This window comes from Triticum aestivum, chromosome 6A (genome assembly GCF_018294505.1).
Source record: "Triticum aestivum cultivar Chinese Spring chromosome 6A, IWGSC CS RefSeq v2.1, whole genome shotgun sequence".
Lineage (NCBI taxonomy): Eukaryota > Viridiplantae > Streptophyta > Magnoliopsida > Poales > Poaceae > Triticum > Triticum aestivum.
Genome location: NC_057809.1, coordinates 599,802,503 through 599,874,591, shown reverse-complemented (window position 1 = coordinate 599,874,591; position 72,089 = coordinate 599,802,503). Strand labels below are relative to the sequence as shown.

Genomic DNA, 72,089 nt, shown 5'->3' with positions numbered 1-72,089 from the left:
ACGACATTGCAATGCGTTGAAACAAGGCCTAGGGTTCATACTTTCACTAGTGCAAGTCCTCTCAACAATAATAACATAATTGGATCACATAACTATCCCTCAACATGCAACAAAGAGTCACTCCAAAGTCACTAATAGCGGAGAACGAACGAAGAGATTATGGTAGGGTATGAAACCACCTCAAAGTTATTCTTTCCAATCAATCCGTTGGGCTATTCCTATAAGTGTCACAAACAGCCCTAGAGTTCATACTAGAATAACACCTTAAGACACAAATCAACCAAAACCCTAATGTCACCTAGATACTCCAATGTCACCTCAAGTATCCATGGGTATGATTATACGATATGCATCACACAATCTCAGATTCATCTATTCAACCAACACATAGGACCTCAAAGAGTGCCCCAAAGTTTCTACCAGAGAATCACGATGAAAACGTGTGCCAACCCCTATGCATAGGTTCATGGGCAGAACCCGCAAGTTGATCACCAAAACATACATCAAGTGAATCACGTGGTATCCCATTGTCACCACAGATACGCACGGCAATACATACATCAAGTGTTCTCAAATATTTAAAGACTCAATCCGATAAGATAACTTCAAAGGGGAAACTCAAATCCATTACAAGAGAGTAGAGGGGGGAGAAAACATCATAGGATCCAACTATAATAGCAAAGCTCGCGATACATCAAGATTGTATCACCTCAAGAACATGAGAGAGAGAGAGAGATCAAACACATAGCTACTGGTACATACCCTCAGCCCCGAGGGAGAACTACTCCCTCCTCGTCATGGAGAGCACCGGGATGATGAAGATGGCCACCGGAACGGGTCTAGATTGGTTTTCGGTGGCTACGGAGGCTTCTGGCGGCGGAACTCCCGATCTATTGTCTGTTTTGGAAGTTTTAGGGTACGTGAGTATATATGGGTGCAGGAAGTACGTCGGTGGAGCTTCAGGGGCCCCACGAGGCAGGGGGGGCGCCCCCACCCTCGTGAGCACCTCCCTTGGCTCCTGGCGTGGGGTCCAAGTCCATCCGGTAGCTTTCCTTCCAAAAATAACTTCTCCAGTTGGTTTCGTTCCATTTCGACTCCGTTTGATATTCCTTTTCTTCGAAACACTGAAATAGGCAAAAAACAACAAATCTGGGCTGGGCCTCCGGTTAATACGTTAGTCCCAAAAATAATATAAAAGTGGATAATAAAGCCCAATATTGCCCAAAACAGTAGATAACATAGCATGGAGCAATCAAAAATTATAGATACGTTGGAGACGTATCAGCATCCCCAAGCTTAATTCATGCTCGTCCTCGAGTAGGTAAATGATAAAACAAAATTTTTGATGCGGAGTGCTACTTGGCATAACTTTGATGTAATTCTTCTTAATTGTGGCATGAATATTCAGATCCGAAAGATTCAAGGCAAAAGTTCATATTGACATAAAAATGATAATACTTCAAGCATACTAACTAAGCAATTATGTCTTCTCAAAATAACATGGCAAAAGAAAGTTCATCCCTACAAAATCATATAGTTTAGTCATGCTCCATTTTCGCCAGACAAGAATGCTCTCATCATGCACAACCCCGATGACAAGCCAAGAAATTGTTTCATACTTTAGTAATCTCAAACCTATAAACTTTCACGCAATATATGAGCGCGAGCCATGGACATAGCACTATGGCTGGAATAGAATATGATGATGGGGGTTATGTGGAGAAGACAAAAAGGAGAAAGTCTCACATCAACGAGGCTAATCAATGGGCTATGGAGATGCCCATTGATTGATGTTAATGCAAGGAGTAGGGATTGCCATGCAACGGATGCACTAGAGCTATAAACGTATGAAAGCTCAACAAAAGAAACTAGTGGGTGTGCATCCAACTTGCTTGCTCACGAAGACCTAGGGCACTTGAGGAGGCCCATTGTTGGAATATACAAGCCAAGTTCTATAATGAAAAATTCCCACTAGTATATGAAATTAACAAAACAAGAGACTCTCTATCATGAAGATCATGGTGCTACTTTGAAGCACAAGTGTGGCAAAGGATAGTAACATTGTCCCTTCTCTCTTTTTCTCTCATTTTTTTATATTTTTTGGGCCTTCTCTTTTTTATGGCCTTTCTCTTTTTTATGGCCTTTCTCTTTTTTTATGGCCTTTCTCTATTTTTATTCCTCACTTGGGACAATGCTCTGGAAAATGATGATCATCACACTTCTATTTATTTACAACTCAATGATTACAACTCGATACTAGAACAAAGTATGACTCTATATGAATGCCCCCGGCGGTGTATCGGGATGTGCAATGATTCATGAGTGACATGTATGAAAGAATTATGAACGGTGGCTTTGCCACAAATACGATGTCAACTACATGATCATGCAAAGCAATATGACAGTGATGAATGTGTCATGATAAACGGAATGATGGAAAGTTGCATGGCAATATATCTCGGAATGGCTATGGAAATGCCATAATAGGTAGGTATGGTGGCTGTTTTGAGGAAGATATAAGCAGGTTTATGTGTGAAAGAGTGTATCATATCACGGGGTTTGGATGCACCGGTGAAGTTTGCACCAACTCTCAATGTGAGAAAGGGCAATGCACGGTACCGAAGAGGCTAGCAATTATGGAAGGGTGAGAGTGCGTATAATCCATGGACTCAACATTAGTCATAAAGAATTCACATACTTATTGCAAAAATCTACAAGTCATCAAAAACCTCGGTACTACGCGCATGCTCCTAGGGGTATAGATTGGTAGGAAAAGACCATCGCTCGTCCCCGACCGCCACTCATAAGGAGGACAATCAAATAACACCTCATGTTTCAAATTTGTTACACAACGTTTACCATATGTGCATGCTACGGTACTTGCAAACTTCAACACAAGTATTCCTCAAATTCACAACTACTCAACTAGCACGACTTTGATATTATTACCTTCATATCTCAACACAATCATCAAGCATCAAACTTCTCTTAGTATTCAAAACTCTATATGAAAGTTTTTACTATTCTTGGATGCCTAGCATATTAGGATTATTTAAGAAAATTACCATGCTATTTAAAACTCTCAAAAATAATCTAAGTGAAGCATGAGATTTCATCTATTTATTCAAAATAAAACTACCACCATGCTCTAAAAGATATAAGTGAAGCACTAGAGCAAACGACAAACTACTCCGAAAGATATAAGTGAAGATCAATGAGTAGTCGAATAATTATGCAACTATGTGAAGACTCTCTAACATTTAATAATTTCATATCTTGGTATTCTATTCAAACAGAAAGCAAAGCAAAATAAAATGACATTCTAAGAAGCAAACATCATGTGAAGAAGCAAAAACTTAGGATCAACCGAAACTAACCGATAATTATTGAAGAAGAAAGGTGGGATGCCAACCGGGGCATCCCCAAGCTTAGATGCTTGAGACTTCTTGAAATATTATCTTGGGGTGCCTTGGGAATCCCCAAGATTGAGCTTTTGTGTCTCCTTAATTCCTCTCATATCAAGGTCTCCCAAATCTCAAAAGCTTCATCCACACAAAACTCAACAAGGACTCGTGAGATAAGTTAGTATAAACCATTGCCAAAACCTTATCATACTCTACTGTAGCAAATCCCTAAAATTATTATTAAACATTGCATACTAAATGCCTCGACGTATTTAATAGTCCTATCCTCAAATAGAATCATTAAAGAAGCAAACATATGCAAACAATGCAAACATAACAGCAATCTGCCTAAACAGGACAGTCTGTAAAGAATGCAGCAACATCCATACTTCCCTAGCTCCAAAAATTATGAAAGAAAATTCCACTGTAGTAAATTTATCAGATCTTAATATGCAAAAGGGTTAAACATTTTATCACATTCTGACTTTTCTAGGGAATTATTGCAACAGCGGTAAACTTTCTGTTTTCAAACAGCAACATATATACTTGTAACATAGGCATAGTGGAGGCTATCAATGCCACTTTTATTGAAATAAAAGATGCAAAACATTGTTCTAAATAACAGCAAGCAAATACTAACAAAATAAATTGACGCTCCAAGCAAAACACATATCATGTGGCGAATAAAAATATAGCTCCAAGTAAAGTTACCGATGAACGAAGACGAAAGAGGGGATGCCTTCCGGGGCATCCCTAAGTTTAGGCTCTTGGTTGTCCTTGAATATTACCTTGGGGTGCCTTGGGCATCCCCAAGCTCAGGCTCTTTCCACTCCTTATTCCATAGTCCATCGAATCCTTACCCAAAACTTGAAAACTTCACAACACAAAACTTAACAGAAAACTCGTAAGCTCCATTAGCGAAAGAAAACAAAAGACCACTTCAAGTTACTGTAATGAAATAATTATTTATTTATATTGGTGTTAAACCTACTGTATTCCAACTTCTCTATGGTTTATAAACTATTTTACTAACCATAGATTCATCAAAATAAGCAAACAACACACGAAAAACAGAATCTGTCAAAAACAGAACAGTCTGTAGTAATCTGTAACTAACGCAAACTTCTGGCACCCCAAAAATTCTAAAATAAATTTCTGGACGTGAGTAATGTATCTATTAATCATCTGCAAAAATAATTAACTAAATATCACTCTCCAAATAAAAATGGCAGCAATTCTCGTGAGCGCTAAAGTTTCTGTTTTTTACAGCATGATCAACAAGACTTTCCCCAAGTCTTCCCAAAGGTTCTACTTGGCACAAACACTAATTAAAAGCATAATACCACATATAAAAAGAGTCTAGATGAATTATTTATTACTAAACAGGAACAAAAAGCAAGGAATAAAAATAAAGTTGGGTTGCCTCCCAACAAGCGCTATCGTTTAACGCCCCTAGCTAGGCATGATGATTTCAATGATGCTCACATAAAAGATAAGAATTGTAACATAAAGAGAGCATCCTGAATAATATTACTAGCACATTTAAGTCTAACCCACTTAATATGCATAGGGATTTTGTGATCAAACAACTTGTGGGAACAATAATCAACTAGCATAGGAGGGTAAAACAAGCATAACTTCAAAACTTTAAGCACATAGAGAGGAAACTTGATATTATTGCAATTCCTACAAGCATATGTTCCTCCCTCATAATAATTTTCAGTAGCATCATGAATGAATTCAAAAATATAAGGGACAATTGCATTTTTACCCCTAGTTGGTTCCTACCCACAGGTTTTGCCCTTACTTTCCGAGCTTGCTCAGTTTTGCCCTTACTTTTTCCGTCGAGGTCCCTCGAATGCCCTTTGACCGTTTGACCAAAACTTTGAAAATTCATAACTAATTCATATGAACTCATAAAAATGAAAATAAGATATCAAAATGTTCAGATAAACATTACCTTTATGTGCATATCATTTGCATTCAGGACAAAAGCACCCATTAAACTACCTGAGGTAATTAATGTTATTAACGTTATTATAAATAAAAAGGTATAAACAATATTTTTTCCATGAATAAAAATTACATGCAAATTTAGGTGATGTTTTCTCAATATCCTGATATCTTATTTGCATTTTTCTAAGTTTGTATCAACTTGTTATGAAGTTTCCAAATAATGGTCAAAGTCGTTAGAACATTCTTAACAAGATGATACGAGCTCCGAAAAATGTATTTGGATGTTAAGAAAGCATCACCTACATTTGCATGTAATTTTTATTCTTGAAAACTATATTTTTATACCTTTTTATTTTTAATAATATTAATAACATTAATTACCTCAGGTAGTTTAAAGGGTGCTTTTGTCCTGAATGCAAATGATATGCACATACAGGTAATGTTTATCTGAACATTTTGATATCTTATTTGCATTTTTCTGAGTTCATATGAATTAGTTATGAATTTTCAAAGTTTTGGTCAAACGGTCAAAGGGCATTCGAGGGACCACGACGGAAAAAGTAAGGGCAAAACTGAGCAAGCTCGAAAAGTAAGGGCAAAACCCGTGGGTAGGAACCAACTAGGGGTAAAAATGCAATTGTCCCAAAATATAACCAGCAACTAAAACATTCTTTTTCATGATCTACAAGCATAGAAATTTTATTACTCTCTACACAAGCAAAATTCTTCTCATGAATAATAGTGGGAGCAAACTCAACAAAATAACTATGATGTGAGGCATAATCCAATTGAAAACTAAAATCATGATGAAAAGTTTCATGGATATCATTATTATTTATAGCATACAATTCATCACAATAATCATCATAGATAGCAACTTTGTTCTCATAATCAATTGGAACCTCTTCCGGAATGGTGGAATCATTACTAAATAAAGTCATGACCTCTCCAAATCCACTTTCATCAATATAATCATCATAAATAGGAGGCATGCTTTCATCATAATAAATTTGCTCATCAAAACTTGGGGGACAAAAAATGTCATCTTCATCAAACATAGCTTCCCCAAGCTTGTGGTTTTGCATATTATTAGCATCATGGATATTCAAGGAATTTATACTAACAACATTGCAATCATGCTCATCATTCAAATATTTAGTGCCAAACATTCTAATGCATTCTTCTTCTAGCACTTGAGCACAATTATCGGAATCCTTATTCTCATGATAGATATTAAAAAGATGAAGCGTATGAGACAAACTCAATTCCATTTTTTATAGTTTTCTTTTATAAACTAAACTAGTGATAAAAAAAGAAACTAAAAGACTCGATTGCAAGATCTAAAGATATACCTTGAAGCGCTAACCTCCCTGGCAACGGCGCCAGAAAAGAGCTTGATGTCTACTACACAACCTTCTTCTTGTAGACGTTGTTGGGCCTCCAAGTGCAGAGGTTTGTAGGACAGTGGCAAATTTCCCTCAAGTGGATGACCTAAGGTTTATCAATCCGTAGGAGGCATAGGATGAAGATGGTCTCTCTCAAGCAACCCTGCAACCAAATAACAAAGAGTCTCTTGTGTCCCCAACACACCCAATACAATGGTAAATTGTATAAGTGCACTAGTTCGGCGAAGAGATGGTGATACAAGTGCAATATGGATAGTAGATATGAGTATTTGTAATCTGAAATTATAAAAACAGCAAGGTAACTAATGATAAAAATGAGCGTAAATGATATTGCAATGTATTGAAACAAGGCCTAGGGTTCATACTTTCACTAGTGCAAGTCCTCTCAACAATAATAACATAATTGGATCACATAACTATCCCTCAACATGCAACAAAGAGTCACTCCAAAGTCACTAATAGCGGAGAACGAACGAAGAGATTATGGTAGGGTAAAACCACCTCAAAGTTATTCTTTCCAATCAATCCGTTGGGTTATTCCTATAAGTGTCACAAACAGCCCTAGAGTTCATACTAGAATAACACCTTAAGACACAAATCAACCAAAACCCTAATGTCACCTAGATACTCCAATGTCACCTCAAGTATCCATGGGTATGATTATACGATATGCATCACACAATCTCTGATTCATCTATTCAACCAACACATAGGACCTCAAATGGTGCCCCAAAGTTTCTACCAGAGAATCACGACGAAAACGTGTGCCAACCCCTATGCATAGGTTCATGGGCGGAACCCGCAAGTTGATCGCCAAAACATACATCAAGTGAATCACGTGGTATCCCATTGTCACCACAGATACGCACGGAAGACATACATCAAGTGTTCTCAAATCTTTAAAGACTCAATCCGATAAGATAACTTCAAAGGGGAAACTCAATCCATTACAAGAGAGTAGAGGGGGAGAAAACATCATAGGATCCAACTATAATAGCAAAGCTCGCGATACATCAAGATCGTATCACCTCAAGAACACGAGAGAGAGATATCAAACACGTAGCTACTGGTACATACCCTCAGCCCCGAGGGAGAACTACTCCCTCCTCGTCATGGAGAGCACCGGGATGATGAAGATGGCCACCGGAGAGGGATTCCCCCTCCGGCAGAGTGCCGGAACGGGTCTAGATTGGTTTTCGGTGCCTACGGAGGCTTCTGGCGGCGGAACTCCCGATCTATTGTCTGTTTTGGAAGTTTTAGGGTACGTGAGTATATAGGGGTGCAGGAAGTACGTCAGTGGAGCTTCGGGGGGCCCACGAGGCAAGGGGCGCGCCCTAGTGGGGGGCGCCCCCCACCCTCGTGAGCACCTCCCTTGGCTCCTGACGTGGGGTCCAAGTCCATCCGATAGCTTTCCTTCCAAAAATAACTTCTCCAGTTGATTTCATTCCGTTTCGACTGTGTTTGATATTCCTTTTCTTCGAAACACTGAAATAGGCAAAAATCAGCAAATATGGTCTGGGCCTCCGTTTAATAGGTTAGTCCCAAAAATAATATAAAAGTGGATAACAAAGCCCATTATTGCCCAAAACAGTAGATAACATAGCATGGAGCAATCAAAAATTATAGATACGTTGGAGACGTATCAGGATACAACTTCTACAACCGCGAAGAGAACAAAGTGTTTGTTGCACGGAATGGGGTTTTCCTTGAGAAAGAGTTTCTCAGTCAGGAGGCCAGTGGGAGGACGGTCTGACTCGAAGAAATTCGAGTACCACTCGGGGACGGCTCGGCGGTGTGATGGAAGCGGCACCAGAACCACGGAGGTCGGAATGATTGTGCAGAGTGCGTGATGTATTGTTGCTAGAAAGTGATGAGCCGGCCACGTATGCGAAAGCGATGGTGAGCCCGGATTCCGAGGCATGGCTAGAGGCCATGAGATCCGAGTTAAAGTCCATGGATGATAATCAAGTTTGGGACTTGGTTGATCCGCCGCCTGGTGTAAAGGCCATTGGCTGCAAATGGGTCTTTAAGAAGAAAACCAATGTGGATGGAAATGTTTAGATCCACAAAGCTCGGCTTGGCGCTAAAGGTTATGGACAAGTTCATGGAATTGACTACAACGAGACTTACTGGCCGGTAGCGATGCTGAAGTCGGTGAGGATCATACTAGCTATAACTACATATTTCGATTACGAGATATGGCAGATGGATGTCAAAACGGCTTTCCTTCATGTAAATTTTACCGAGGACGTGTATATGATACAGCCCGAGGGTTTTGTCGATCCGATTAGCACTAGTAAGGTATGCAAGCTCAAGAGATCCATTTATGGGTTGAGGCAAGCATCTTGGAGCTGGAACATTTGTTTTGATGAGGTCGTCACTGGTCTCGGCTTCATCAAAGCGAAGAGGACTCTTGTTTATACAAGAAGTTAAGTGGGAGCTTGATAGTGTTTTTGATCTTGTATGTGGATGACATACTACTGATCGGAAATGATGTTTCGGTGCTGAACTCGGTCAAGGAGTCATTGAATGGCAATTTTTCAATGAAGGACCTCGTTGAAGTAGTTTACATTCTAGGCATCAAGATCTATAGAGATAGATCGAGTAGGTTGCTCGGCTTGAGCCAGAGCACGTACATAGATAAAGTGTTGAAGTGGTTCAACATGAGTGTGGCCAAGAAAGGGTTCTTGCCACTCTCACATGGTATAAGGCTAAGCGAGACTCAGAGTCCTTCTACATCTGATGAGCGAAGCAGGATGAGTAGGATTCTATATGCCTCGGCAATCGGATCCATCATGTATGCCATGACATGTACTAGGCCTAACAAGTAGCTACCAGGCCAACCCAGGTGAGAGTTACTAGGCAGCGATGAAGAATATTCTAAAGTACCTAAAAAGGACTAAAGAGATGTTCCTAGTTTATGGAGGTGAGGAAGAGCTCGTCGTAAGGGGTTACACTGACGCTAGTTTCCAAACCGACAGAGATGATTGTCGATCACAGTCCGGATTCATGTACATCATGAACGGAGGAGCAGTGAGCTGGATGAGTTCCAAGCAAGATATGGTGGCCGATTCTACCATAGAAGCCGAATACATTGCGGCTTGTGAAGTTGCAAAGGAAGGTGTTTGGATCCAGAACTTTCTGGATGATCTTGGTATTTTTCCAGCCTTGGTAAAACCGTTGGACCTTTATTGAGATAATTCTGGTGCCATCGCACAAGCCAAGGAGCCGAGGAATCACCACAAGACCAGGCACATAGATCGGAAATATCACCTGATACGAAAGATCGTAAAGAATGGTGATGTTGAGTTATGCAAAATTCACACGGATGCAAATGTTGCATATCCATTGACTAAGCCGCTTCCACAAACCAAGCATGAGGGGCATGTTAGAGCTATGGGCATTCGATGTCTATTTGATTGACTCTAGTGCAAGTGGGAGACTGTTGGAGATATGCCCTAGAGGCAATCATGTATGATGATATTTCCTATGTGTTTATGAATAAATATAGTCCTTGGACATTATCAATGATGTGTATCAACAAGTACATGACTTGTTTGTGGGACTATGCATTGTATGATGACTGTCCTAAAAGGTCCATAGTCGAAAGGGTTGTGTGGACGCGCAGCCGACTATACTAGCATATGGCACTGTCGGTGGCTTGGTCTCACTAGCCATGGAGCATTGGATGCTAACCGAATAATATGGACTCGAAAGGATCTGGTCAGATTCGACGTATTAGATCTGAATTAAGATAAGGTCCGAGTCGGACAGACCCAACCATGAGACACAGTGATATGTCATATGTGAGTCTCTAGTACAACATACGTTCTATATCCTAAGACCTAAGCTGGCGCATGTACTCGGGATGGTGACAGACTTGCTTTGGGCCAACCAAACGCTACTCCGTGACTGGGTAGTTACAAAGGTAGGTTTCGGGCTTGTCCAGACCCATGCTGGAGACATGGTAGAGCAAGATGGGATTTGCCCCTCCGATCAGGAGAGATATGCTCGAGGCCCCTTGTGCGATCCGACCAAGATAAGCATGGCCATGCGACAAGGATTATGAGATAATCCGGTTTGTGGTCGACATCATGGCCATGCGGGCTAGCACAAGGATGACAGACTCACCTTGAGCCCAACAACATATATCGTGTGGAAAAACGAATGAAAGTGTGATGCCAGGTTTGCCAACCGGCTTCATTGTCTACTTGGTCGGTACGCCTTGCTAGAGGCCACTACCAGCCGAGCTGGTCGGAGGTGATCCGACCTGTGACCAAGCCGACTTGAACCTAAGAGGTCGCGCGCTTAAGAGAAGGAACCTATGAGGCCGGATCAGACTCCATGAGTCAGATGTGATCTTACTCGGATTCGGATCCCGGTCGAACAGATTTTGGGCTTTAGGGTCCATGCGAGGCCCAAGTGTTGAGCCCGCGATGGACGCCTATATAAAGTGGAGGTGCAACACACTCATTTGGTTGATCCCTTCGGCGCTGTCACTAGGATTTGCATGTGTTGCGAATAGCCACCCCTACTCGCCCGACTGTGTGATTGGACCTAGCAGTCCGCCGCATGGTGTTCCTCCTGCACACGCGGATACCATTAGAGGTGGTGCACTTGTGCCGCTCCGGCGAACCTGTACGTGAGACCCGACGACCGACTATTCGAGGGATATCGGGCGAGGAGGAGACGAACCATGCAGACGCGCTGCCCCAACTCTTCTTCCGCTGCATGGCACAACGCGTCTAGTGGTAACGATTTGTGATCCATCTCCCGTAGCATGTTCCTGGTTGTTCTGCGAGTAGGAAATTTTAATTTGCAGTCAACGCATCCTACCGTAGAACCCAACAATATGCTCAAAATCTGCTCCGCCCTTGGTTCACAACTGCTTTGGGCAGCCCTAGAGCGACCATGGAGCGGTCAGCCTTACCGGTTGATGAATTAGACATGGAGCTTTTTTCACACAACCTCTACAATTACCATTTAGAATGGCGCAAAGCTATCCTTTTGTCAGATACATGGTTAGTCACTATTGTGGAGGCACACTGGACCAGCCCAGGCCCACTGTCGTCGCCAGTCACGTGGATGTCAACCAATGGCGGCGAGGGAGATCATGTGAAGAAGGCCATTGTTAACCAAGGGAAATTGGCAACCGCCGGCGTCGCCCTCTGGACGATACGTGGCTATTCAGATTTTCCCACATCATGTAAGCCTTACATGCAAAAATGATTTTCAGTTTTGCACTTCCGCTAGCCCGTGAAAGTCACATGGATGTCGCGATGTGAGAGAGACGAATATGAATACTAACACAAAGATGAACGATTCATTGATGTCATCACCATGTTCAAATCTTACAAAATATTGTAGCGAGGAGGGAGACGAAGATGGTGTTCGGCGCACACAGGCTAGGGCCAGCGCCTGTTGACGGTGGCGGTGCCTCCTTGTCTTCCTCTTGCATGGGTGTTGTAGTGCTAGTGTTGGAGATGAAGCTCTTGAGGGAGAGTCATCCCTCTAGATGAGAGGGTCCAACCTTCCTACAACTATGTGGATGGATGATTGCAGGTGCCTAGGGTTGAAGGTGTCTAAATAGCCAGTCTCCTCATGCCTCCTCCATGGATATGCATGCTTCTCGCTTTGAACCAAGGGATCTAGGTGAGCCCCATTCTCTCGCAATACCTCCCTTGAGGTCCAAGGATCCCTTAGGAACAAACAAGGATGAAATCAATGAAAATCGCGAAAGTTATTGCAATTCCCGTTGCCAGAATCACCTGGTACTGGCACTAGTGCGAGTGTGGATACTCATACTATTGGAGAAAGGCCCTACACGAAATCATGTGATGATGATTATTTCCTTGTGTATTATCATCACTAATCTTCTATATCTAAATAGCTAGCCCCCACTAACATATTTCTCTCAACATGTAAGCATGCCACCTCATCATTCAACATGCATGAAAAAGGCCCACCTCAACATGGAACTATGCATAATAAAAACCCACCTCAACATGCAAACATGCATGGAAAATTCCATTCTATTATGCTATTTACATTTAATTTTTATATTCATTCAAAAACTATTATTCCAAATATTAATGTTTCATATAACCAAAACCTCATCAAAATATTGCAAAACATTCCCGCAACAAAGTGCAGGGCGTCATCTAGTATGTATAAATAAGTATGCCACTTGTTTGTGAGACTATATATTGTATATTGATTGTCCTGATGGTCCCTAATTGACAAGGTTATGTGAACACATGTCATTTCACTAGTATACAATTTGATTGATGACTATGTTTCACAAGTCATGGGCATAGAGATGCTAAACCGTTATTATGGACTCACGGGTGGAGATCACCTACACACACAACAAAACACAAAAAAAACTCTCCATGAAAGCCCTTTATTGGACCTTCAATTTGGGTTGATTGGGAAATCTCTTTTTGTCAAACTCCATGAAAGGCCTTCATCTGATGCTTTGTAATTCCTCCGAATCGATTTTATCTTGGGTCCTTCATCATGCTAAGTCCAGAGGAATTCCAAATCACCTACATACACAACAAAACAAAGAAAACAAACTAATACGAATTAAATACTATGCAGTGCTCACAATAAAAGTGCAAATAGGAAATAATGCATAATGGACATGAAAGTGGTTCATTGGTACATATATGAGGAGAATTGATGGAACAAATGATCTCTAAAATGTGTCATAAAATGGAGCCATCAGACAATGAACCTGATCTTGTTGGGCTATGGATGGCCATGGTGCTCGAAGGTAGGGGAGAATGAATCCTAGGTGCGAAAGAGGGGAAAGATGAAGGGGTTGCCTAGGTCGATCCGCTATGGGGGTGGGGGTCATTTAGATGTGGGAGGTCCGAACCCTACATGGTAGGTTGGTCCGAACTCCTAAGCTCCAATTGACATATGCAAACAAACCCAATAGGCGCCAAGGGATGTTTTGTTAGGTTTTATATGTGAGAGTGGGAAGGCATGGGGTGGCGGTTGTATGCACTTTTTTCTTTCTCTTACAGGTTGTTTTCTTTGTAACTAAGATTGCTTAGGTTGTCACACCTAAGCTTAGGCAAGTTTGACCAACTTAGAAGGATGTTTGATTCAAGCCTCACCTTAGGGAAGATGATTTTTGCAAAATTAGAGCCCCAAATCACATACACTCAAAAGTGTGGCAAGATTTCTTTAGGCTTACCAACTCGTAACTTCCATTTTATTGAATTAAACTTACAAAAAATTTCCAAGAAATGTGTGGCAAAGTGTGGCATGACAAGGTCTGGAACCAAACGACCCCTTACTCCACTGTCGCCTACTGAATCTGGCTGACAGTGAGCGACACCAAAGCCAGAGAGGGGCAGGGGAAGGCGAGTGCAAGAGCGAGTGGGCGGCGGCGGGTGGCGGTAGGTGGCGAGGGACTCATCCAGTCGATGTTGAGGGGGCAGCCGCCGCCGAATGACCTGCTCAAATATCTATGCATGATCGTAGCCCTAACCAACCCTGACCCACATCACTCTCTCTCCACAAGTTCATCCAACCCAAACCGAATCCAATCTCCTCGCAGCCGCTTCATGTTGAATGTTTCCAAGGAGGACTTGGAGTCCTTTGAGCGGATCCTATTCATACTGGATTAGGCGCGCTGGTTCTACAAGGATAACTCTGTGGAGCACAACCCCTCTGAGGGAGTCCTGGATTCGTGGGTCTCCGGACAGCTGGACTATCTCTATTGGTCAGACTGTTACACTATGAAGATACAAGATTGAAGACTTCGTCTCGTGTCCGGATGGGACTCTACTTGGCGTGGAAGGCAAGCTAGGCAATACGGATATGGATATCTCCTCCTTTGTAACCGACCTTGTGTAACCCTAACCCTCTCCGGTGTCTATATAAACCGAAGGGTTTTAGTCCGTAGGACAACAACCACAACATACAATCATACCATAGGCTAGTTTCTAGGGTTTAGCCTCCTCGATCTCGTGGTAGATCTACTCTTGTACTACCCATATCATCAATATTAATCAAGCAGGACGTAGGGTTTTACCTCCATCAAGAGGGCCCGAACCTGGGTAAAACATCGTGTCCCCTGCCTCCTGCTACCATCCGGCCTAGACGCACAGTTCGGGACCCCCTACCCGAGATCCGCCGGTTTTGACACCGACATTGGTGCTTTCATTAAGAGTTCCTCTGTGTCGTCACCATTAGGCTCGATGGCTCCTACTATCATCGATAGCGATGCGGTCCAGGGCGATACTTTTCCCCCCGGATAGATCTTCGTATTCGACGGCTTTGCACTGCGGGCTAATTCGCTTGGCCATCTGGAGCAGATTGAAAGCTATGCCCCTGGCCATCAGGTCAGATTTGGAAGTTTGAACTACACGGCCGACATTCGCGGAGACTTGATCTTTGACGGATTCGAGCCACACCCGGGCGCGCCGCACTGTCACGATGGGTATGACCTAGCTCTACCGCCGAACAGTACCCCAGAGGCCGCGCCCGCATAAGCTCCGACCCTTAGCTCGGAGCCAACTACGCCAATGGAGGACGGGTGGCTAGACACCGCCTCAGGGGCTGCAGTCTCAACGGTGATCAAGCCGAACACCAGCCTGCTCCTCTGCGAAGCCCGTGACTCCAAGGTGCCGGACTCTTTCCCGGACTCTGAACCATCCGCGCCCTTGCCAATCAAATCCGATTGGGCGCCGATCATGGAATTCACCGCCGCGGATATCTTTCAGCACTCGCCCTCTGGCAACATTCTGAATTCACTAAGGTCTCTCTCTTTGTCAGGAGAGCTCTGGCCGGATTATGGCCAACAGGATTGGGATGTGGACGACGAAGAAATTTGACGCCCACCCACCACCCACTTCGTAGCCATTGTCGATGATTTAACCGACATGCTCGACTTCGACTCCGAAAACATCGACGGTATGGACGACGATGTAGGAGACGAACATGAACCAGCGCCTATAGGGCACTGGAAAGCCACCTCATCATATGACATATACATGGTGGACACACCAAAAGAAGACGACGACGAGGAAAAGAAGGACGCTACGAAGGCTTGTCCCCTCGAGAAGCAGTCAAAGCGGCGGCGTAAGCACCGCCCCAAATCCTGCCTCGGCAGACATAACGATCATACAGACCCAGTGTTGGAGCAGGGCGAACCACTGCCAGACCACGGCAATATGGAGAATCAAACTGAACAACCCGACTCTGTCAAAGATAATAGTCCAGACGACATCACACCGGACAGACACCCGGAGCAACAGAGTGCCCATCAAAGGCTCGTTTCCACTGCAAGGAGTCTAAAAAAGCAGAAGCAAAGGCTCAAGGCTGTGCAAGACACACTCCAAATTAGATGGAGCAAAGTACTCAGCACAGCAGCGAAGTATAGCGGCAATCGCCCCACCAAGAGCTACCCAAAGCGGAAGTTGCTACCTGAATTCGATGAGGAGGCCTTAGACCCCCCACAACCAAAAATTAAAGCAGCCATCTGGCCGGATAGACGACCTCATGGCCAACATAAAGTGGCAAGCAATGCCGCACATAAGCCAATATGCGGTCTACACGAGGGCTCGCATCAAAAGGACGGCAAAACCAGAACCATCTATGGACCACGCAAGCATGCTCCAACATATGATGCAACACAACAAACATCTGAACAACGCGGTACACCCATATATAGGGGTGCCGCACACCCCCTATGTTTCATCGATGAGGTGCTGGACCATGAATTTCCAGAGGGATTCAAACCCATAAACATAGAGGCATACGACGGAACAAACAGACCCTGGGGTCTGGATTGAGGACTATATCCTCCATATCCATATGGCTCGGGGAGATGATCTCCACGCCATTAAGTATTTACCCCTCAAACTCAAAGGGCCAGCTCGGCACTGGCTTAATAGGCTCCTCGATAGCTCCATTGGAAGCTGGGAAGAGCTCGAAGACGCCTTTCGGGCAAATTTTCAAGGGACTTATGTCCGACCCCCGGACGCGGATGATTTGAGTCATATAACTCAACAGCCCGAAGAGTCAGCCTAAAAGCTTTGGAACAGGTTTCTTACTAAAAAGAACCAAATTGTCGGCTGTTCGGACGCCGAAGCCTTGGCAGCTTTAAAGCATAGCATCCGTGACGAATGGCTTGCTAGACACCTCGGCCAAGAAAAGCCGAGAACAATGGCAGCATTAACAAGCCTCATGACCCACTTTTGCACGAGTGAGGATAGCTGGCTAGCCAGATGCAGCACCAGCGACCCCAGTACATCCGAAGTTAGAGATGGAAACGGGAAATCACGGCGCAACAACAATAACAAACGCCGGAATAAAGAAGACAGCACGAAGAACACGACAGTAAATGCCGGATTCAAAAGCTCTCGGCCAGGTCAGCAAAAGCCGCCCTCTAAAGGCGCCAGAGACGAACTGTCCAGCCTAAACAAAATTGTGGACCAAACATGTCAGATCCATAGCACCCCTGGTAAACCCGCTAATCATACCCATAGAAAATGTTGGGTCTTCAAGCAGTCCAGCAAGCTCAACGCCGTACACAAAGGGGAGGATACACCAAGCGAAGACGAGGATGAGCCTCTCAAGCAAGACACTGGGGAACAAAAGAAATTTCCACCAGAAGTCAAAACAGTAAACGTGTTACACGTGATCAAGGGGAGAAACAAAACGGTACTCCCAGAAAAATATGCCCAAGGGCCTATCTCTGTGGAGTCCTACCACTGGTCGTCTCAACCGATCACTTTCAACCATCGTGATTACTTAGCAAGTATCTGGCGTGCAGGATGGGCTGCCCTGGTATTAGACCCAATAATTGACGGATACCACTTCACACGAGTCCTGATGAACGGTGGCAGCAGTCTAAACCTGATACACCGGGATACAATCCACGAAATGGGGATAGACCCAACGAAAATTCGCCATAGCAATACTACCTTTAAAGGAGTAACGCCAGGCCCAGGGGCTCATTGCACGGGCTCCCTGCTACTTAAGGTTATATTTGGCTTCCCCGATAACTTTCGTAGCGAACATTTAACCTTCCACATTGCTTCGTTCCAAAGTGGCTATCAAGCACTACTTGGACGCGAAGCTTTCACTCGCTTTAATGTAATACCGCATTACGCTTCCCTCACGCTCAAGATGCCCGGTCCACGTGGCATCATTATAGTGAATGGAAGTATTGAGCGATCTTTGCGCGCTAAAGAGAGTGCGGCTGCCTTGGCAGCCGCACACTAAAAACGGCCTCACCAACTAAAGCATTTAACAGGTCGTCAAGACCTCGGACACGGTTAGACGAGTCCGGCGCAGCTATATGTAATTCATACCGGATCGATGGTCACACCCCTATTACAAATACAAGGGGCTCAACGCGCGCAGACAAGTGGCAATTTTTACTCATCTTGAATTATACATGGTTTCTTTAAAAACTATCTTTTTGCACGACAAATTTTTCACCTAAGTTCCTCTCTTTTATAGATGATCATCGTGCTACACCTGTCCAGGATACAGCACAATGGAGACACAGGCGCAGACGTGCAGCAGGGACCCGCTCCAAGGATTCTATTTAGATTAAGACCCTGCGTAAATATTTTTTACTGTCTCTTGTTGATACACATCCACCGAATTCTCAGCACAATTGAGAAGGATGTTGACGTCTTGGCATGTGGCCACGTCAGAATAATGCACGTACTTGGACACAAGGGGCTTCTTACAAAGGGCACTATTTAGGCCCGGTTTATACCATAAAGACCGAATACCTTAGGGAGTGTTCGGCGTCGCGAGTTTGGCCTTATATGCATCAGCTCCGAATCATTGTCTTTGGTCAAATGTTGGGTTTGCCCGGCTCCTGTGTTTTGGTGCCTTACGTTCCGCTTTACCGGCTAAGGTAGCACCAGGAGAACTACTGCGATTTTGCCCTGGTTCATCCGGACGAGCACCTCAGTAGAGAAAGCCGAAAACCGACTGTCATGATATAGCGTGAGACTGGTCAACCACTCGATGACCTATAGGGATGTTCGAATTCCTCCGCCTTAACAAAGGGCCGTTTCCCGGCCAGGCATGTACGCACACCGAGATCGGGAGAGTGCGGAGCCACCAGGGGCTATCTAGTAGCCCCACTGTCAAACTCTTATGGCTAAGTGAAAGTGTTAAAGCATTATAGTCCGGTTGCCTTGTTCGCTACGCTATCACCTCCTTAATAGGACCAAGACGTTGGGTTAAGTGCGAACACGCGTTTTTTGCGAGCACCTCCGCATTATATGCGTGGAGGCTGAAGCCGACGACTGCAATCTTTCAGGTTATACACATATATACATAAACAGCCGCACAGGAGGCATCATATTACTTTCAGGCAAAAGTATAAACACAACCCTATAACATTTCATACAAACATTGTGCGTACAATAGGAATACATGTCACTCAAACATAATATTCTTCAAGCACTGGGCCTCTATTAAACGAGCACCCTCGAGAACCTCCTCGAAATAGTGCTCGGCAGCCACTCGCCCTATGGCCGAACCCTGCGCCGCAACAGTGGTAGCGTCCATCTCCGCCCAGTATGCTTTAACACGGGCAAGGGCCATCCGCGAGCCTTCTATACACGCCAACCTCTTCATCGCATTAATGCGCGGCACCGCACTAAGGACCTCCTGCACTAAGCTGAAATAGTTGTTCGGCTTTGGCTTTTCTGGCCATAGCTGATCCACGACAAACCTCATGGCGAGTCCGGACAACCTATTCAGTTCGGCCCATTCGGCTAGTTGGTCAGTCAATGAAAGCGGACGTTCTGGAACGTTGAATTGCGACCAGAACAGCTTGTCCACTTCACGATCTGTTTAACCTTGGAAGTACTTGGCCGCATCGGCAGCGCTCGCCGCCAAGTCCATATACGCATCTGCCGAACTCCACAGCCGATCCAGAGGGGCATACCGTGGATCTCCGAACTTCCTCCATAGCATGAAGGGCTTCCCAGCCGCAATATCCCCAGCTTCCCGCAGCTCCTCCTTCTTCGCTCTCATAGCAGAGCGGGTATCTTTGTCCACCGTCATGGCCTTCGCTCGGTTTTCTTTTTCAAGGAGCCGGCAACGGTCGGCAGTGCCTTTTAATTCTACGGCCATCTTGGCCATCTTCTCTTGGCTCTCGCAATGTGCGGCCTTCTCGGCTTTCAACTCTTCGGCCGCCTTCAAAGCAGCCGCATTACTAATCCTTGCTTGTTCCTTGGCTCGGGCGAGCTCCGCCCGAAGGGTCTCCATGGTGGCAGCTCCGTCTACAGTCACAACATATTAAAGATACTGGCATCATGCTGCTCTTATTGTGTGACATTCACCAGAAAGCATTACTTACCCTGTGATTCATCAAGCCTCTTGTTAACAAGCTCGATGTCGACATCTGCCGCATCCAGTTGCCGTTTTAATTCGGCAAACTCACTAGTCCGGCTAGCCACCGGAGCTTCCACCGCCTGCACATAAAGGCAGTCTGGTTATTGCCTGGGACTATGATCCTCTGTTCGCCGCCATTCTCGTCGACAACCAGAGTCTCAGGGGTTGCTATCTACATAAGGCACACCTAACATGCGCGGTACTATCACGTACCTCAAAGCCTGTCAGTAGACTCATAAAGGCTTCATGTAATCCGCTTTCGGCGGACGAAATTCTTTCCATCACCATACCCATCAGCGCACGGTGTTCTTCTGAGATGGCCGCTCGCCCCAATAGCTCCCTCAGAACGTCCGACCGCATACCAGACGGTGTCAAACTCTTTTGTTCGCTCTCCTCAAGAGCCAGACACTAGGGACTTCGGGGGTCTATGGGATTATCTTCTGGCTTCACTGGAGCTGGAGAGGCCCTCCGTGATGACACTTCGGGGTCGCCCGCTTCTTGAGCGGAGGAGTCCAGGGGAGGCGTTTCGCTCTCCATCATCTCCGGAAGAAGATCCCCCGAAGACGAGCTCAGCTGAGAAGGGCTAAGACCCGAACTGCAAGATATATGCGGCGGTTATTTTCTCAGAAGAAAGATGGTATACCTTCACTATTAAAGTATTTTTTGGATCACTTACGACTCGTTGGAGGGATGATCCCCCGCGGACTTTGTGCGGCAAGAGCACCCCCCGAGGCAGGACCCTCTGTTGGAGACTTCTTCTCCCATTTGGAGGCCTCGGCATCCGGATCCACGGAAGCAGTCCTCTTCCTCCCTCGGTCATCCTCCTTTATGGAGGTGCTCGTTCCCTTGGTTGGAACTGGCAGGGATGGGGGCCCGCGTTTGCTCGTATTATCCTCCCCTGTATCTTCCTTCGAGGGTTGGGCAAGGTGCGAGCTCGAGCATCTTTTCCAATACCGGATTTTCCAAACCCTCAGGGAGGGGGGCCAAACACCAAATCATATTCGCCTTTGTTAGCCAGTCCTGGTCAAAGAGTGAACTCTTAGAAATAACTTCATGATGAATAAAAGACAATGTGTTCGGTTAGAGGGTTTCTTACTTGTTCGGCGGCGCGGTTGCTGCTCAGGCCCACGTCCTCGGTAGTATCCGGACACTCTATTTGAGGTCCGAAGAATGACTTGTACATCTCCTCGTGCGTTAGGCCGAGGAAACTTTGAATGGTGCGCAGTCCTTCTGGGTTGAACTCCCACAAGCTAAGGGGCCGGCGTTTGCAAGGCTGGACTTGACGAACCAGCATAACTTGCACTACCACAACCAAATTAAAATCTCCCTCGAAGAGATCTTGAATGCGGCTTTGCAGTATAGGCACGTCCTTAGCTGGAACCTAGCTCAGACCTCTGCTAATCCATGACATCAGTTGTGGTGGGGGGCCCGAGCGGAAAGCGGGGGCAGCCGCCCACTTGGCACTTCTGGGAGCCGTGACGTAAAATCACTCCCATTGCCATAATTCGGACACCTCTGGAAAGGAACCTTTCGGCCATGGAGCTCCTGCCATCTTGCTTATTGATGCGCCTCCGCACGCTGCATGTTGCCCCTCGATCATCTTCGGCTTCACTTCAAAGGTCTTGAGCCACAGGCCGAAGTAAGGGGTAATGCGGAGGAAGGCCTCACACACGACGATAAATGTCGAGATGTGGAGAAAGGAGTCCGGAGCTAGATCGTGGAAATCTAGCCCGTAGTAGAACATCAAACCCCTGACGAAGGGATCCAGAGTGAGGCCTAGGCCTCGGAGGAAGTGGGAAACGAACACAACGTTCTCGTTGGGTTCGGGAGTAGGGACGACCTGCCCTCGAGCAGGCAGCCGATGCGAAACCTCGGCGGTCAGGTATCTGGCCTCCCTCAACTTTTTGATGTCCTCCTCCGTAACGGAGGAGGGTATCCATCGGCCTTGAAGGCTGGGTCCGAACATGATTGAAGATCTGGAGCACCTAACCTGGGCTTTGGGTGTTAGAACTCGAGGCGGGGGAAGGGTTCGATTGAGCACGAGAGGGAAAAGCGAAAACCTTGTCCCTTTATAAAGGGGGTGAATATCAAGCGTCCTCTCCGTAGCCGTTTAGGACTTGCCTATAATCTAGGAGTCCTAGACACAGTTGGGTTACCCACGCCCGTATTAATGAGAATCCTGTAATAAGGGGACACTATCTCTGCTTTGACAAGACGTGTCGAAAAACTGCCTCGTGTTATGTGCGGGGCTGGTTGAAGGAAACGGTTCGAATAATCACCGGGCCATGACATAACATCATGCTACCAAAATAAGTCAGCAAATTGGATTTGCGAAAATATTATTCTCTCTACGGCGGTATGTGGAACTTATTTGCAGGGTCGGACACTATCCTCGTATTCAAATTCTTCTGTGATGTATTCGGAGAAGGAACCCGCCTTGCAATGCCGAAGACAATACTACGCGCCGGACTCATCATCATTGAAGCCTGGTTCAGGGGCTATTGAGGGAGTCTTGGATTAGGGGGTCTCCGGACAGCCAGACTATCTCTATTGGCCGGACTGTTAGACTATGAAGATACAAGATTGAAGACTTCGTCTCGTGTCCGGATGGGACTCTACTTGGCGTGGAAGGCAAGCTAGGCAATACGGATATGGATATCTCCTCCTTTGTAACCGACCTTGTGTAACCCTAACCCTCTCCGGTGTCTATATAAACCGAAGGGTTTTAGTCCGTAGGACAACAACCACAACATACAATCATACCATAGGCTAGCTTCTAGGGTTTAGCCTCCTCGATCTCGTGGTAGATCTACTCTTGTACTACCCATATCATCAATATTAATCAAGCAGGACGTAGGGTTTTACCTCCATCAAGAGGGCCCGAACCTGGGTAAAACATCGTGTCCCCTGCGTCCTGTTACCATCCGGCCTAGACACACAGTTCGGGACCCCCTACCCGAGATCCACCGGTTTTGACACCGACACCCTCCCTCAAGTGCCTCTCCTTCAAGGACTTTACCTCCCTCAGTAAGATTGCTCCTTGTGTCCTACCCCCTCTCAACCTCTCTTGTATGGTTTAGGACCCTAAACCCCATCGGATATGATGATTCTTGGTGATTTCCTCGCTAACTCTTCCACTATCTCCTCCGTCGTCTCGTCCCCCTCGTTTGAGCTTGATCTCGTAGACTATCCCGTTGAAATGCGTGCCGCACACCGAGCTTCCCATGCGTGCACCTCGGCCGCGACTTCGTGGTGACGCCGCGTCACCAAGGCTCTTCCAACACTCGTGATGGGTTCTAGCAATTGCAACAATAGTAAAAAGAAGGAGGATTGAAGGAAGGGGTGGTGCGCCGACGACCCTGGTACAGGGAGAGATGTGGCTTAGTGGGGTTGGGTTCTATGGTGTCCCAATCGACTTTAAATAGCCGACACCCGGGCTGACAAAGCAGCGATTTGAATGCGGGCGCCAGATTTGGCTTATCGTTCACCGCACCATTGTGAATGCCGAGTAGACGCACTGCTGGTTAACCGACTTGAATGCGGTTGGAAGCCATCCTGTCGCCCCGTTTGGTCATGCCTGCTCTGAACCGATATGAATGTGGCACGTAGAGCGAGCGGGTGCAGCGGGAGAGGTGACTTGAATGTGGAGCGGCGGTGTGAATGCCGGACAGGGGGACGGCTGGTCAGCCAACTTGAGTTAGGTAGAAAGCCATCATGTCTGCTTTGAACTGGCATGAATGTGACGCGAGTAGCTCGTGGACGCGGCGAGAGAGGCGAGCGAGAGAGGCGGGATAAGGGTTTTGGACATGTGCCATCAGTGTCGGAGACATACATGATGGATGTCCGGACGCCCACAAACCACCCCTATGTTTGGTTCCGGTTTGTGGGATTCCGCACATTTGAATCGGTCAGGACAAATTTGATGGCCGGCGTTGATGACCAAAAATGCCTGAACTGTCCAATCCAGCGATTAAGAATTGATTTGATGAACCACCTTAGAGTTGCTATAAAGGTTGCAGTTCGCTAAAGCCGGGCAAGTGCCTTTCAACAAAAGAAAAAATAGAGTCAATTACACCGGTGGTGCTACAACTTGACGTAAATGGTCACTTTAGTGTTCGAACTTGTGGCATACATCGAAGTGGTGCAAAAACTTGACTCGAACATGCAAATATGGTGCAAATCTCGTTTCTATACGCCGGTAACGCCGACGGGGCATGACAGCATGGCGTAGGGCCCGTTGTCAGTGACCATATTGGGAAGACATGTGTGTGGCGTGCTCTTTTTGCAAAAAGGGCCCTTGAATTCTTATTTTTCCTTTTTTTCTCACATAAAGGCCCCCATTAAGTTTATACAGTAACTGCACGTGTGGCATCAGATGGTCCCACTTGTCAGGCAAACAACACAAATTTTATTAGTTTCAGAATAAAAAATGGAAACCACACATTACTCGAATCGGTGACGCTTGGGTCAAACGGAGTGCGCGGCTAGCCAACCCAGCAGATAACAATTGAAGTCATATAATGATACTAAGACTTTTACATCCTGACCTAAAATAATGTAAAATAAGAAGAAGGAAAAAAATCGCGGGGAAAATAAGAATTGTAAATTTGAAAAAAAAAAGATACCGCCCTGGGATTTCGTACTAGAGACCTGACAATTACCACTAGCAGGACCTAGCAATACAACCACTAGCATTTCATGCCTTAAACATGTATTTTTTCCTTTTCATTTCTTAGCCTCAAAATATGTAAATTGAATTGTAAAGTCGTATTCATTTGCGAATCTGCAGTCTGAGGCACACTAGGCTAATTTTTTTTCATATATTAAATTAATTTAGAAATACAAATATAATTTATAGAAAACACACAAATTTTAAAAAATTGCATGAAGACTTATAAAACATCATAAAGGAATTAAATCTTGGACAATTTTGTATACAACATAATTATTTTATAAAAAATTGTTTTTTTGAACTTATAGGATAATTTACTTAAATGGAAATATTTTCTAAAGTTACTTTGATATTTTAATTCATATAAAAAATTATAAAAATGTTTCATAATTTAATTTGATGGATTTTAAAATTAATAGGTGAGTATTTTTTTGGTTTATATATTTATTTATATGTATATTATTTATAATTACAATTTTTTGGTTTGATATTTATAGTTATAAAAAATCTGTTATAGACATGTAAATTGTAGCCCAGGAGCACGTTCTGTTATAGACATGAACTGTAACAATTATATTTACACATCAGAGTCCATTTGTCCGACAAAAAATAAACATGTGAGAGTCCATAGTTGGAGTGGCACACCCTCCTACATGTTTTACACGGGTAGCTTGTTCACGGGCGAAACTTTTTTTACGGATTAAAATTCTTGATTTATGTTACTTAATTCAAATATATCTTTATCTTTATCTTTATCTTTACCTAATATTAAAGGGAGGATTGTTTCTCCAGTTTTTTGGCTTTAAGGTGGGACCTAGATAATTTTCGTACGTCCCTGTTGTTTCCTCCTGCGGGAGTTTTCATGTTCTCCGGATTTGTTTCGGTCAAAAAGCAAATCACAGGACGCACAAGCCGCAATGGGCCGGCCCATTGGCGTACGACCAGAAAAAAATTTCCAAAAAAAAATACTACAGTACTAGGAATCGAACACAGCAGCTAACGCTAGAGAGTTCACAATACTATCACTAGACTAAACAAGACAGGGTGATTAATTGGCCGCACGAAAATTTAAATTAAACTCACTTGCGCCAGATACTAAGACAAAAAGGGTTTTTTAAGTGAATATACTTTAGAACATGAAATTTTTACAAAGTTGTTAACATTTTTTTAAATCGAACATTTTTTAAAAGAACAATATTTCTCTTTTTATTTTTTTAAACCTGAGTATTTCTTAAAACACAAACAATTTTTTAAAAGTAGGAGGTCAGTTGTTGTGATTATTTTTCAAATTTGCAAACATTTTAAAAACCAAAATATTTTTTGAACTTTAATTTTGAAAAGGAAAATATTTTTTAAAACATAATTTTTTCATCTATACTTATTAATAAGACTTGGGGAATTTTTGAAATGTGCCCACTTAATGCATTGTTTTAGTTCAATTTATTAAACTAGGATATGAAAGGAATATTTTTATCTGTTGCGTCTTCATGTACGACCAGTCTTACTCAGCCCAGTGATTCTCAAAATGCATGAGGAATCCAACTAGATTTCATGGTCTATCTGACAAACTACTCAATTTACATGATGACAATGACATATATTATGTGTGCTTTTTTCTATTATATTAGCCAGATTATAAAAAATACTTTGTTCAATGCTTAGCCAGATTATAAAAAATACTTTGTTCAATGCTTAGCTAGATTATAAAAAAATACTTTGTTCAACGCTCTTATCTTCGCCGGACACGAAGGCGGCTCAACAATCCGTTGGACTGTCCAACCTTGGTTAGTGACAACTGGTACCGTGACCACAGGCAACGAGGACGATAAAGATGACAAGCGGAAAACATGTGTCTCGTGTTATATTGAAATGGAGGATGTGGATCTGAGAATGAGGTATTAGTCATGTTTATTATGTTATGGGCACAGCGGATAAGGGCGTGTGAGGACTGTTTTCTCCCGTTGCAACGCACGGACATGTTGCCTAGTAAAACTTATGTACGCTTATGCATCAACAACTGAACTCTGGGCTGGTGGGTAGCCGCGCACGTCAGTTAGACCGCGGTCACTGATACGGCGGTACGAATCCCTCTGCGCCATATTTTTCATTCTAACCAAATTTGGGATGTTTCACTATTAAGTCAGACTCATCAGTGCCACACGCCTAACAGGTGTCTTTTCGTGAGAAAAAAAAAGTAAAAATTGACAAGTGATACTCATCAGTTCCACGTGTCTAACAGGTGCCTTTTCATGAGAAAATAAAAAAAATTCGAGGGCGTTTCTATAAAAGGAGCACGCCACATGCCTGGCCTTCACTATGCAGTCACTTACAGCGGGCCCTATGCCATGATGTCATGCCTCATCAGCGTTGCGGTCATATACAAACGAGATTTGCACCGTATTTGCACGTCCAAGCTAAGTTTTTGCACCACTTTAATGTATCCTGCATGTTCTAGCACTAAAGCGACCGTTTACGCCAAGTTCTAGCACCATCGGTGTAATTGACTCGAAAAAATAACATGGCACATAGTTTGTGCAGCAACGAAGTTTTGATTTACGTAAAGCATGTAATACGCTTTCCGGCTTGAGTCACAGCTCACATACTCCACTGCCCCCCTGCTCGAGTCCGGCCTACAGTGAGGAGACCGGAGCCAGAGAGGGGCGGGCGAGCGCGAAGCGAGTGGGCGGCGGCGAGCGGTGGATGGCGATGGCGGGCGGCGGGGGACTGAACCGGTCCTCATCGCGGGGGCAGCTGCCGCCGCAGGAGCTCCTCGACGATCTCTGCAGGTGCGTAGCCCTAACCCATCCCCCGATCCCCATCTCCGCAACTCCATCCGACCCAAATCGAATCCAATCCAATCCAATCTCGTGCCGCAGCCGGTTCGTGCTGAACGTGCCCAAGGAGGACCTGGAGTCGTTCGAGCGGATCCTGTTCCTGCTGGAGCAGGCGCACTGGTTCTACGAGGACAACTCCGTGGAGCACAACCCCTCCCTCAAGTCCCTCTCCTTCAAGGACTTCACCTCCCTAAGTAAAGATAAAGATCGCCCCTTTCCCCTTTAAATCTACTCCTATCTCGTCACGGTCCGGGACTCTGAGCCCCGTCGAGGATGATGATTCTTGGCGGATTCGTCGCTGACTCCGACATTGTCGCCGTCCTGGTCGCCGTCGTCCTTGTGTGTGCAGTGTTCAACAGCTGCGCCGCTCTCAGGCCCTACCGCGCGCACCTCGACGACATCTACAAGGACTTCACGCACTACAAGTTCCGGGTCCCCGTCTCCGGCGCCATCATCCTCGATGACAACTATGACAGGGTAATTCTTTGTTCACTCTGTCTTTTATGCCCATCCGAGAGCATGTTACTGCATCCCTAGATGTGGTTTAGGAAGTAGGAGCAGGCTGCTAGGTCGGAACATCAACAGATGTGCTAAAGATTGGAATTTGGAGATAAGCAGCGCGTCTGATATCAGTTGCCCTGCTCGAAAGGATGCAATTTAAATCCTAGCATGTGCTACCTGTTAGCCTCTTATAGACGAATCACTTAATTTTCTCAATTTGCATATAGTTTCACACTATGTTATGCAATAGCCCTCAATTTCCTCAGGAATTTTGTTGAATCTCAAGGTTTGCTGACTTCTCCCTTTTTCTCTGCAGTGCTTACTTGTGAAAGGATGGAAGTCTAGTGCCAGCTGGAGTTTCCCCCGTGGAAAGAGGAGCAAAGATGAAGAGGATCATACTTGTGCAGTTAGAGAAGTAAATTTCTGGGCTTGATCCACGCTGCGCTTTACAGTTTCCATCAAACATTCTGCGCTTGTAGGGAAGCAATACTATTTGTTGATATTGCTGGGCAGTTATTTTCTGGTTTGCTGAACATGGAAGTTCTTTTTTTTTTACAGGTTAGTTTCCTAACAATTCAAATTTCAAAGCCCTAGATATTCTATGCACCCCAACTCATCGCATTCTTGAGTTAACGCCTGCATCCGTTCTCTACATATGGGCGTCTTCTTATGCCAAAAATGGACCACATCAATTTTCCTTTTGGCAATGTGTCACTGTCACAATGTCAAAGATAACAAGTGAATCCCCAATTTGTAGCATATTTACAGAAATAAAAGTCTCATGTTTCAGCTATTATTTCATTCTTAGATGTGTTCTTTGCTAGGTGGGATATCAAGCTCTCTAGTCGTCTATACTGTTTTCCTCGACCGAGAATGAGGCAATTTAGCACCAATTAGCTGTATTTATGCCCATTAGTTCTCTGCATAAATTACTTGAAGATCTGAAGTCATATTTTTTCTTTTGTTCAATTACGAGCTCGTCCTGTCCATGTTTTACACTTCGCGGCTTTTCATTTCATAACCAATTTTACCTAAGTGACATTTATTTGCATAACTATGCAGGTTCTGGAGGAGACTGGGTGTGATGTTTCTAAGCTGTTGAAAATGGATGACCACATTGAAGTTTCAATTGGACAACAGAGAGTTCGACTCTATATTATTACGGGTGTTAAGGAAGATACTGTTTTTGCTCCTCAAACTAAGAAAGAAATCAGTGTATGCAAATTCTCAAATCTTTCCTCATCTTTCTATTCGGTAAAACATTTTTTTTCCGCACCTATCAACATCATGTTATGAAGATATGGCATGGTATTGGTATGCATGTCATGGTTCCTTGATCGGTAGTCTTCAATTGTTGTTAGTACTGTATATGTAGTAATAGTTTCTCCTTTCTGAATAACATATTGTAATTGAATGGTCCTGATGTTTTGCAACAATGCATCCCAGCTGAGAAGTGGCACTGTGTAGATAAGTGTTACTATTTTTGTAACCGCTGACACATGCCCAGACTCTTTGCAATTTCACACATGTTTTTCTAATCAGCACATTGCATCCCCACATGTTCTTATTTCCTTGGTTTGAACATTACCACATGACCAAACTGCTTGCAAATTTCTTATTACCCCGTATGCTATCTTAGATATAGCGTTGTGTTAGTAATTTTTGTGTTTGCTCGAGCTTCAAAGCTATTGTATTTGCATTGTTTGGTTTTTATTTACTATTCTCTCTCTTCTTTAAACCTTTTTTTTTGGTAAATGAGTGAAATGGCCACTGCTAACCTTTTCTCTCTGCGAATATGGCAGGAGATCTCATGGCACAGAATTGATGATCTTCTACCTGCTAGTGATGATGCAATATCTCGTGGAGTGAATGGGATGAAGCTTTATATGGTTGCACCATTTTTGATGTCAGTACTTCTTTACACTATTCTTTATATCTTCCTTTGTGCAGAAGTTGTTATATGCATTGCTCCCATGGTGGCTGTTAAACTCTTAGCATGTTCTATTGGTTCTGCTTCTTAAATGTATTTTGTTGGTTCCACATTATTTGGCGCCTTACGGTTTTGCTTGTCCCAGGGGTCTAAAATCATGGATAGGCACACATCGGTCCCAAGTATATCAGAAGTCAGATACATCTGCTAGAGGTTTCTTCTGCTCCCTCTTATGCCCATTGTGGTCATTGGCCTAGATAAAGACATTCCTGAGTACCCATGAATTAATTCTGTATTAACTGTTTTGCTTCAAATTTACCAAGCCCTGTTCTCTAAAGTCTAAAGTGAATCCACAGATGTCTTTCCAAAGTGAACCAAAGCTAATACACAAGTATAACATATTCGAGGGCAATACTATATTCACGAGCAACTTGTGGTGCTTGATATATACCCATGGTGAACCTGTTGTGACATGTACTGCTCTCTTACATTGTTGTGAACCCTGAGGTAACATCTACAGTAACATCACTGTGCAGGTACTGTGTGGAAAGCGAAGAATCCCTCGGGTGTCTTTGTGCCTGTCGAGAACCCTGTTATTACTAGAGCAGGATCTGACACACAGAACCCTGTAATTACTAGAGCAGGATCTGGCACGCAGCACGTCGACAACCGCCCTGGCAAAAGCTTCAGAAGCTTCAGATTCGATACGGCCAGTATCCTGCAGTCCATGGAAGCTTCCTTTCTGCATACCTAGGATCCTCACAGATCATCAACTCCTGTACCCCTGATGTGTATAGACTATGGAAAGCCGTTGTCCCTCATTGTTAACTGGAATCCTTGACGCCACGGCATTTCGTCTTCCCCATCTCCTCTTCTGTTGGTATCTGTAATCTAGAACACAACAATTGTCACATCTTTCTTGAGTTGTTATAACGTCATCATGTCTTTCGTACACTTAAGTTCTCGCTTTTGCTTTAGGGAATATATGTGTCTGAAATTGTTTGCATGGTAACACTGGCTAGTGCAGGAAGAATTCATGTGTGCTATGGCCCTTTTCTTAGCATGTGGGTCATATATTAACCAGCTTTCTAATCGGTCGGATGCTGAATAAGACAGTCCTTTTTTGGCTTATTACAAGCCTCTGCACAAATGGCTTAAGGACCAGTTCTTTTTTGAGCCTATTTGGTTAAGGTGTACGTACACAGCTTTCATATTCTCTTGCAACGTCACCTCTCTTGTGCCACTCTCCTTGTAACAAACATAGGAATACATACAAGTGAACTGCAGGAACGGCATAGGTGAAAACACATTGATTTTTGGAGCTAGCAGTACATAAATCAATGAATCACATCACTACAGGAATAAATCATAACACTTGCAGTTCTTCTGTTACCACATGATGAGCTTTCTTTGCAGCTATTTCCTATCACAAATGCAGCAAGAAACAGTGAAAAGTACGACAACAAAAAAGTTGTAGCAACAAGAGGCAAGTCTTGTAGCACCCATGAACTAACTCAACATGGATCAAACATAGGTTTTAGTAATTCAACAAGAAGGCTTCAAATCAGCATTCACCGCAACACACCGATATCACTAATTCAACATTGAATCGAACACAAGTTTGCTAATAACTTGCAGCATTACGCAGGTGAAGTAGGCATTGTCTGATCAAAAGAACAAGGAGTCCAGAACTCTACTAGCCAACACGAAAGAAGTACCACCATGACCGAAAATGTACTTGCTATAGGGTTTAGGGATAGGGAACTCGGTAAGATGGCAGTATGGCATATCAATCAATTGCCATTATTTGCACGGACAATATGGACTTCCATGGCGCTCCTTTTGTTGGTCAACAGCTCAAAGGGGCAGATATCGTCCATCTTCAGATCATTGTCTTTGACAAACTTCTTCCATCCACTTACAACTCGATAATTCTCACGTGAACTGCTAAACTTCCCCTTCCATTTCTTCCCAAGTAGCTGGAAATGGACGACTCGCTCATCTCCAAGATATTGCTCGGGGACAACTATTCCAGATTTCAACACATTAATATTGTGTGTGTGTGTGTGTGCGTGTAAACTGAGGTATGACTGGTTATGAATGCATAAATCCTGATCAAGAATACTGTAGTGTTTTCATCAATAAAGAGAAGTACGTAAGTTTCAACAGACTTAAACGTTCATGATCGAAGATACAACAAAATATGGAGGGAGCCACTCACCAGGATGAATCCTTTATGAACATTGGTCTTCCCCATCAAAGCAATAAAGATGGGAATGTCAGAGTCTTCCCTGCCATTGTCGTCAGTACTTCTCTACACTTTTTTTGTATGTTCCTTTGTGCAGAAGTTGTTTATAAGCATTACTCCCATGGTGGTTGTTAAAATCTTAGCATGTTCGAGTTCTTGTGTCTCAGGGGTCTAAATTTATTTTGGTGGTTCCACATTATTTGGCGCCTTACAGTTTATCTTGTGTCCCAGGGATCTAAAAGCATGGACAGGGACACATCGGCCCAGTATATCAGAAGTCAGATACATCCGCTAGAGGTTTCTTCTGCTCCCTCTTATGCCCATTGTGGTCATTGGCTAAGATAAAAACATTCCTGAGTAGTCACGAACTAATTCTGTGTTAACTGTTTTGCTTCAATTTACCAAATCATGTTCTCTCAAGTCGAAACTCGATCCACAGATGTCTTTTAAAAGTGAACAAAATGCTAGCTAATACAAAAATATATAACATGCTCGAGCCCGGAGAATTATATTCGGGAGCAACATTTCGTATTCGATATATACCCATGTTGCACCTGTTGGGACATGTACTCCTTTCTTACATGCTTGTGAACCTTTTGATAACATCTATGCTAACATCACTGCACAGGTACTGTGTGGAAAGCGAAGAATCCCTCGGGTGTTTTCGTGCCTGTCGAGAACCCTGTTATTACTAGAGCAGGATCTGACATGCAGCACATCGACAACCGCCCTGGCAAAAGCTTCAGAAGCTTCAGATTTGATACAGCTAGTATTCCGCAGTCCATGGAAGCTTCCTTTCTGCGTACCTAGGATCCTGACAGATCATTCAACTCCTTTAGCCCTGATGTGTATTGACTATGGAATGGCGTCGTCCCTCATTGTTAACTGGAATGCACAACACCATGATGTTTCGCCTCCCCATGTCGTGCTCAGTTGGCATGTGTAATGTGGAACGCAACAATTGTTACATCTTTCTTCAGTTGTTATAAATGTCATGTCTTTCGCACACTTAAGTTCTAGCTTTTGCTTTAGGGGATATATGCAATGTCTGAAATTGCTCGTATGGTAACACTTGTTACTGCACTTAAGTTCTAGCTTGCGCACTATGGTCCTTTTTTTAAAAGTATGTGGTCGTTCTAATCGGCGTTAGGTGAATAGGAGTCGGCCGTTTTGGCTTAAGCCTCTCAATAAAGGGAATGATAAGGGCCACCTCTTTTGGGCCTAATTTTTTGTATATAAGGTGTGTACATAAATGAATACACATGGATTTTTGGAGGTGCATAAATCCATGAATCACATCACTACATGAATAAATCATAATACTTCCAATTCTTCTGTTACCACATGATGCTCTCAATCTTTGCAGTTATTTTCTACCACCAATGTAGCAAGAAACAGTCATAGCAACAAGAGGCAAGTCTGGTAGAGCCCATGAACTAACTCAACATGGATCAAACATGAGTTTTAGTAATTCAACAGGACGCTTCAAACCAATATTCACTGTGACACACCAACATCACTAATTCAACACAGGAGAATCATCTGATCAAAACAACGAGAAGTCCAGGACTCTACTAGCCAACATGAAAGAAGTACCACCATGACCAAAAATGTACTTGCTTTAGGGTTTAGGGATAGGGAACTCGGTAAGATGGCAGTATGGCATGTCAATCAATTGCCATTTTTTGCACGGATAATATGGACTTCCATGGTGCTCCTTTGGTTGGTCAACAGCTCAAAAAGGCAGATATCATCCATCTTCAGATCATTGTCTTCGACAAATTTCTTCCATCCAGCTACAACTCGATAATCCTCACACGAACTGCTAAACTTCGCCTTCCATTTTTTCCCAAGTAGTTGGAAGCAGACGACTTGCTCATCTCCGAGATATTGCTCGGCATACTTGTCAGGGACAGTCTATTACAGATTACAACACAAGAGTTAATAGGTCACCAGCAAATTAATATCACGTGTGAGGCCGGGGAGTCCCCCCTTTTTGAAAAAAAAAACGTGTGTAAACTGAGGTATGACCGGTAATGAATACTATACATCATGATCAAGAATACTGTAGTGTTTTAATCAATAAAGAGAAGCAAGTTTCAACAGACTTAAACGTTAAAAGAAAATAGGAGGGGAGCGACTCACCAGGATGAATCCTTTATGAACGTTGGTCTTGACCATCAAAGCAACAAAGATGGGTATGTCTGAGTCTTCCCCTCCGCTGTCTGAGCGGATAGACTGGACCTTCTCCTTCACCTGCTGCTCCTGAGCAGAGGTTAGTCTGGTTTTACTCGTGGTAATATATCCATCCTTCAACTGCTGCTTCTGAGCTGAGGTTAGATTGGCTTTTTTTTCTAGAAGCACGCCTGTAACTGCGTGCATTCTGGACATGATCTTCTGAGGAGAAAGAAGCTGCTGACAAGCCATCTCCTTCTCCTGTGCAAGTACAAAAAAACTAGTAAATACTATAGCTGCAAAAAATTGATGTGCGTGTGTTCTTTTTTACAAGGGAGGGAATATGTTTTGTACTCTTATCATACCAGCTAATGATTCAGAGGAGGAAGAACTATTCTGCACTGTCCTGTTACCCTGACTTGACTCAACCGACTGAGGCTCTGTATGTGTTTCCAAAGTTGGTGGTGGCTGCATCTGCAAACAGTTCATAGTTCTCTCGAAGCCGGGGGGCTGCATTGCCATGCTCTGGGGATCAACATGGGAGCAGCTCCCGACTTCAGTAGTCTCTGTGGGAAGATGCGGATGAACCTGAGAATGGCTCACGGCCTGAGCAGGTGATTGCATTTGCATGGCCTGATGATGATGATGATCAACATGAAACTGAGTAGGCGACGGCGTTAGCATGAGCTGAGGAGAGCAGTCCATGGTTTTAGCAGTTTGCATCGGCTCACGAAGAAAAAGAAGGAGGTCAGCGGCGGCTTCAGTACGCGGCGTTTCCACGGTCTGAGGATGACCAGAAGAATGTTCGTTCACGGTTTCAGCAGCAACACCGGTGCGCCTTTCGAGCGCGCGGGGCGGGAATGGATCGACGACGGATAGATCTTTCTCGCAGCCACGCCGGTCAAAGATCATGACATTGAACTGAGAGTTCCCCTTGTATCTGAAGATTATGGTGTCACCCATCTGTAGGCTGAACTTCTTGACGAAGGTCCCCCATCCCGTTGTAAGCACAAGCTGATGTTCTTGGTTTCTGGCAACCTTAATTATGTAACTACATCCATTTTTTGTTTCTAGTTTAATCTCTTCTGGCATCTCTCCCTTCAAACGCTGAACAAATTCTTTCGCGATGATCTGCAGAAAAAAGTTTTAGAAGACTATTGCTTGTTTGCAAGGGCAGTTTGTAAATAGGATGTACATTTGTATCAAACTATGCATGATGTGTATGTCTCTAAAGCAAAACACAGCTACACACATGAGAATATAAATTACCATCTCATCTTGAAAATCACCCATAATGCGCTTCAACAAGTATTTTTTTTCATCATCCAAGTTCATATAGTGATATTCATCCCAGCTTTTGCACCTTCCACAAAGAGCATCCATCCTTTTAGCAGACCTGCAGTGCAAAGACCATTTGGTGTGAAATTTGGTCCGGTCCTATATATGAAAGAAAATCATGTATGATAAAGGCTAGTACTTCACCCGCTTTCATGTGCCTGGTTGCGTCTTTCCTGGACTTGAGGTAGAAAAAGATCAATAACGACCGATGATGCTTCCTCACGGCCATGCTTATCAAAGATTATGATGCTAAACAGGGAGTTTCCATTGCTTGTGAATAGTAAGGAATCACCAATCTCTAGATTGAAGTTTCCAACAAATTGTTCCCAACCCATAGTAAAAACACGCTTCTCTTGGTACTTGGCAACATTGATTGTGTAACTATAACCATTTCTGGTTTCTAGCCTGATCTCATCCGGGATCTCCCCTTTGAGACGTCCGACAAATTCTTCTGGGATTATCTGCAGAAAGAAATTCAAGAAATAGATATGTAAGAGGATAGATCCACATAAAGACACTCAAAATAAAAATACTAAAAGCACACCAAAACAAGGAAAGTGGGTGTGGATCGGATCCCCCTGTTTTGCAACGGGAATGTTTGAAGGAAATTTGTGCAAGCCAAAAGACGTAGCTAAATGTGCAATGGTGATGATGCTTGTGCCAGGTGGCGCCAATTTGAGCGCCAAATCTAAAACTTAAATGGACAAAAAGTTGCAAATTTGTAGTACATGAAGTATGGAACAGTATGTGAGTTCTCGCCCTTAGTTATTGACTACTATATACTAGGCAGAATTAGAAGTAGTAATAGTAGTAGAAATTAAGTAGAGACATCAAGGATCTCCAGAACAAAACATAAAGAATCGGAGTTGGACTGCGTCTAACAATAGGTATTACTTACCATATCGTGTTTGAAATCACCCATCATAGGCACCAAGAAATGTTTGTTCTCATCATCCTGATTCCTGTAGACTGTAGTGATGTTCATCCCGCAGTATGCATCTTTCACAAGACGAGTTTATCTTCTCCTGCAGATCAAAAAGTGGAAGATGACATGAACCAACCGGGGCTGGGCCGGGGGAAGAGAGAGCTGCAGCAGCAGACGAACCAATCAACGGAGGACGGCCGGCCGGTGTGCGTCCGAGGAGAAGTCCAAGATCAAACCATATATGGCCAGGAAGGATCACAGTGAGGACACACAGGCAAACAGCGCTTACGATCACACCGGAAGTTCAAGCACCAGAACTCTTCGTCTTATAGTACTAACACAGAGGAAGGACGGTGAATGCAAAAAGTTTTACATCCATGTGAACACAAACAAGATTGCAAAGGACTAAAAACGGCCGTCTAGGGACCAAAGTTTTAAATAGCGCGCTAAGCATCTTAGCGCCGGACCTCTTTCAACTGCTATAGTGTGCTATAGCGGAGCTATAGCGCGCTATTTAAAATGTTTGTTCATTTGTTTGGACCAAAGTCTCTTAGCGCAAGACCTTTTGTAAACGCTATAGCGTGCTTTAGCGGAGCTATAGCGGGCTATTTGAAACAGTGCTAGGGACTCCACCATCGAGCCTTCAATGGCGCGACTCTCGAGCTGACTGACTCACGTAATGCATGCATGCGCTCAACTAATCTAACCTAAACACCGACCTAAAAAATAAATAAAAAAATCTCCGTTCACACCAGGTTCATTAGGTTCGTAGAATTATTGGAGGATTTTCGTAGGATTTTTTCCTAAGTATTTTTTTGAGAAAACTTTTAACCTGTTCATCGTCAATCATAGCAGTACAAAGAATATCATAAATAATAAAAATTACATACAGATCCGTAGACCACCTAGCAAGACTACAAGCATTGATCGAAGCGAACCGAAGGCGCACCGCCGTCATCATCCCTCCCTCGCTGGAGCTGGGCAAAACTTGTTGTAGTAGATAGCCAGGAAGTCGTCGTGCTAGGAACCGATAGAACCAGTACACCAAAACAACAACCGTTGCCGATGAAGATAAACGTAGAGCGGAAGGATCCAACTTAAAGACACATGGACATAGATGACCGAAGATCGTATCCAACCGCATTGAACAACGTTTGGTACTTCGTTTGATGGCTAGGAAGGTTTTATCCAACATGGGAGGCAGCATATCTTCGAATCGGTCCACCACCTCCTTTGACATAAGCATAATGTTGGTCCTATATGACTACTATTGCAAATATGGTGACCTTTTTTCGTGAGACAATTGGTATTTGGTTGTGTGCATCTTAGTTATGCAGAGGCTGGGTATTATTCATCATGCTTTGTAATTTTTTGATGCTACATTTTGAGTTAATAAAAGTGCCATTTATCAAAAAAAAATACGCAAATTGTTTAGCAAGTTGTTGCTAGTGAGGGTCTCTTCTGCCATTTAGGTTGTGGGATTCCTAATGAATACATGCTTAGCCATGGTTTTTCTTTTCTTTAAAAAAGCTAACTCGGTAGTCAGCTGGTTGCAAAAAGACCCCTGTAAATACCAAGGCATCTCTAACAGATCCCCTATCCGTTAGAGAAGGATACAACTGATTATCTTTAAAGGAGGATAATTATCCCCTCCAACGGTGGCCGGTCCAATCCTCTATATTTAGAGGAGAACAATTTTTTCCTCATTCTTTTATTCTAGATGCATACATTTCAGGCAATTACAAAATGTATTATCAATCATTTGAATATTTCAAAGTAAACACTCACAACATATAAACCACAAACACACATATAGTTGCACGGATCAATCAATTAAAACATGCAAATAGTTCATCCAAAAGGCATCACGCAAATCAAGTTTGATCCAAAATCACGACAACATAGCATGTTTATGTTGCGGATCGAGCCCAACCAAAGACAACAACATGAACTCAAACACCGTCGCTACCAAAGAAATCATGACCACCTACAAATTCCAAAATTACCACAACATAGATTGTTTTATGTTGCGGATCGAGCCCAAACAAAGGCATGCTCAAAGCATAACACAAAGCAAACCATCTTCATCTTGGGAATAGTTGTGAGTCCTTGCTCTTGATGGTGGCTTCACTGTTTATTGTGTCTCCATGGGATCACCAACTTCCTCGGCCTCGTCCTCCTCATCGACCTCGGCATCCTCTTTGCCGTCTTGATGATTGAACACTGGGTCATAGTTAAGATCTTCAATCCCAAGCATATGTGGCTCCTCAAGATGACACGAATTTAGCCATGTTCATCTCCACACTATGACAACAACAACAATCGTCAACACCCTACGTTCGCACCGGCCAAAATGCAAAGACAATATTTTTTCCTTGATGGCATTTCATCGACCACTGGCCACAACCCTTGTTGTCGGCAGTGGCGGCCGGACGCACCAGAGGAGTGGCCGTAGGGTTACCGGAGACAGGGTACCAGGCACCGGATCACTAGTAGAAAAGGGCCCATTTGTCCTGGTTCCAGAGGCCCATTTGTCCTGGATCCAGAACCGGGACTAAAGGGTCGGTACTAAAGCCCAATACCTTTAGTCCCGGTTTGCCTACGAACCGGGACAGATGGGGCTCCACGTGGCCGTTGTGGCTTGCCTAGGTAGGAGGGCCTTTTGTCCCGGTTGGCAGCATCAACCGGGACCAAAAGGCTTCCACGTGTCAGCAGTTCAGGGGCTGGGGTTTTTGTTTTTTTCTGAAGGGAGGGGGGAGGTTTGGGGTTTTTGTAGGGTTAATTTAGGGGTTTCATATATTGTGTTAGCTAGCTAATAGAGAGAAGTGTCCTCTCTTATCTCCGTACTTGGTCGATGCTACGTACTATACATATAGAGAGGACTCGACATGCTAGCTAGTAAGCAAATGAAGGAAACCTAAGTACAGAAGATCGTCATGAACATATACAGAGAGAACTGATCGACCTCTCCTTCTCCGAGAGATTGGTCAAACAACAAGTTTTCGTATATCTATCCGACGCTACTGGCTACATATATACAATATAAGATCTCTTACAATCCCCTAACATCTAAACTCAAGTTCCACATGGTATTCTCCGGTTTTATTGATGACGTGGTCAAGAAAGAATCCCGCCAATTCCTCTTGAATTGCTCGTATGCAATCTTGTGGCAGGAGTTCATTCCGCATCTGCCACATCTAATTTGAAGAAGGGGTCAATACATCTATATGAATGAAAGTCAACACAAATGATGGTAATAAAATGAAATTGTGAATATTATTGCTTACACACTTCAAATTGTCTTTCAGAGTAGCCGCGCTTATTCTTGGCCATCACCTTGTAGATGAACTCGCAAACATAGTATCCACAATAATCATTCCTGGGTTCCTACCACAAGCACTTTACGAGAAATAGAGGTCAATCAAACTGATAATGAATCATTATAAATGGTATTGATGAAAGTAGCTAGAATCAACGGGAGATGCACAGAACTAGCTAGCTAGTAGTACTTACTTTTGGGTGTGTAAATCACAGCTCCCACGGCAGTCTCAGAGCCTGCGAGACAAAGAAAATAATTACTTGATATTAGGAAATGAACAAACTTGCCGATATGGTGCGATAATGATTGACTGAACTTACTTCTCGAGCATTTTAGTCATGGCCGCATACTCCTCGGGATCTTTTCGTCTCGAGTCTAAGACGGTTACTAGTCCCTGCTCAAGCTTAATCTCTAGGAGAATAAAGTGGAAGCTGCGCACACATGCATAACTCATCAATTACATTACTATAACCTCGAGTAATAAGGGAAACCGAATATGCACAAGACAATAACACTCACTTCAAGTTGTAAGGAAAGAGTATTTTATCTTTGTTCTGATTTTGAAGCAACGATCGTAGCAAGTTGGCCTCGGTTTGTTTGGCACCATATTTAATCGTCCATTCATCTATGAGATTTATGTTAATGAACCCAATATCATAGATTTCTGCCTTTCTGCATTTGACGATCTTCAATCTGCATAATATAGTGAGGACAATTATATATACATGCAATGAAAGAGCTGAGCTATATATAGAGACTTAATTACAGAAGTAGTACTTGCAGACAATAGCAAGTGACGGTTATTTTATCGAGGGCCTTTTGATTGAAAAACTACAAGAACTCCTCAAATGGAACAGACAACATATCAATTCCAATGAGGTCATGCTCCTCTTTAACTCTCAGCGTCAAAGTATCCTTCCCAGACTCGCTGCAGGTTTTCATGTACCACTCATGGAATCTTCGCATCATCGTTGTTAGAGGAGGATGACCAGGTTTGACGGGAGGCTTCCAGTGCCGGTATTTGAAATCGTCCACCTCTGTTGTATCAAAATGTGCATCGTCGGGCAGGCAATCTCCAGGATTGGTACCAGGCACCATCCTCGGATGATTAGCGACGATATCGCTAGACACCTTGAGCAGGGGGCATGATTGGTTCACTTGTTTGCCGAGCTGGGGAATTTTTTCCCACTTCTTTGTTTTGCTAACCTTGGATCACTGCAAGTACTTCCCGACCGCTCTACTTCGATATATGACCTTTCAATAATGCGCTCATAGTTGGTTTGGGGCGTAGACGGTGGTGGTCGCTTCAAAGCATCCAAAGTGCGCTTCAATTTCACCAGATCTATCTTCTCCTCCAGAGGTGGATGTTTATTTGCAAAAAAGTCCTTCACATAGGCTTGAAAGATCTCTGTGTTTTCCTCCTCGATCATCTCGTATGGCAACTTCTCTAGAGGCTTGAGAGATGGATCGAATCTGTATTGCCTCCCACCTCTGGCTGTACTGCTACACGCCGGAGCAGCCAGAGCGGTTGCGGCTATCTTCTTTCATTGCTTACAAGGCGAAGAATAAGGAGGCGGAGTGCTACGACGTGCCGGAGTAGCCGGAGCGGCGACGGCTGTCTTCCGCTGTTACTGACGAGGCAGAGGAAGAGGTGGGCTGCTCGGACGCGCCGGCGCAGGAGGAGAAGGAGGCAGAGTGCCGCCACGCGCCGGAGCAGCCAGAGAAGAAGGCGGGGTGCCTTGATCACTCGCCGACGGAGGAGGAGGTGGAGTGCCCTGATTCGCTGGAGGAGGAGGAGGCGGAGGCGTCCAGTTCGGAAGGTTGATGAGCTCCTTCCGCCATAGACATGGAGTCTTCAGAGCAAGACCCAGCTGAGTCTCCCCTTCGATGGTAGGGTGGTCAAGCTCGAGGTCCTCAAATCCCTTCATTATTTCATCGACCATCACAACAACATAGCCTTATGGAATCGGAAGGCAGTGAAAAGTTGCGCCGGGTTCAGGAGGTGCAACAGAGCCGACAGCCTCCTTGACTTTGAGGTGCTGCCGTTGCACCATAAGGTGGCAATCATGAGCCTCCGTGATAGCATCCATGGGGTAGCTGGGAGCCATGAAGTCAGGCTGCTGAAGGAGCTCGGTGGAAGCCACACTGCTTCTCCGATGAGATGGCGGGGTAGCTTCTGGGGTAGCTCCGACGGGTCGCTGGCCGTGAACTGCTTGTTCCTTTAGCGCTCGTACCCTTGCATTCAGCTTCTGTAGTTTGGTCTGCTCCACTTTCGTCTTCCTATCCCAGGTTTTGTAACCGCCTGCGTCGGGAAACCCAACCTTCCATGCAACGGAGTCTGCCGTGCCTCATGTCCGTCCAGGGTGCTCAGGATTGCCGAGGGCCTGCATGAGCTCGTCGTTCTCTTTGTCGGGAACGAACGTCCCTTGCTGCGCCGCGGCGATATACTTCTGAAGCTTCTTGACGGGTATTTCCAGTTGCTGGTCCATCCAACGACACTTCCCTGTTTCAGGGTCCAAGGTTCCCCCAACCCCGAAGAACCAAGTCCTTGAACGATCTGGCCAGTTCAATGTCTTTGGTTCGACCCCTTTATCAAGCAGGTCATTCTCAGCCTTGTCCCACAACGGTCGGGATTTGAGGTGGCCACCTGACCCCGTGTGATGGTGATGCTCCTTCTTTGCAACATTTATCTTGTTTGTCGCTGACATCTTCTACTCTTCTCTGATGTCTTGTGGGCCACAAATACAGGCCAGTGATCTCTTATCTTCTCAAATCAGTTGGTGAATTATGGAGTCTTCCCTTTGTCGACAAACGTTGATTTCAACTCATTCTTCCACCTCCTAAATAGATCTGCCATCTTCTTAAGAGCATGAGCCTTGACCAATGGCTCTATAACTGGCTAATCCGGATCCTCCTCTGGCGGTAGGGTGAAATTTTACTTCAGAGCGGTCCAAAGATCATCTTTCTGTCTACCGTTGACATAAGACACTTGAGGGTCTTCACTCTTAGGCTTATTCCATTGGTGGATGCTAATTGGGATCATGTCCCTAACAAGAACCCCGCACTAAGCAGAAAATGCTTCCTTGGTCCGGCTGGATTCAATCGGTTGGCCATCGCCCTTGATTATTGTGATCGTGAACCTTTCATCCTGGCGCAACTTTTTCTTCGGGCCTCGTCTCATTACCGAAGTTTGTCTCGATCTTGAGGGCTAGAAAAGTAGAAAGAAGAGAGTTAATATGTGTACATACCAAAACAATTAATGCATCAATTAGCTAGTCAGCACATGCTTAATTAATATATATACCTCACCGGATTTTGCGACAACTCCTTCCTCTGTTCGTTCACCGGAGCTGCCATCGCGGTTTCCTTCTTCCACCGGCATTCCATCACCGGAACCATCATAATCATGTCCTTCCACCTCCATTGTTCAATCACCGGAGCCTACTTCACCCTCTCCTTCCAGACCATCAGTGTCGTTGAGATACGACAAGACATCACCTCCGCCAAGGATTATGTCCCCCAACAACTGTTCTGCTTCGATGTCTCGATGCTCCATAGTTTCTGCAAATATTACAACATGGCAATTAATATACAAACATGACACATGGATATATTAGTGGCAAATGTAGACCTAGCTAGCTAATCACAACAAGGAATCATAATAGTGGCCTCGACGCTTCTACGGTTTGGGGTGGCCTCGACAACGCTTCTAGGGTTTGGGGTGGCCTCAACGACAACGCTCTTTTAACTTAGTAAATTTGGGTGCCTCGGCAATGCTTCTAGGGTTTGGGGTGGCCTCGGCAACGCTTCTAGGGTTTGGGATGGTCTCGACGACAATGCTCTTTTAACTTGGTAAATTTGAGTGGCCTCGACAATGCTTCTAGGGTTTGGGCCGGACTGCCTCTCTCATGAATGTCCGACGTCCAGACCGACAAGGGATTTAACAAAATGGCACCATTCTGGATGTGCAAAAAATGGTCCATATTTTCCTGATCTCATCTACCCTTCTATATGTCACATTGTGTAGTGTCAAAGAATTCAAGAAAATCATGGCTTCATCATTAGCCGGAAATGACAGGCGCATAATGGTACGAAGCTCTTCAAAGTTGTTTTGGAACGGAGTTCCCGATAGAATAATTCGCTTTTTGGTACAAAGTTCAGCAAGAGCCTTCCGAATATCGCTATTGGAAGGCCTTTGCTGAAATTCGTACCAAAAGGCGAATTATTCTATTAGGAACTCCATCCCAAAACAACTTTGAAGAGCTTCGTAGCATCATATGCCTGTTACTTCCGGCAAATGATGAAGCCATGGATTTCTTCAATACTTTGACAGACAACGTGACATATAGAAGAATATATATATATATGTATATATATATATATATACATAAACACTATTCTGATCACGGGATCAGAATAATATTCTGATCACAACCTGAACTTCCCATATAACGCGCCTGAACTTCCCTGTGTACGAACCCGACCTTCGGGCTATCTTCGCAAGAATTATTCCGGTCGATAGTGTTGTCTGGGATGTGACTGTAATCCAGATACTCATACCTGCATCTAAATCCTCGTTTTGATTCGTAATTTTGCATTTTGGCGGATTCACTCTCGGGGCGGATGAACTCGTGTCTGTTTATAAGTTTAATGCATTCACTGGATGTTCTGGAACCTCCAACATGATGGTAATTTGGGTTAAGTACGAGTTTCATGGGCAATTTGTCATTAATTTCAACGGATTTGATTTCAGGCTCTGTGTTCTTCGTCCGCGGGAGTGGTTCCGCGGCTTCTGTGGATTTGTTATTTTTATTTGAATATAGAGGGCATATTTGATTGCAGTAGTGAGATTGGACCGTTCATGCGTTGTTAATTCGATCGGGAAGGCGAATACACCCCTGAAATCGGGCGACTGGATCTCGTGTCGGCCTGTGATGGTTTTTGGTTCTTCAATGAGACAGCTTGGTTGATTTATCGTTTTGATGTCAGGGCGCAGTAGGATATCGTTCGAGGTCGCGGACTGAGAAGGTGTAGTCACCCAAGTGATTAAATCTGAAAAGCAAATTCGATAATGCATTTTTTTAGTGACTCTACTGTCTGTGTTATAGAGTTGGACTTCTGCACCTTTTGTGCTTGAACTTCCCTCGTTTTAATGCATGTTTTTTGGGTGATGCTGCAATACGATCTGTTCGGTTGGTGTTGTTATAAAAATTTTGTGTATGTTTTTTTGTTTTTCAGAGTACTCATATACGTAAATGTGGAGCTGGTCCATAGATACACAAATCATCCTTTTTATATTTATTCTGTCTTGGGGACTAGTTTTTTGGATCATCCACATTCTGTGGTAGTAATTGGACTTCTATGGTACCAGTGATTGAACTTCCTGATTTCCACATTGCAAGGTGGTGCAACATCGCGCTCTATTTTTTTCTTTTTTTTGTTTTTTTTTGTAATTTTCAATTTTCTAATTTGGGTTTTAGTTTGTTCTGTGGCAACTATGGGATTATTCCCAAATATGCATGCATACCTTACTTTTTTTGTAACATGTTTGCATACTTCAAACAGTGGTAGAACTTCAGTTTGTGTTTAACATGAACTTACAAGATTTTTGCTTCTGTGTAATTTGTCTTTCTACATGTTCATTTGATGTTTTTTCAAAACGCCGAACTTCTGTGTTTTTACAACTTGAACTTACCTTTGTTTAGAACATTTGATTAGTTAACTTACGGCTTGTGCATTTTGTTTCTTCGACACTAAACATTATTATTCCTCAGGTGCTTCTTTCTTGGTTTTTTATGTCACGGCAAAACTTTTCTTGAATGCAGGTTCGTCTTTTTGACATTGATATTCCAGGACAGATTACATTCCAGAAATAAAAAACCCTTAGTAGATTTCTTCTGCAATTTGTTGTAACTAGTGTGTAAGTGTGGAGCTGGACCACAGGCACTATCTTCAGTAGGATCTGGACTTCTTTTTTATTAATGGTTGAACTTCTGGTTTTGGAGATTGCACTCCACATTGGAAGGCGAAGGTGCATGATGCTCTATATTTTCTTTGTTTGATTTTCTTTGTAATTTTAATTCTCCAGATGTTTTTTTAGACTTTTGTCTCGTGAGCAATCATGGGATTAGCCCAAGTATGGGCCGAGACAGGAACGAGTTGGAGCAGGCGACGACGCGGCGTGCCGCATCGTCACATGCGGAGGCGAGTCCGTCACATCCGTGACCCCACTATCTATCTTAGGGTTTTTAGGGTTTAGGGTGCATGCGGTGGGGGTGGAAACAGAATAACCGCATTGCGTCCTGTCAAATCCTAGCGCGCAGCAATGCGGTAGCGTGAGGCCGAGCAGGGGGGAGGGGGGTCGGGACCCCCCTCCCCTCCCCCTGCGGGGCCGAGACAGTAACGAGCCGAAGCAGGCAACGACGCGACGTGCCGCGTCGTCGCATGCAAAGGCGAGTCCGTCACATCCGTGACCCCACTATCTATCTTAGGGCTTTTAGGGTTAGATATGAACTTCATCTGTTTTTTTACTTGAACTTATTCTTTTTGTTTCTTTATGGTTTATTTATTCTTATTCCTTTACTTCTTTTATTAGAGTACTTGAACTTCTGTTCTTTATTTTTTGAACTTCTTTTCTCTTGTTTTTTAGGGGCATATTTATGTATGTATGTTTCTTCCTTTAGTAGTGTATTTGCCATCTATTTTTGGTTTTGAGGATATCAGCTGTGCTATTTTGTGATCTTATCTCATTATAATAGATGCATTCAAATGGTGCATTTATTTATCTACACATGTATTTACTATTTTAGCTGTTGGGGGGTAAAACTGTAAATTCAGTGGCGCTGCAAGTCCCATGACAGAGAGGCATTAAGTGACCATCTCCCTCGCCACCACCTGTCAGAAAACTCCTCTTCCCTTGTCGCTCGCTCTTTCCCCCCTCTCGGTCGCTCCGCTGCCTTCCTCGCCTCCAACTCCCCCCGATTTCTCCACCCCTGTCCCCTGCCCTCGTGCTGGAGTAACCGGCGCACGCCCCCGCTCCTATTTCTCCCCCACGCCCCGCTCTCTCTCGCCCATCCCGCTCTCTTCTGCTCTGAAGCAAGGGCGGCAACTGCCTGCGCGGTTGCAAGGTGTGCGTGGCGTCATGGGGAGTGGAAGAACCGGCGCGGATTCGTGCGTGCGGGGGTCGTCTGGAGAGGTACAAGTGCTGCCCCTCCTAATGCTTGCTTCTAGTTTCGCCAGATCTATCGTGTCCGCCTCTTGTGTGCTCTCGCGTCCGCGTCCTACCCCCTTTCTTCTGATGGTTTGGTGGGAGATTAGGTAGGGTTCTTGTGCGTGTGGTGGGTGGATTCCATTCCCCCGTGGTCAGATTTGTCTATGAGATGCTTTGTGTGTGCTATTTTATCCGTTCAGAGATGAGTGGATTTCATTTCCCCTTTGGTGATTTTCAACATTCAGATGCATGTAAGAGAGGGTGTGGTGTGATGGTTGATGGCAAATCTAATGTATATAATTGTCTTAGTATTGTTGATTTCGAAGTCTAGATTGTGTCTGTCACATGCTATTTAGTTTATGGATTCTTTCTTTGTTTGTGCTTGCCTATATGTGCTACTGTTCATGTTTTCATACTTGCTGATATGTTGTAGTTGTTTCATCCTAGGGTTTCATTTAGTTGTTTTTTGTATTTGTTGTATTATTTCCTACCTGCTAACTATATGCAATCAATCCCCTGTTTTTAGCAGGTTGTTCTAGTGTTTGGAGTTGCATTCATCAAGGCGGTTGTGTTTTCATGGCTTCAAAACCTTCTCCAGGTATCTTAATGTAGTTGTATCTTGTATTTTAAATAGCATTATTCTCATATATGTCTGCCCATATCTTCACTTAGTATTCATGTTGGACTGCCATTCTTAATAGTGTGAACTTCTAGTAATGGTTATGTGTATGCTTTTTACCATTAGTTTGAGTTAGTAGAGTGTTTGCTTACTTTGTAGTTGATGATTTTGCAGGTGAAACTTTGTCACCAAGTGTTGTTGGACTTCCCAGATGTTTCATTTTTGTAGTGTATATCTTTGTTTTTTTGTTATCATGTTGATGGTATTGATATTTAGTTTGCCTGTGAAATACTGTTTGTGGTCATGCTACATCTTTTTTATGTGCTACTTGCTTGGGTCACATAGTTGAACTTCTGGTTTTAATTATTGTTTGATTGTAATGAAATTTGGTTGAATTTCTGTTATGCACATTTTGTTTTACTGCTTTGTTATGTATCGTTGAACTTCTGGACATTCATGATATATGTAGTAGCCCCTCTGGTGTAGATTGTTTTTATATTTAGTTTGTAGATTTTTAGTTTGTTTTTTGTGTTTACTGCTTTGTTAGGTATTGTTGAACTTCTGGGTATTGGACATTGTTGTAAAAGTAGAAGTCCCTTTGGTGTAGGATTGCGTATTAGAACTCAGCTGCCTTTTTACTTGCATTTTTTGTAGTTGGTGATGAGTTGAATAGTTCTGAAAAAATGCCTGTGATCAAGATGGAGCTTCAGAGGTTAATATTGATGCTCCAATATCTGATGCGGCTAAATCACCCATTATCCCTTTGACTGTGATTGCCAAGGTTGTTTCGAGCCTTGAGAATTTTTCAAGCCTTGAGGATCTTGCTTCTGCAGCTCTTGCTTCACCTAGTATGTGAAACCCCTTTTCTTTTCATTTTAAAGTTTTGAGCCATGTTTTTTTTAGCTTGTTCATGTTGTTTGTTTTTGTTTTTGTTCCTGGCTTTTTTTATTTTTTGCTTTGATTTTTTGTGTTCTTTGCAGATGTGTCCACAGAGGAGGAAGCTGTGAACACCATCATCAATGTTTGATCTGAGTTGGGTTTATCAGAAATCCCTGCTGCTGTTGAGGAGGGGGCTCCGTCAGTCAAAGGTTGTGATTCCGTTCCGGATCCTTTGTGCTCTCTTCAGATGTCAGAGACGCAGTCGCAGTCTGTTGATGGCACTGAACCTGTCACGCAAGCCGAGGATGTGCCTCTTCAGCTTCTCCCGGAGGACCAACGTAAGAGGAAGAAGCAAGAAGATTTTGACAAGAAGAGGGTGGCCCGCCTTGAGAAAGGTTCTGATGTTCCTGGATCTGTTCATGCGGCTGAGCTCACTGTTGAGGAAGACGTGCCATGTGGTAGTGATGGCAAGGTTGTCCCTGTTAAGAAGAAAATCAAGAAGACTGTTGCGAGGAAGCTAGTAGTTGGTGAAGTTACTCCTCGGAGGAGCCCACGTGTTTCAAGGCCTGCAGAAGTTGTTGAAGATGAAGGGTTAGGCCTTGGTGGTACGCCACGTCGTAGTCCTCGTGTGCTTGCCACTGCCGCGCCTACACCTTCTCCGCTTGGTGCTGGTGCATCTGGTAAGGGGAAGAAATGCGGCGTGAAGCGCAAGGTTCCACCTACAAAGGTCAACAAGGGTGTGAAGAAGCGTTCTCGTGTTAATCCAGAGGACAAGGATGATGCTGATTTCAATGCTGATGATGAGGACGACGTCGATGATGATGCTGCCGCTAATCAGGTATGAATGTCTCATGTTTACTGTTTTTTAGAGCATTTGTCGCTATTGCTGTAGTTTTATTGTTTTTAGCACTACCTTCGCGTACATAGCTGACCTTCTGCTCCATCTCCATATAGACGAATAAATTAGCCGACGTGCTTTGCTTTTGTGGTATTACTGCCTTTGTGTACATAGTTGGACTTCTGGGTATATACATGAAGAAATTAGCTTAACTTGTTGGTATACATGTTTGATTACTACCTTAGTGTATATGGTTGAACTTCTGCTTTTTAAATTTCCAACATTTTTGAAAGCATGTTAACTAGTATTCATACATGGTTGTACTGCCTATGCAGACATAGTTGGACTTCTAAGATACATGTTTGATTACTGCCTTGGTATACATGGTTGAACTTCTGCTTTGTAAATCTCCAACAATTTGAAAGCATGTTAACTTCTGGTCATACATGGTTGTACTGCCTATGTAGACATAGTTGGACTTCTGAGATGTGGTGCGTATGTAGGCATTAGTGGAATTTTGGTGAAGCTTGTGTGTCTCATTGTTCTGCCTTATTTCCTTGTGAATGTATTTTTTTCAGTATCAGCTTGTGCAGCGGCCTGAGAGGAGGAAGAGCGGAGGCAAAGCGCCCGAAGAAGGTGGCCAAGGAGGAGGTGAGGCGAAACGTTTTAATAAGACGGTTCGCTGCTCACTAAAAGAGGTCAAGACGTGTGCGGAAATGCTACAACTTAGGCACAAGACGAGGGTTATCAATGTTGGTTTTGGTTGTGTGTTTGACTTGAAGGTTGATTCCAACATTTCTCGTCCTTTGATGGGCAACATCTACATGATGATTGACCCTTCAACTATGATTTTGGACATGGGTGAGGCGAACAAGGTTCTACGTATTACAAGTGATGCTATTCACCATCTCTTTGGGTTCCCTCAAGGTAATCATACCCCCCTAGGCCCTCGAATGATGGTTTCGATGATGATGTTATGAGGTTGAAGGGCAAGCTTGGGTATGCTAGGAGTGACGACATCAAGACAAAGGATTTGTGGAATATCCTCGCTGAACTTGTGAAGGATGAGACGAAGGATGATCTTGCTCTGCAGGTGTTTTACCTTATTGTTTTCATGAAGGTGGTTATCCCTGGGACGTCTACACGAGTGTCCAGGGAGGCAGCAATGGCCGAGAATCTTGTGTTTGAGGACATGGAAGACATGGACTACTGCCAGTTGGTTGTTGACGATATTCGGAGTGCTGTTGTTAGGTATCAACAAGGTACTAGCAGAGGAAAAGTTGTCACAGGCTGTGCCATCATGCCGCTGCTTATGTATCTGGACTGCCTTATCATTGGCAAGACGCCTAATATTGACTTGAGGACCCCTCGCATCAATTTCATGGATCATGCCAAGCTTCTTGAGCTTGTTGCGGCTGACTTGGTCACGAAGGGTGATGATGACCCAGCCAACTGGGTGTTTGGGGGACTGCTTGTGAGTGTTTTCTATGCATTATTCTTTCCTGTGTAGTTTAACTTGAACTTCTGGTATTGTCTTGTATATTTTTTGTTCCCATGTTCCTTCATTTTCTTTCTGACGTGTTGACTTTTGTTTTTGTATGCAGTGGAAGATACAGGCTGAGGTTGTGTTCTTTAGGGTTATTGAACGTCCTGTTCTAACTATGCCTCGTTCCACCGGCCTAGGGAGTGGAACTTCCCCAAGATTTGAATTCTTCTGGGATGTTAATACCGGTGTCCCCCTGTAGATCCAGGAGGTTCTTCTGCCTGTGTGAGTGCTGCAGGTGGAGTTTCTTCTGAGAATTTGTTTGAAGCTGCCAATGTTTCTCTGGTTAGGATTGACAGTCTTCTTGAAACTATTTGTGGGAGTTGGCTCGTGTTCCTTCAACTGTTGAGCGTCTTAGTCGCATTGATGGGATTCTTCCTCCCGGACACGGATTTGATGTTGAGTGTTCGAAGGGGGTATTATATATTGAAGCTAAATTTCTTGAAGAGCTTCGTTAGAGCACTTCCCACCTCCGGACTAGCGTTGGGCTATTCAAGGAAATGCAGGATGCTTGTTGCAAGCCTTTTGAAGATGAGGCAAGTGTTGTTGTGAGACAGATTCAGAGGCAGGATTCTGTTCGTTCAGGTCGTGAAGGAGGCCACGTGGAGCGTACCAAAGAGGTTTGTTTATGTTGGCTTTTGATATTTCTTTGCAGTAATGTTCAATGTTAGCTTTCAGTTATTACTATTTGTAGTCATAGGCGACCGTTATTGATTTCCTGTGTCGTAAACTGTTTTTTAGCACAAGTGTTCCTATGTGACCTTCTCTGTTTATAGAACCTGAACTTCAACTGCTACAGCATCTGAACTTCCATGACTGGCCCTTTTTTGTTCCCTTTTGTATCTTAGAGTAGTTTGATATCTAACCTGCTATGTTCACTGTATTTGGACTTCCATTATATGTCAGTTGTGATAGCTGACCTTCACTGATTATGCAATCTGAACTTCTGCTGATTAGGTATTTGTTTTCTACATGATTTTTTGTAGGCTGTTGATGATGATGCTAGGGTTGAGGAGGATGTTTTACCTGCGCATGAAGCTGCTCCTGTGCATGAGGCTGCCCCTGTGCATGAACCTGCTCCCGTTAGTGGCGTAATAGTTGATGAGGTTCATGGCAGTGAAAATAAGGTACCATTTTTTCTTGTCCATTTGTCTTGTTGCCCCTGAGACGAACTTGCTGCCCCTGTGCATGAGGTTCATTCAGCCCTTTGTAATGACTTTTTGTTTCTTTTGGCAGCAGCAGAATGATGATGTTAGTGTTGCTCCAGAGAAGGTTGCAGACATGTCCGTCTCAGGCACCGGCTGCTCCGACGGGGTGGTCCTGACTAAACCTCAGTCGTCCATTGGCACTGAGGTTTCTGATGCTGAGCAGGGCAAGAAAACTAGAGACATCATTTTGGAGAAATATCATGTTGAGTCTGCTGTACAAACTGGTGGTAGTGCTGCTGCAAGCCCGGAGAAGTCTCCTGCAGCAGAGCCATCAGTTGATGTTGATGCTGTACAGGCACAATCAAAAGTTTTTCTTGTTTCAGATTCTCCAGTTGCTCCAGCTGCTGCTGTCATGGTTCTAACTCTGACAATGATGTAGGGGGGTATGTATGGAGAGGCTAGATCTCAGCTATTGGGAAGTTGTAAACACACCAAGATGTACGAGTTCAGACCCTTCGCGGAGGAAGTAACAGCCCTACGTCTCGGTGCCCGGAGGTGGTCGACTGGATTACTGGCGTGTGAATAACAGGGGTGCGAACCCTTCATACTAAGGAGGGGGGTGGCTTATATAGAGTTCGTCGGCCCTCTCCTGCCCTCAGTAATGCAGGGTTTAAGGTACATTTAAGGTTGGGCATTACTGGTAACGCCCCTAATAGAGTGCTACAATGACCATAAAGACTACTTAATAGCCGACCGTTTGCCTGCGGAGTGACTTCAGATCTCCTGGCAGTCGAGTGGCTAGCTTCATGGTCGAGTGGTAGCTTCTTGGTCGAGTGTCTTCAACCTGTCGAGTGAGATACCTTCAAGTCGATTGAAAGGTGACTTCTTCTAGGGATGTCCTTGGGTAGGGCTCTTTGGACGGGTCCGTGCCCCTACCCTAGGTACATAGTTTCATCATTAGCCCCCGAATGGATCGAGGTTAGAGTGGGGAAAGAGTTGGGGATCTTCCTGACTGGTTCTTTGGGCTACATGAGTGCCTCGTTTTGGGCCAATCGTCACGGATGACGTTATCAACCTCTTTCAGTCGCCTTGATCCATTCCAGGCCTATCGTCGAGTGAATTTCTTTACTTGTGACATACCGAGCACCGGCGCGATCGGGGTCTTCTGTTTTGACAAGTTGTTCTGTGGCCCGCGGATGTCGCAGGATTCGGATTTTGGGAAGCGCGCGGGACGGGAGCGGCCGTAGTAATCGGAAGCGATAAAGCGGAAGCTCCTCGATCCCCGCGTCGCCTTTTTCACCACGTACTGCGTGCACGTCTGCTGCGGGATTTGACTGGATCGCCTGGGCCTACCAGTCAGCTACTCGGAAGCGGCCCCTTATAAGTTGCCGGCTCGGGATTTCCAAACAGTGCGCTCCCTTCTGCTTTCTTCTTCCTCTCTCCCTTCGCAAGTCCTTCCGCCACCTCCGTTCTCACCCTAGCGCCGCAAGCCCGTTCGAGATTTCGCCGGCGACGATGGTGAAGGGCAAGACGACTGCTCTGGAGCGCGCGAAGAAGGCGGCGGCGGCGGGGAAAGGGAAGAGGTATGCTCGCGGCAGATCTTCCTCTAGGACCGCTCTGCCCAAAGGTTGGATCCAGGGCGACTGGATGCCGTCGGTGCTCCGGCAAGAGGATCTCGACGACATGGTCGAGGGGGGAGTCATTCCCCACGAAGCCGCGCGTCTTCCGGGGGGAGAGATCGAACCTCAACCCCGCGACGGTGAGTGCGTGCTCCTGGCCACCCACATCGACTGAGGGTTTTCTCTGCCGCCCCATCCTTTTTTCCGGAGCTTCTTGAACTTCTTCGGAGCGCAGCTCCACCACTTTACTCCCAACTCCATTGTATACCTTGCCGCTTTCATTTCCATGTGTGAGGCTTTCTTGGGTTGCCGCCCCCATTGGGGACTTTTCAAGCACATCTTTACCTGCCGTTCTCAATCGGTCAAGATGGCCAAGTCGAGTGACGAGAGGACGCAGGTGATCCAGTTGTGCGGGGGCTTGGCGATCCAGACGAGGGGGGATAGCTGTTTTCCATCCATTACTTTCCCGAAGTCGGTCCGTGGTTGGCAGGCGACCTGGTTCTACTGTCAGGACCAGGCGACCCCAGGACAGTCGACTGGTCTTCCTCCTTTCTCCCTCGACCGAGTTGAAAACCCCGCTTCTCTGAAAGTGATGCCGGAGGAAAGGGCCCAAGTCAAAGTGTTGGCCGGTCGAGTGGTCGAGCTTGTCCGTGAGGGTGTGACTGGGATGGACCTGCTGGAGGTCTTCCTCCAGAGGCGCATCCAACCGCTCCAGGCCCGTGACCACCCGATGTGGTTGTACTCGGGTCTCGATGACACCACTCGGATCCACCCGGAGGAGGTCACCGACGAGATGCTGGAGGGGTGGCTGTCGAGCATCACGGGGAACAAAGACAACCCCCGAGGAGCCAGGAGGGTAACTCCACTCGACAACTCATATGAAGTGGACCAGGTATGTCTTTATGCTCCCGACTGAAATCTTGTTTTCTGCATTGGTCTTCTTTGAGTTGGTCGATTGACTCTCGTCTTGTCTATGGCTTTCCAGGCGACCACCGAGATGTACTCGACGCCCAATGGGGCTCAGGAGCCAACTGAGGAAGGGGAGGCGAGCGGAGGTGAGAGCGGGGACGACCAAGGCGAGTGGGAGTCCGACGGTGAAGGAGAGGGAGATGACAACGTCGACTCCAGCGAAGAGGAGGAGGAGGAGGTCGAACCCCCTCGCCCAGAGGGGCGGTCCAAGCACACACACGACTCGACGCGGGAACGTGGCAAGGCGACTTCTTCTGTTGGGCAGTTGTCGAAACGCCCTCGGACCTCTTCTCCTACGCCGACTGGGAAGGTTCCCAAGCACCCACGCACGATGCTGTCCAAGCCGCCCAAGGCTCTGCCCAAGATGAAGATAGCTGTCCCTACCATTTCCGAGTAATAATAAAACTTGCTTTCCTTCATCGACCATGGACAGATCCTTGGTCGATTCATTGAGCCAACTGACTGACTTTCGAGATTTGCAGCGCTGCTACTTCTGAGGTCTCCGCCAAGGACGACGACAAAGAGATGGAGGATGCTGTTACCCCCAACCCTGGTACGATTACTGACGTTTTTCTTTGAGTCGACTGATCTTTTATTGCAACTCCGGTTGATTGAATGTTTCTCTTGCAGCCCCTCCTCATGTTATCGACCTTCCGGATGACGACAACAACGAACCGCTGAGAATGAGGAGGAACAAGAGGTCGTCGGCTGACAAGACCCCCCAACCTGCTCCGGCGTCTGAGGCCATGGCTCGGGATGGTGGTGACACCACTCGGGCTTCTATGACTTTCGCCATTCCTTTGACGAGCGTGCGGCCTTTGGCGTCGACTGCGGATCCACCTTCGCTTTTTGCTGCGTACCCCGTCCCTGAGGACCAAGCGGCTGCTGCAAAGGAGGCTATACGCCAGGCGGGGATCATGATGGAGCAAGTGAAGATGGCTCGGGAGGCCAGCCAAGCAGCCTATGACGCGAGTTCGGCTCTTCAGAGCAACGTCCAGGTCAGTCGACTCAACACTTGGTCTGTTATGATATGCTGTTTGAAGAGTCTCTTTTCCGAAGATCTTTTGTATCTGTGTCTGTACACCCACTGGGTGTGTCTGCCAATCCTTGGACGAGTGGGGGCACGCTAAGTGCACCCACTGGGTGTAGTCCCCGAGACTACGGTGGACTGCTGGCAGTCGACTGTAGTCTTTATATTGTGTTGCTGTAGCTGTATTTCTTCACTCGGTTTGGTCGGGCCAGGTCGAGTGGAACTGTATCCGGTCGACTGCGGGCAGTCGACTTTTTCTCTCTTTCTCTTTTTTTGGTCGAACCAGTGGGGGCACGCTGAGTGCACCCACTGGGTGTAGTCCCCGAGACTACTGTCGAATGTTTTTGATTCGGCTGTGGTCTTAGAAATGTCGTCATTGTCTCTTAGTTACTCGGAAGCAACTTATCTTGGACGTCTGTCGACTGATTTTTCTTTTACAGAAATCCTGCGAACTTGTAGCTCACTATACTGAGTTGGAGAAGCAGAAGATTCAACTGAACCTTGATCTGGAGCTGGCCAGAACAGAGCTGCAGAAAGTCAGAGACGGCGCCGCAGGTAAGACGACTTTGTCGACTGGTTAGTTTTTAGGCTTGAGTATCCTTCTGCTATTTCCGATTCAATCATCATTTCTTCGCAGAAAAACTGAACGAAGCTCTGGCGAAGAAAGATCAGGACTTGGCTGCTGCCGTAGGGAGGCTAATGACAAGACCGCTCTGGCCGTACAGAAGCTGGCTTCGGTCGACCACTTAGAAGAAGAGAATACCAAGCTGAAGACCGCTCTGAATGAAGCCAACAGAGAGTGTTCACGTTGGAAGAAGGAGAACCTCACCCTGAACGAGAAGATGGAAGGCATCGCTCGCAGGAGGGACGACCTGGAGAGCTACATGAGGAGCCTCGCCAAGAAGTTGTACATCAAGCTTGAAGGTGCACATTCAGTTCCGACTGGGTTTTTTTTGTGTCGACTCAGTCTATGAAAATTGACTTATCATTGGATCATGTATGTAGAGCTTTGCCAGAACTTTGAAGAGGAGACTGGGCGGATCGGAACAGGTTTGGATCCAATCAACTCTCCCGTGAAGGATGAAGCCGCCATGAATCTGCTCCGGCTGGAATCTCGCATTGACGGCGTCGTGGACTACTTGGCTCGACTGAAGGTTGCCATGTCACGGATCGACCCGGCACTTTGGCCAGAGGCTATGCTCCAAAACGATCTCGAGTCTCTGATGACTCGACTTAACGGGATCCCTGACCGAGTGCACGAGTGGAAGAAGTCTTCTGCTTTGTGTGGCGCTGATGTGGCTCTGTCTCTGGTCCGCGTCCATTGCAAGGAGGCGCGAGAAAAGAAGCTGGCCGCCATCCAAGTTGCCAATACCAGGAAGCACAACTTTCAAGATTTCATGGAGACTTTCATCGCTGCTGCCACCCGTATTGTAGACGGGATCGACTTGGACGAGTTCGTCGCCCCTTCCAGTCCTCCACCTGAGGAGTGAAAAACTCTTATGCTTCACTTTAAATTTGCCTCGGAATGCTGAGTGGATTTGTAACCGTTAAACTCCGCCGAGCCGAGGGCTTGAGTACTTTGATCTGAGGTCCGGGGACCTTTTAGGCTTTATCTGATTTTGATTTCTCGTTGAATATCTTCATGGTTTGATTCGTCGAGTGGATCTTGATCTTCACTCGGAATAACCTTGTATTTGCGGCGCAGCTCCGAAGGGGAAGGTAGCAGTTGACTCGCGGATTGGGTAGTGTCTTGTACTTAGGCGAGCACTGGGCTGCAGCTAAGCCTCCGAGTGAGAGGTTTGCTCTCCACTCGGTAGGATTTTTAAACACTTAGGCGAGCGTTGGGCTGCAGCTAAGCCCCCGAGTGGGAGGTTTGCTCTCCACTCGGTAGGATTTTTTCAAACTTAGGCGAGTGCCGGACTACAGCTAAGTCTCTAAGTGAGAGAACTTAGGCGAGTGCTGGACTGCAGCTAAGCCCCCGAGTAGGAGGATTGCTCTCCACTCGGTAGGATTTTTTCAAACTTAGGCGAGTGGCGGGCTGCAGCTAAGTCTCTAAGTGAGAGAACTTAGGCGAGTGCTGGACTGTAGCTAAGCCCCCGAGTGGGAGGGTCGCTCTCCACTCGGTAGGATTTTTTCAAACTTAGGCGAGTGCCGGACTGCAGCTAAGTCTCTAAGTGAGAGAACTTAGGCGAGTGCTGGGCTGCAGCTAAGCCCCCGAGTGGGAGGATCGCTCTCCACTCGGTAGGATTTTTTCAAACTTAGGCGAGTGCCGGATTGCAGCTAAGCCCCTGAGTGGGAGGATCGCTCTCCACTCAGTAGGATTTTTTCAAACTTAGGCGAGTGCCGGACTGCAGATAAGTCTCTAAGTGAGAGAACTTAGGCGAGCGCTGGACTGCAGCTAAGCCCCCGAGTGGGAGGATCGCTCTCCACTCGGTAGGATTTTTAAACACTTAGGCAAGCACTGGGCTACAGCTAAGCCCCCGAGTGGGAGGATCGCTCTCCACTCGGTAGGATTTTTCGAACTTAGGCGAAACGGATCCGCAGCTAAGTCACCCACTGAGGGATTTCGCACGTAAACAAAAGTGACAGCAATTATTGGAACACTCTTGTCTTTGATAAAAATGAACTGCGGGATTTTTTTTTCTTATTACACCCCGTCCAAGGGAGAACTCAAGTGTAAAAGGGGCGGAGTAGTTCCGCATTCCAAGCTCGTGGCTCGTCGATCTGGCGATCAACATTGTAGAGGTGATACGCTCCATTGTGGAGGACTCTGGTGATGATGAAGGGGCTTTCCCAAGTAGGAGCAAACTTGTGTGGTTTCTGCTGATCCACTCGGAGGCCAAATCCCCTTCTTGGAAGGCTCGACTCTTGACATTCCTGGCGTGGAATCGACGCAAGTCTTGCTGATAAATGGTCGATCTGATCATGGCCATCTCCCTTTCTTCTTCTAGGAGGTCGACTGCGTCTTGCCGGGCTTGTTCTGCTTCATCTTCGGTATAAAGTTCGACTCGGGGTGCGTTGTGAAGAAGATCACTTGGCAGAACTGCTTCGGCTCCATAAACCAGAAAGAATGGAGTTCTTCCAGTCGACCGGTTCAGGGTGGTCCTCAATCCCCACAGAACTGACGGAAGCTCGTCGACCCAAGCACCTGCCGCGTGCTTGAGATCACGCATCAGTCGAGGCTTTAGTCCTTTGAGAATCAGACCATTTGCTCTTTCAGCTTGTCCATTCGACTGGGGATGGGCGACCGATGCGTAGTCGACTCGAGTGCCTTGAGAGGCGCAAAAAGCTCTGAACTTGTCCGAATCGAAGTTTGACCCATTGTCAGTGATGATGCTATGCGGGACTCCATATCTGAATGTTAGCCCTCTGACGAAACTGATAGCAGTGCAAGCATCAAGATTCTTGATAGGCTTAGCTTCAATCCATTTGGTGAACTTGTCGACTGCCACAAGCACATGCGTGAATCCGCTCCTGCCTGTTCTCAGTGGACCGACCATGTCCAGTCCCCAGACAGCAAAGGGCCAGGCGAGTGGAATGGTCTTCAGGGCTGATGCAGGCTTGTGTGACATGTTGGAGTAGAACTGGCAACCTCCACACTTGTCGACTATCTCTTTTGCCATCTCATTTGCTCTTGGCCAGTAAAATCCTGCTCGGTATGCTTTGGCCACGATGGTCTGAGAGGACGCATGGTGACCACAGGTCCCCGAGTGGATATCATTAAGGATCATCTGACCCTCTTCTGGTGTTATGCATTTCTGACCGATTCCAGTCGCGCTTTCCCTATACAACTGTCCCTTTATGACTGTGAAGGCCTTGGATCGGCGGACGATCTGTCGAGCCTCTTCCTCGTCCTCCAAGAGTTCTTTCCTCAAGATATACGCGATGTATGGTACCGTCCAGTCAGGAGTGATAGCCAAGACCTCCATGACTAGGTCGACCATAGCAGGAATTTCGACTTCAGTCGGATCTGTGGCACTTTTCGGTTGTGGGGCTTCTTCTGCGAAGGGATCCTCCTGGACTGACGGTGAGCGGATGTGCTCCAAAAACACATTGCTGGGAATGGCTTCTCTCTTGGAGCCTATCTTTGCCAGATCATCTGCTGCTTGATTTTTCAGTCGGGGGATGTGATGAAGCTTTAACCCCTCGAATTTCTTTTCTAACTTTCTTACTGCGTTGCAATAGCCAGTCATAGCTGGGCTTCTGACGTCCCACTCCTTCATCACCTGATTAACCACCAAATCTGAGTCGCCGTAGACCATGAGGCGCCGGACGCCGAGTGAAATGGCCATGCGCAACCCGTACAAGAGTGCTTCATATTCTGCTTCATTGTTGGAGGAATCAAAGTGAATCCGGAGAACATATCTGAGCTTATCTCCTCGGGGGGAGACCAATACTACCCCAGCACCGGAACCGTTCAGCATCTTAGATCCATCGAAGAACATGGTCCAGTGCTCCGAGTGAACTTGAGTCGGGAGTTGCTGTTCAATCCACTCGGCGACGAAATCTGCAATTGCTTGGGACTTGATAGCCTTCTTTGCTTCAAACTTGATATCTAGGGGAGGAGTTCAATCGCCCACTTAGCCACTCGACCAGTTGCATCTCTGTTGTGCAAGATCTCTAACAGTGGAGCGTCGCTGATGACTGTAATGGAATGGTTAGAGAAGTAGTGTGCAACCTTCTTCGTGGTCATGTAGATCCCATATACAAGCTTCTGGTAACGGGGATATCTTTGCTTCGAAGGGGTCAAAACTTCAAACACATAATATACTAGGCGCTGAACTCTGAAGGCCTTTCCTTCTTCTTCCCGCTCGACCGTGAGTACTGTACTGACAACTTGTCCCATGGCCGCAATGTACAGCAGCAGAGGCTCTTTACTGATTGGGGCAGCAAGCACTGGCTGGGTGGAGAGCAGAGCTTTGAGCTCTGCAAACGCTGCGTCAGCTTCTGGAGTCCACTCGAACTTGTCAGACTTCTTCATCAGTCGGTAAAGAGGCAACGCCTTTTCACCGAGACGAGAAATGAATTGACTTAGAGCGGCCAAGCAACCTGTAAGTTTCTGGACATCGTGTACACGCACAGGGCGCTTCATCCGGAGTATGGTGCCAATTTTCTCGGGATTGGCGTCGATTCCTCATTCGGAAACAAGAAAACCGAGTAACTTCCACCTGGAACTCCGAATGTGCACTTTGATGGATTGAGCTTGATATCGTATCCCCTGAGGTTAGCAAAGGTTTCGGCAAGGTCAGTCAGTAGGTCGGAACCTTTCCGTGACTTAACCACAGTATCATCCATGTATGCTTCTACGTTCTGACTCATCTGAGTGAGTAAACACTTCTGAATCATCCTCATGAACGTGGCTCCAGCATTCTTGAGGCCGAAGGGCATGGTGACATAGCAGAAGCACCCAAATGGGGTGATGATGGAGTCATGTACCTAGGGTAGGGTCACAGACCTGATCTAAGTACCCTGCCCAAGGACACCCTTAGAAGAAATCACCTTCCAGTCGACCTACGAGGGACTCACTCGACTGACTTGAAGGACTCGACCACGAAGACTCACTCGACCACCAGAAGGTCAAGAGGCACTCTGCACTGCAACGGTCTGTAATTAAGTAGACTTTATGATAGTAAAGACACTTTATGTGGGGCGTTACCAGTAACGCCCCGGACTTAATGTACCTTAAACCCTTCATTACGTGGGCTGGCTGGGGTCCTGGCGCACTGTATATAAGCCACCCCCCTCCACAGGCAGAAGGGTTCGGCACCTTGTAATCCATATACACATAATCCACTCGACCGCCTTCGGGCTCCGAGACGTAGGGCTTTTACTTCCTCCGAGAAGGGCCTGAACTCGTACATCTCTTGTGTTTACAACCTCTCCATAGCTAGGACCTTGCCTCTCCATACCTACCCCCACTCTACTGTCAGACTTAGATCCACGACAGTTGGCGCCCACCGTGGGGCAGGTGTTTTAGCGATTTTGTGGAGAAGTTGCGATTCTTCCGAGTACTTTCATCATGGTAGCTGCTGGAGTTTTGGTCGAGGGTCGAGAGATTCGTCTCGGTGCTCTCACCTTCGTCGCCGACGACTCCGCCTGGCTCCAGGAGGCTCCACTCGACGTCGATGCACTCCCCGTCCGCGGTGCGACGCATTTTCGTGCATGTGTCCGCGGCGTTCTGCTGCGGCAGCCGTCGACCCCATATCGGTCGACTCCCCTATCGACCGCCCTCCCGGTCTCCCGCCAGCGCAAGCGCTCGGGTCGGTCGAGGCTTCAGCGGTGGGTGAGACACGCGGTGGCTCGCCAGACGGCCACCACCCAAGTTGCGGCAATTGAGCCCGACAAATCTCTCTACGGCCTGTTCGATCTGTCGACTGGCTCCGTAGAGACTGCATCCGAATGTGATAGCAGTGATCCAGCGGCGGAAATCCTGATGGTCGACGGGCCTCGCAGCCCCCCTGGCTTCGCCCGTGATGGTGGGGCAGGCGACGGAGGCGACCCCGCACGAGACCACGAAGAGTACCAGCCTGAGCCACTCGACTCTCTGCAAAGAGAGGAACTTCGCCGCAGGAACATGGACGCCATGCATACTCCCATCGCAGGAGAAACCCCCGAGGCTCGCGCCTTGGAGGAGGCACGTTTGGCCAATTTGGCCGAACGCGCTCGCCTGGAGAATCTTCAGCGAGCACTCGACGAGCGCGCGCGGCAACGAGTTCCCGACACCAGTCGACGTCAACTCTTCCCACCGACTCAGGTATATCGAACCCCAATCCAGAATTTAGCAGCTGAGACCCGTATTGCAGAGTCCATCCAGCCCTCTCAGTCAGAAGCTGGCAGAGGCTTGATGCAGATCAGGGATCTGCTCCGGGCAGCAGGAGATCAGAATTCAGCCGTGTCGCAGTCGCGCAACAAAATTCACAGTCGATCCGTCACTGCGAATATGGTTCAGTCGGCTCACAGCCCCAGATCGCCTCTGCGGCGTGAAGGGCGCGAGAATCGGCGAGACCAATATGGAGACTGACACGACCGAGATGATAGGCGTCGAGTGCCCAATTCCCCTCCGAGGGGTGGGTCTTACGCTCCTCGGCAGCAAGATGACAGACGTCAGCTCAGTGCGGGGCGAAGAGTTCCAGTCGACCCCAGAGAACCAGGCTTTGACACGCGATCCGTTATCGTGCAAGGCTTGGTCGACCGGAACAGAGCCCATCGAGGTGGACTCGACAGAGATGCGCCTACGAGCAGTCGAGTGCACGTTTCTGGTCCGGAATGTTTCAGCAGAGCTATCAGAGCCGCAGTGATTCCTCCCAATTTCAGGTTGGCAACAGGAGTCAGCAAGTTCACCGGTGAGTCTAAGCCTGAAACTTGGCTTGAGGACTACCGAGTGGCAGTTCAGATCGGTGGTGGGAATGACGAGGTGGCCATGAAGCATTTGCCCCTCATGTTGGAAGGTTCTGCCAGAGCGTGGTTGAATCAGTTACCTCCTAGCAGCATTTACACTTGGGAAGATCTGTCCCGAGTGTTCGTTAGAACGTTTGAAGGAACTTGTAAGCGACCGGCTGGATTGACGGAGCTGCAAGTCTGCGTGCAGAAGACCAATGAGACTCTCAGGGAGTATATTCAGAGATGGATCACTTTGCACCATACTGTGGAGAATGTGTCTGATCATCAGGCAGTCTGCGCCTTCAAGGATGGTGTCAGGAACAGAGAATTGAGTTTGAAATTTGGTCGAACCAGTGACATGACCTTGAGTCGGATGATGGAAATTGCTACCAAGTACGCAAACGGTGAAGAAGAAGACCGACTCCGAAGCGGCAAGCACAAGCCGAGCCAGTCGGGGAAGGGAAACACCAGTCGGAAACAGAAGCGGAAGGCTGAACCAGCAGCTCCTGGAGAGGCTCTGGCCGTGGCTCATGGAAAGTTTAAGGGGAAACCAAAAGGATCCTGGAACCCTAAGAAGGTAAAGGATAAAGAAGGGAACGACGTGATGGATATGCCGTGTCACATCCACACGAAGAAAGACGAAGAGGGGAATATCATTTACCCAAAGCATACCACTCGCCAATGTCGACTCCTGATCCAGCAGTTTCAAGGAAAACAGTCTAAAGACAAGGAAAAGGAGTCGGACAAGGCCGACGACAAGGAGGACAGTGAGGAAGGATATCCGCATGTCAACTCCACTCTGATGATCTTTGCAGATGTGGAAAGCAAGAGTCGATTGAAAGTCATTAACCGCGAGGTGAACATGGTTACCCCAGCAAAAGCAAATTATCTGAAATGGTCCCAAACACCCATCACATTCGACCAATCTGATCACCCGACTCATATTGCCACCCCTGGGAGGCAAGCTTTGGTGGTCGATCCAGTTGTCGAAGGCACTCGACTGACAAAAGTGCTGATGGACGGTGGTAGCGGCCTGAATTTGCTGTATGCAGACACACTGAAAGGAATGGGCATTCTGATGTCCCGACTGAGCGCCAGTAACATGAGCTTTCATGGAGTTATACCAGGGAAGAAAGCCGAGTCACTTGGCCAAATAGCTCTGGACGTGGTGTTTGGTGATTCAAAACATTTTCGCAAAGAGAAGTTGACGTTTGAGGTCGTGGATTTTTAGAGTGCATATCACGCCATTTTGGGGAGACCAGCTTATGCACGGTTCATGGCTCGACCATGTTACGTGTACCTCAAATTGAAGATGCCCGGCCCCAAAGGAGTGATCACTGTCACCGGTGATCGGAAAAAGGCAGAAGAGTGCTTTTAGAAGGGCTCAAAGATTGCTGATTCCCAGGTGACAGCGGTCGAGTTTGAAGAATACAAGCAAAACGCAGATCCGAGTGATTTGCTGCGATCCAAGAAACCCGCCACAGAATCTGCATTTCAGTCGTCCGGTGAGACGAAGCTTGTTCACATTCACTCGACCGACCCCGATGCAGCTCCAACCCACATCTCCACAACACTCGACCCGAAATAGGAAGAAGCGCTCATCCAGTTCCTCCGTGAGAACTGGGACATTTTTGCATGGAAGCCCACTGACATGCCAGGTGTTCCCAGGGGACTGGCTGAGCATCGCCTAAGAGTCGACTCATCAGCAAAACCAGTCAAAGAGCATCTTCGGCGGTCCGCCGTCCAGAAGAGAAAAGCCATTGGTGAGGAAGTGGCTCGACTGTTGGCGGCAGGATTTATCCGAGAGATATACCACTCCGAGTGGCTCGCTAATGTCGTCATGGTTCCTAAGAAGGACAAATCGCTCCGAATGTGCATTGATTTCAAGCACATCAACCGGGCCTGCCCGAAAGATCATTTTCCTCTCCCTCGCATAGATCAAATTGTTGACTCGACCGCGGGATGCGAGAGATTGTCTTTTCTAGACGCCTACTCCGGGTACCACCAGATCCGTCTGTACGGACCCGACGAGGTAAAAACAGCTTTCATCACTCCATTCGGGTGCTTCTGCTATATCACCATGCCATTCGGCCTCAAGAATGCCGGAGCCACATTTATGCGAATGATTCAGAAGTGTCTACTCACTCAAATCAGTCGGAATGTGGAAGCGTATATGGATGATATCGTCGTCAAGTCATGAAAAGGTTCCGACCTGCTCGCCGACCTCGCCGAAACATTTGCCAACCTCAGAAGGTATGATATCAAGCTCAATCCATCAAAGTGCACATTCGGAGTTCCTGGTGGCAAGTTACTCGGTTTTCTCGTTTCCGAGCGAGGGATCGACGCTAATCCAGAAAAGATCGGCACTATTCTCCGAATGAAACGCCCTGTGCGAGTGCACGATGTCCAGAAGCTTACTGGATGCTTGGCCGCATTAAGTCGATTCATCTCACGACTCGGTGAAAAGGCATTGCCTCTTTACCGACTGATGAAGAAGGCAGACAAGTTCGAGTGGACTCCAGAAGCTGATGCAGCATTTGCCGAGCTAAAAGCTCTGCTCTCCACCCAGCCGGTGCTTGCTGCTCCAATCAGCAAAGAGCCTCTGTTGCTTTATATCGCAGCCACAGGACAAGTCGTCAGTACAGTGCTTACGGTCGAGCGGGAAGAGGAAGGAAAAGCTTTCAAAGTTCAGCGCCCAGTGTATTATTTGTCTGAAGTCTTGACTCCATCCAAGCAGAGATATCCTCATTATCAGAAGCTTGTGTATGGAATATACATGACCACAAAGAAGGTTGCTCATTATTTCTCTGATCATTCCATCACAGTCGTCAGCGATGCTCCACTATCAGAGATTTTGCACAACAGAGATGCAACTGGTCGAGTGGCGAAATGGGCGATTGAACTTCTTCCCCTTGATATCAGGTTTGAGGCAAAGAAAGCCATTAAGTCCCAGGCAATAGCAGATTTCCTCGCCGAGTGGATTGAACAGCAGCAGCCGACTGAGGTTCACTCGGAGCATTGGACCATGTTTTTTGATGGCTCTAAGATGTTGAATGGTTCCGGTGCTGGGGTTGTTCTGGTTTCCCCCAGAGGAGATAAGCTCAGATATGTGCTCCAGATTCACTTTGATTCCTCCAACAATGAGGCAGAGTATGAGGCCCTCTTATACGGATTGCGCATGGCCATTTCACTCGGCGTCCGTCGCCTGATGGTCTATGGCGATTCAGATTTAGTGGTCAACCAAGTGATGAAGGAGTGGCACGTGAGAAGCCCAGCCATGACTGGATACTGCAGTGCAGTGAGGAAGCTGGAAAAGAAGTTCGAGGGGTTGGAGCTCCATCATATACCCCGACTGAAAAATCAAGCTGCTGATGATCTAGCAAAGATAGGTTCCAAGAGAGGGGCCATTCCGAGTGGTGTGTTCTTGGAGCATATACACACTCCGTCAGTCAAAGAAGACCCTTTCACCGAAGAAGCTCCACAGCCCAAGAGTGCCACAGATCCGACTGAGGTTGAGGTCCCAGCAGTAGTCGACTTGGTCATGGAGGTCTTGGTGGTCATTCCCGACTGGACAGTTCCATATATCGCGTATATCCTGAGAAAAGAGCTCCCGGAGGATGAGGAAGAGGCTCGACAGATCGTCCGTCGATCTAAAGCCTTTACCGTAATCAAAGGACAGCTGTATAGAGAAAGCGCGACTGGAGTTGGTCAGAAGTGCATAACACCAGAAGAAGGTCGAATCATCCTTAATGATATCCACTCGGGAACCTGTGGTCATCATGCGTCCTCTCGGACCATCGTGGCCAAAGCATACCGAGCCGGATTTTACTGGCCAAAGGCGAATGAGATGGCAAAGGAAATAGTGGATAAGTGCGAGGGATGTCAGTTCTACTCTAATATGTCGCACAAGCCTGCATTAGCTCTGAAGACCATTCCACTCGTCTGGCCTTTCGCAGTATGGGGGTTGGACATGGTCGGTCCTTTGAGAACAGGGCAAAGTGGCTTCACGCATGTACTGGTGGCAGTCGACAAGTTCACCAAGTGGATTGAGGCTAAACCAATCAAGAACCTTGACGCCGGTGCTGCTGTTAGCTTCATCAGGGAACTGATATTCAGATATGGAGTCCCGCACAGCATCATTACGGATAATGGGTCGAACTTTGACTCGGAAGAATTCAGGGATTTCTTCAACTCTCAAGGCACACGAGTCGACTACGCTTCGGTCGCCCATCCGCAGACAAATGGACAAGCAGAGCGAGCCAATGGCCTGATTCTCAAGGGATTGAAACCCCGACTGATGCGTGATCTCAAGCATGCAGCTCGAGCTTGGGTCGACGAACTTCCCTCGGTGCTTTGGGGACTGCGGACCACACCTAATCGGTCGACCGGAAGAACTCCATTCTTCTTGGTCTACGGAGCTGAAGCAGTCTTGCCGAGTGATCTTCTCCACAATGCTCCTCGAGTTGAGATCTACAACGAAGCAGAAGCTGAACAAGCGCGGCAGGACGCAGTCGACCTTTTAGAGGAAGAAAGGGAGATGGCTCTGATTCGATCGACCATCTACCAACAAGATTTGCGTCGTTTCCACGCCAGAAATGTGAGGGGTCGAGCCTTCCAAGAAGGAGATTTAGTCCTCCGAGTGGATCAGAAGAAACCACACAAGCTTGCTCCTTCTTGGGAAGGACCCTTCATCGTCGCCAAAGTTCTCCACAACGGGGCGTACCGTCTTTACAATGTCGAACATAATATCGACGAGCCCCGAGCTTGGAACGCGGAACTACTCCGCCCATTTTACACTTAAGTTTATCACTCGGATGAGTTGCAATAAAGTACTCCTGTAGTTCATGGATTTCAAAATAATAGTGTCATAGTTCCTCCATAATTTTTGTCACTTTTTATTTTTGTCCAATAAAATTTTCCCCTCAGTGGGTGACTTAGCCGCGAATCCGTTTCGCCTAAGTTTGTAAAAATCCTTACCGAGTGGTGAGCCAGACTCCCACTCGGAGGCTTAGCTGCGAATCCGTTTCGCCTAAGATATAAAAATCCTACCGAGTGAAGAGCAAACCTCTCACTCGGGGGCTTAGCTGCAGCCCAGTGCTCGCCTAAGTTATAAAAATCCTACCGACTGGTAAGCCAGACTTCCACTCGGAGGCTTAGCTGCAGTCCAAGTACTCGCCTAAGTTATAAAAATCCTACCGAGTGAAGAGCAAACCTCTCACTCGGGGGCTTAGCTGCAGTCCAAGTGCTCGCCTAAGATATAAAAATCCTACCGAGTGAAGAGCAAACCTCTCACTCGGGGGCTTAGCTGCAGTCCAAGTACTCGCCTAAGTTATAAAAATCCTACCGAGTGAAGAGCAAACCTCTCACTCGGGGGCTTAGCTGCAGCCCAGTGCTCGCCTAACTTATAAAAATCCTACCGAGTGGTAAGCCAGACTTCCACTCGGAGGCTTAGCTGCAGTCCAAGTACTCGCCTAAGTTATAAAAATCATACCGAGTGAAGAGCAAACCTCTCACTCGGGGGCTTAGCTGCAGTCCAAGTGCTCGCCTAAGATATAAAAATCCTACCGAGTGAAGAGCAAACCTCTCACTCGGGGGCTTAGCTGCAGCCCAGTGCTCGCCTAAGATATAAAACTCCTACCGAGTGGAGAGCAAACCTCTCACTCGGGGGCTTAGCTGCAGCCCAGTGCTCGCCTAAGATATAAAAATCCTACCGAGTGAAGAGCAAACCTCTCACTCGGGGGCTTAGCTGCAGCCCAGTGCTCGCCTAAGATATAAAAATCCTACCGAGTGGAGAGCAAACCTCTCACTCGAGGGCTTAGCTGCAGCCCAGTGCTCGCCTAAGATATAAAAATCCTACCGAGTGAAGAGAAAACCTCTCACTCGGGGGCTTAGCTGCAGCCCAGTGCTCGCCTAAGTGGATTATGGAATAAGTCGACTGCAGCGAGCGTCTTTCTTTGAACCTACAAAAGACATTTCAAGCCAAAAGCAATCATACTCAAACATCGAATTCAAGTTCGGAACGATACCTAAAGGAACCAAAAGTGCTCAGGCACTAAGCCTATTAAGGTTTATCAGTTACAACTCCACTCGGCATACCGAGGCAAATTTAAAGCGTCGAGCTTAAAAGAAGTTTTTTACCCCTCCTGTGGAGGGCTGGAAGGTGCAACAAACTCATCGAGATCAATTCCATCTGCGATCCGAGTGGCAGCAGCAATGAAAGTTTCCATAAAGGACCGGAAGTCGTGTTTCTTGGTGTTGGCCACCCGGAGGGCCGCCAGCTTGTCTTCTCGCGCATCTTTGCAGTGGACTCGGGCCAGACACAGAGCAACATCTGCACCTCACCGAGCCGAGGACTTTTTCCACTCCTGCACTCGACCAGGGACTGTGTTTAAGCGAGCCATCAGCGACTCGAGGTCGTGCTGGAGTGTCTCCCCGGGCCAGAGCGTTGAGTCGATGCGAGATGTGGCGACCTTCAGCCTTGCGAGATAGTCCACGACAGCTGCGACACGGGACTCCAGTCGGAAAACATTCATGGCAACTTCGTTGTCCACCGGAGAATTGACGGGGTCAAGGTTTGGTTCCAGCCGGCTAGTCTCTTCTTCAAAGTCTTGACAAAATTCTGCAAGGGCGATCACCGAGTCAAGGCAACGGTCGAATGGAAAAATCACAGTTGAAAATGATTGTTGAGCATAAAGGTTTACCTTCAAGCATAAGGAACAACTTCTTAGCAAGACCATTCAGGAAGGCCTCCAGATCATTTTTCTTCTCAAGAGCAGCTTTCAGATTGGTATTTTCTTGTTCAAGCTTGGTGACTGAAGCTAACTTCTCGTCGGCAAGCTTGATCCTCTCAGCTAGTTCAAGGTCTTTTTTCTGTTGGGCCTCCTTCACCTTACCTGCAAGTTACAGCAAGATCAGATTTTGAAACAAATAAAGGGAAAAAGCAGTCGTCGAGGTCTCACCAAACATACCTTTGGTCTCCTCCTTTGCCTTCGTCAGATTCTCCTGAGCCAGCTTCAAATCCAGCTCGAGCTGAATGTGCTTGTTTTCCAGCTCAGTGTAGCGAGCCACAAGGTCACAGGATCTCTGGGAAGAATCAATCGACTAAATGTCAAAGATAATTCACTTCCGAGTGGAACAGGAAAAATCATGCGTTTCTAAGACTACAGCCGAATACAAGCAATCGACCGTAGTCTCGGGGACTTACACCCAGTGGGTGCACTCAGCGTGCCCCCACTAATCCTGTTGAAGACAGAATCGACCAGTCGACCTCAAAAAAAAACAACAAGATGTATTCTTTAAGACTGTAATCGACTGCCAGCAGTCGACCACAGTCTCGGGGACTACACCCAGTGGGTGCACTCAGCGTGCCCCCACCGGTTTGCGAAATCCATTCGCCGTAGTCGAATGACGGAGAGACTAAACTTATAAAGCCTAAGGCCGACTGCCAGCAGTCGACCTTAGCCTTGGGGACTACACCCAGTGGGTGCACTCAGCGTGCCCCCACCGGTTTGCGAAATCAATTCGCCATAGTCGAATGACGGAAACACTGAACTTATAAAGCCTAAGGCCGACTGCCAGCAGTCGACCTTAGCCTTGGGGACTACACCCAGCGGGTGCACTCAGCGTGCCCCCGCTAACACGGAGTTTAAATCGACACACCCAATGGGTGATTACTATAAATTCTGGAAAGAAAAGTTTTTGATAGCATATCCTAACAGAACAAGTGGTGGTCGACTGACCTGAACATTGCTTTGAAGGGCGGAACTAGCGTCGTAAGCTGCCTGGCTCGCATCCCGGATGGTCTTCAACTGCTCCATCATGATCCCTGCCTGGCGTATCGCCTCCTTCGCGGCGCCAGCTTGGTCCTCTGGGACGTGGTGCGTCGTGAAGAGGGAGGGCTGCAGAGCACTCGTCAGCGGATCTGCGAAGGACACAGTGTGTCGAGTGGTGTTCTCTTCCTCCGCGACCAGGGTCTCAGGCACCATCACATCCTGGAGCACCCTGCTGGCAGACGCTTTCCTACTCCTTCTGTGCTTCAGCGGTTCCTCATCTTCATCATCATCAGGGAGAGTGATAACAACATTGGATGGAGCTACAGAAAAGAATCAGAGTCAGAGATCATGAGTCAGTCGACTAGAAACGGTGTTAAGAGTATAGTACCAGGTTTTGAGGTTGCTGCGTCCTCCATCTCATGGTCGTCAGCCCGGGCTGAGGTCTCAGAAGTAGCAGCACTGCAACTCCAAGGAATCAGTCGACTAACTCCAGCGCCAACCAGAGATAAAGTTCATACAAAATAAGAAGACTTAAGCAGCATGATTACCCTGATATGGTGGGGATGGACACCTTCATCTTCGGCAAGAGCTTGGCCGGCTTTGACGGGGCCGCCCTGGGCTGCTTCGACGCCTTTTCAGTCGGCGCCGGAGAGGTGGTCCGAGGGCGCTTGGTCGACTGTGTGACAGTCGCAACCCCCTTGCCACGTTCAGTCGCAGGGTCATGGACAAGCTTCGACCGCCTTTCCGAGCGCGGTGGTGCAACCTCCTCCTCCTCCTCTTCCTCGTCCTCACCATCATCATCATCATCGTCATCATCATCATCATCATCCTCAGCGGCGTCCGAGTCCCACTCCTCCTCCTGGCTCTCGCCCCCGCTCGCTTCTCCCTCCTCAGTCGGAGCCTGTGCTCCGTTGGGCATCGAGTACAGCTCAGTGAGGGCCTGATAGACATCAATACAAAGATCAGTCGACCGATCGGCAGAGAA

General features: G+C 46.2%; 1 protein-coding gene and 1 pseudogene across 1 annotated transcript; one reads left to right on the top strand and one right to left on the bottom strand.

Annotated features, from left to right (window-relative positions):
• Positions 1-27,396: 27,396 nt before the first annotated feature.
• LOC123128882 (mRNA-decapping enzyme subunit 2) lies at positions 27,397-31,046 on the top strand. Its single transcript, XM_044548994.1, has 8 exons — positions 27,397-27,613; positions 27,704-27,855; positions 28,011-28,138; positions 28,479-28,577; positions 29,225-29,377; positions 29,965-30,068; positions 30,238-30,305; positions 30,629-31,046. Exons 1-8 carry the CDS (start codon positions 27,528-27,530, stop codon positions 30,844-30,846), a joined length of 1,008 nt encoding a protein of 335 aa, XP_044404929.1. The 5' UTR covers positions 27,397-27,527; the 3' UTR covers positions 30,847-31,046.
• Positions 31,047-34,011: 2,965 nt separating this feature from the next.
• LOC123129786 (putative B3 domain-containing protein Os03g0621600) lies at positions 34,012-43,521 on the bottom strand (annotated as a pseudogene).
• Between the last annotated feature and the right edge of the window lie 28,568 nt (positions 43,522-72,089).

What these genes read in the sequence shown, in the direction of transcription:
- LOC123128882 (XM_044548994.1), top strand. Translation starts at nt 27,528, where the DNA reads ATGGCGATGGCGGGCGGCGGGGGACTGAACCGGTCCTCATCGCGGGGG. An exon ending in ATACTTGTGCAGTTAGAGAA is followed by an intron (nt 28,578 to 29,224) that starts GTAAATTTCTGG and finishes ATAACTATGCAG; the next exon opens with GTTCTGGAGGAGACTGGGTG. An exon ending in GTCAGATACATCTGCTAGAG is followed by an intron (nt 30,306 to 30,628) that starts GTTTCTTCTGCT and finishes ATCACTGTGCAG; the next exon opens with GTACTGTGTGGAAAGCGAAG.